Consider the following 72,089-nt stretch of genomic DNA (forward strand, 5'->3'; position numbering starts at 1 on the left):
TACCTTTTCTAGCAATAGTCTCTCAGGAGTACATATCTCCTCACCCTTCAGCATTACAGACTGAGATGATCCTGTGTTCCTTAATATTATAACCTCCTTACCGCTATGTGAATAAACTTTACCCTTGCATGTATATTTTTTAAGCAGATCTGGCGCTTCCTCCTTAATCAACCTCTGATCATCTTGTACACTCTGAGGCAATTGCCTAACTTCCCTTGTGCTTTTTGTTACTAGTCCAACAAAACTTCCAGACTTGTCTGGTTTTCCTGTATCCGGCTTTGTCCTAGCCCACCAACACTGTGATTCTGTGTGGCCCACTTTATTACAATGAAAACACCAGAGCTTTTTAACTTCTTTGTCCCCCTCAAGGGTTTCTTTTTTACCCTGAGGTAAGTTATCCTTATGATCTTCACTGAGATCTACGTTTCCCTTTCCACGTGAGGATTTCTCTTTGCCCCAGTTTCTATCTCTCACGGACTGAAATTGATTCTGGAACCCAAACTGAGCTTTCTGGATCAGCTCATAATCATAAGCCATTTCAGCTGCTAATCTTGCTGTCTTAACTCTGCTTTTTCACATGAGTTCGCATTACTTCAGGCAGTGAATTTTTAAACTCCTCCAAAATAATTACCTCTCTAAGGGCATTATAGGTTTACTCAATTTTTAAAGCTCTTTGTTGCGGTTCTGTTCGCCGAGCTGGGAATTTGTGTTGCAGACATTTCGTCCCCTGTCTAGGTGACATCCTCAGTGCTTGGAGTCCTCCTTTGAAGCGCTTCTGTGATCTTTCCTCCGGCATTTATAGTGGTTTGTCTCTGCCGCTTCCGGTTGTCAGTTCCAGCTGTCCGCTGCAGTGGCCGGTATATTGAGTCCAGGTCAATGTGTTTGTTGATAGAATCTGTGGATGAGTGCCATGCCTCTAGGAATTCCCTGGCTGTTCTCTGTTTGGTCTGCCCTATAATAGTAGTGTTGTCCCAGTTGAACTCATGTTGCTTGTCATCTGCGTGTGTGGCTACTAAGGATAGCTGGTCGTGTCGTTTCGTGGCTAGTTGATATTCATGGATACGGATCGTTATGGGCCCAAAATGCCGATTCTCCTGCTCCTTGGATGCTGCCTGACCTGCTGAGCTTTTCCAGCAACACATTTTCAGCTCTGATCTCCGGCATCTGCAGTCCTCACTTTCTCCTAGAAGAGTTTGTACACTACATTGGTTTTGCTCATGCTGGGTTTTGGGTCCTTTGTCCTGGTGAGTTGCTGTCTGAGAGTGGTTGTTGGTTTGTGTGCTGTTATGAGTCCTAGTGGTCGTAGTAGTCTGGCTGTCAGTTCAGAAATGTTCTTGATGTATGATAGTGTGGCTAGTCCTTTGGGTTGCGGCATGTCCTCATTCCGTTGTCTTTCCCTTAGGCATCTGTTGATGAAATTGTGGGGGTATCTGTTTTTGGTGAATACATTGTAGAGGTGTTCTTCTTCCTCTTTTTGCAGTTCTGGTGTACTGCAGTGTGTTGTGGCCCTTTTAGAACAGTGTTTTGATGCAACTTCTTTTGTGTGTGTTGTGGTGGTTGCTTTTGTAGTTCAGGACTTGATCTGTGTGTGTGGCTTTCCTTTATACCTTTGTGGTGAATTCTCCGTTCGGTGTTCTCTGTACCATCACGTCTAGGAATGGGAGTTGGTTGTCCTTTTTTTCCTCTCTTGTGAATCGGATTCCTGTGAGTGTGGCGTTGATGATCCGGTGTGTGTTTTCTATTTCTGTGTTTTTAATGATAATCGCATCGACCTGGACCCAAAATACCGACCACTGCAACGAACAGCTGGAACTAACAACCGGAAGCGGCAGATACAAATCACTACAAATGCCGGAGGAAAGATCACAGGAGGCTCCTAAGCACTGAGGATGTCACCTAGACAGGGGACGAAACGTCTGCAACACAAATTCCCAGCTCGGCGAACAGAACCACAACTACGAGCACCCGAGCTACAAATCTTCTCACAAACTTTTAAAGCTCTTATCCATCTATTGGAATTACTCTGTTTGATCCTTTCAAACTCAATGTAGATTTGACCAGGTCCCTCCTTAGATTCCTGGAACATTGTCTGGTACAAACTCATATGGACTTAAAATTGCTTTTTTCACTTCCTCATACTCCCCAGATCCCTCCTCTGATAGGGATGTAAATACCTCACTAGCCCGATCTACAAGTTTTGTTTGGATCAACAAAATCCACATTGCCACTGGCCATTGCATTTGTTTAGCCACCTTTTCAAATGAGATGAAAAAGGCTTCCACATCCTTCTCCTCAAATTTAGGCAATGCTTGAGCATACTTAAACAGTTTCTCACTAGCCCTCTGACTACCAGGGGCTTGCTCATTCCTCACTCTGTTCCTCACTAACCCTACCCTCAGCCTTTATCTCTAGCCTTTTATGCTGACTTTCCATTTTAAGTGTTAGTTTTTGAAGTTCAAAGCTGTTTCTTTTTCTCTCTCTTCTGCTGCTCTCTTCTTCTCTCTGTCCTGTTGCTGTCTCTATTTCCGTCTCTTCTGCTTTTAATCATAACTCAGACTGTTTCATTTCTGCTGCCCTTTCCTTATCTCTCACCTCTAACTCAAGCTGCTTCATTTGCAATTGAATCCTTGCCTTCTCTATAGATTCTGATGGTTTCTCCAGCAGTTTAAATGCTGAGCTACTGCTGTAATGATCTCTCCTTTCCTCACAGAAGCAGGCATTTCCAATTCCAGCATCTCTGCTCATTCTTGCAACTGGGTCTGATTCATAGAACATAGAACATTACAGATCAGTACAGGCCCTTCGGCCCTCGCTGTTGCGCCGACCTGTCATACCGATCTGAAGCCCATCCCACCTACACTATTTCATGTACGTCCATATGCCTGTCCAATGATGACTTAAATGTACTTAAATTTGGCGAATCTACTACCGTTGCAGGCAAAGCATTCCATACCCTTACTACTCTCTGAGTAAAGAAACTACCTCTGACATCTGTCTTATACCTATCTCCCCTCACTTTAAAGTTGTGTCCCCTCGTGTTTGCCGTTCCCATATTGGAAAAAGGCTCTCCCTGTCCACCCTATCTAACTCTCTGATTACCTTGTATGTCTCTATTAAGTCACCTCTCAACCTTCTTCTCTCTAATGAGAACAGCCTCAAGGCCCTCAGCCTTTCCTCATAAGACATTCCTTCCATACCAGGCAGCATCCTAGTAAATCTCCTCTGCACCCTTTCCAAAGCTTCCATATCCTTCTTATAATGCGGTGACCAGAACTGTACACAATACTCCAAGTGTGGCCGTACCAGAGCTTTGTACAGCTGCAGCATAACCTCCTGGTTCCGGAACTCAATCCCTCTATTAATAAAGGCCAAAACACTGTAAGCCTTCTTAACAACCCTGTCAATCTGGGTGGCAACTTTCAGGGATCTGTGTACATGGACACCGAGATCTCTCTGCTCATCTGCACTCCCAAGAATCAGCCCAGTACTTTGCATTCCGATTACTCCGTCCAAAGTGTATCACCTCACACGTGGCCACATTAAACTCTATTTGTCACCTCTCATCCCAGCTCTGCATCCTATCTATGTCTCTCTGCAACCTACTACATCCTTCATCACTATCCACAACTCCACCGACCTTAGTGTCGTCTGCAAATTTACTAACCTACCCTTCTAAGCCCTCATCCAGGTCATTTATAAAAATGACGAACAGCAGTGGACCCAACACCAACCCTTGAAGTACGCTGCTAGTAACTGGACACAAGATGAACACGTTCCATCAACTACAACCCTCTATTTTCTTTCAGCAAGCCAATTACTGATCCAAACTGCTATGTCTCCCACAATCCCATTCCTCCACATTTTGTATAATAGCCTACTGTGGGGAACCTTATTGAACACCTTGCTGAAATCCATATACACCACATCAACCAGTTTACTCTCATTTACCTGTTTGGTCACTTTGTCAAAAAACTCAATAAGATTCGTTAGGCATGACCTACCCTTCACAAAACCGTGCTGACTGTCCCTGATCAGATTATTCTTTTCTAGATGGTTATAAATCCTAACTCTTACAACCTTTTCCAACACTTTACCAACAACTGAAGTGAGACTCACTGGTCTGTAACTACCAGGGTTGTCTCTACTACCCTTTTTGAACAAGGGAACCACATTTGCTATACTCCAGTCCTCAGGCACTATTCCTGTAGACAATGATGATTTTAAGATAAATGCCAAATGCTCGGCAATCTCTTCCCTTGCTTCCCAGAGGATCCTAGGATAGATCCCATTTGGCCCAGGGGATTTGTCAAAACTTCCAAAGTCACTTCAATCACATCCAGAAAACTTTTGGCGACTGAAAGAGCCATTACTATCCCAAGCATTGTCTACCCAACCAAACCAAAACCCGAAATAAAGACACTAGCATCTACCACTCACTGTTTAAGATCCTGGACGAGCCCCCAATCTGTTATGGACTAGGCCAGACTACTCAAAACATCCTTCAGCAGGCAGCACCAGACCATAACTTTGCAATTTGTTTTAGTAAGTGTACAGTGAAAATTACCCGGATTAAGTTAGCTAGATTGACTACTAGATTTTAAAATAGGCAAAAATGTATTCACAAAATTACACAATGAAATACAAAGAACAGAATAAAGAACCTCACAGAACTCAACCTATCTAGCTAGACTTAATTATGCTGTTCCAAATATACGCAACTGTCCCAATAAGTAAACTCCCTTCAAACCCCAGTATAAATGGAGCACATGCTTACAGGCTGAAGTTGAAGGGCAGAAAAGAGAGAGTTTCCACACAGCTCCCTGTCGAACTTCCCAGTTCAGGACTGAACTAAAACTGCTCAGCTCAGCTCAGCTAGAGAGCTGACCACTCCCCTTTCATTATACAGGTCACTTCTAAAGCATGACCATTTTGGCCTGAAGTTTCATCTGTTTACATATAAACAAAAGGCCTCTCAAAATCCTTTTCATCACTGTACCAAACCAGACTGATCAGAGCCCGGCCTGGTTTACTTCTCCACTGAAAGAAAACAAGGACAGAGTCTCCTTGAGCCAAGGAACAGCTTTAGGCAAAAAAAAGGGTATAGCTTTGTGACAACAGCATCTAAAAGTTGAAGTTCTAAATTGAAGGAACATCAATTTTGGTAATACTAGGCAAGAACTTTCAAAGGTTTATTGAGCGTGGATGTTTGCAGGTAAAGGGAAGCCTTCAAAAATGAGGTAACAAGAGTCCAGAGACAGTATGTTCCTGTTAGGGTGAAAGGCAAGGCTGGTAGATGTAGGAAATGCTGGATGACTAGAGAAACTGAGGGTTTGGTTAAGAAAAAGAAGGAAGTATATGTCAGGTACAGACAGCAAAGATCAATTGAATCCTTAGAAGAATATAAAGACAGCAAAAGTATACTGAAGAGGGAAATAAGGAGGACAAAAAGGGGACATGAGATAGTTTTGGCAAGTAGGGTTAAGGAGAATCCAAAGGGATTTTATAAATACAATAAGGACAAAAGGGAAACTAGGGAGACATTGTGACCCCTCAAAGATCGGCAAGGCAGCCGTTGTGTGGAACTGCAAGAGATCAGAAAGTGAGTATTTGGCATCAGTGTTTACTGTGGAGAATGACACAGAAGATTAAGAATGTGTGGAAAAGATGGAGATCTTGAAAAATCTTGAAAAGATCTTGAAAAATGTGCATATTACAGGAGAGGAGGTGCTGGTTGTCTTAAGATGCAATTAAGTGGATAAATCCCTAGGACCTAAACAGGTATGCCCGAGAACTCGATGGGGAGCTAGGGAAGCGATTGAGGTGCCTGAAGACTGGACATTGGCTAATGTGGTGCCACTATTTAAGAAAGGTGGTAAGGAAGACCCAGGGAACTATAGACCAATACGTCTGACATAGGTGGTGCTGAAAATGTGTTGCTGGAAAAGCACAGCAGGTCAGGCAGCATCCAAGGAGCAGGAGAATCGACGTTTCGGGCATGAGCCCTTCTTCAGGAAGGTTCAGGACATAGGTGGTGGGCAAGTTGTTGGAGGGACAGGATTTACATCTTTTTGGATAGGCAAGAACTGATTAGGGATAGTTAACATGGCTTTGTGCATGGGAAATCATGTCCCAGTAACTTGATGAGTTTTTTTGAAGAAGTAACAAAGAGGATTGATGAGGGCAGCGCGGTGGATGTGATCTTTATGGACTTCAGTAAGGCATTCAGCAAGGTTTCTCATGGTAGACTGGTTAGCAAGGTTAGATCACATGGAAGACAGGGACAACTAGCCATTTGGATACAGAACTGGCTTGAAGGTTGAAGACAGAGAGCAGTGGTAGAGGGTTGCTTTTTAGACTGGAGGCCTGTGACTAGTGGTATGCCTCAAGGATCAATGCTTGGTCCACTGCTTGACGCCATTTATATAAATGACTTAGATGTGAGCATGAGGAGTATAGCGAGTAAGTTTGCAGATGACACCAAAATTGGAGGTGTGGTGGACAGCGAAGAAGGTTATATTAGAATACGATGGGATCTTGATCAGATGGGTCAATGAGCTGAGGAGTGGCAGATGGAGTTTAATTTAGATAAATGTGAGACATTTCATTTTGGAAAGGCAAATCAGGACAGGGCTTGTATACTTAATGGTAAGGTCCTAGGGAATGTTGCTGAACAAAGAGACCTTAGAGTGCAGGTTCATAGCTCCTTGAAAGTGGAGTCTCCGGTAATCAGTGAAGAAGGCGTTGAGTATACTTTTCTTTATTGGTCAGAGTGGAGAAAGTGAGGACTACAGATGCTGGAGATCAAAATCGAAGAGTGGTGCTGAAAAAGCACAGCCGGTCAGGCAACATCCGAGGAGCAGGAGAATCAACATCAATTCTTCTGCTCCTTGGATGCTGCCTGACCAGTTGTGCTTTTTGAATTTATTAGTCAGAGCATTGAGTATAGGAGTTGGAAGGTCATGTTGCGACTGTACAGGATGTTGGTTAGGCCACTTTTGGAATATTGCGTGCAATTCTGGCCTCCCTCCTGCAAGAAGGATGGTGTGAAACTTGAAAGGGTTCAGAAAAGATTTACAAGGATGTTGCCAGGGTTGGGGGACTTGTGCTACAGGGAGAGGCTGAACAGGCCGGGGCTGTTTTCCCTGGAGCGTCGGAGGCTGAGGGGTGATCTTATCGAGGTTTATAAAATTATGTTGCAAAGTAACTAAGAATAAGATCTTTATGGTCAAGCAACCATAGGCTCAAAATTGGACATTCTAAATTGACCCACAACCGGGGAAATTGGGCCTGACTGAAAATTAGCCAAACTAAGTTAAATAGCAGCTATCAGAGAACTCAGGGAAATCAAGATCAAGGAGGTCACAAAAATTCAGTGGCAACCAGTCAAAACCAGCCTAAGAACCCCAAGAAGGCATTTGACAAGGTGCCGCACAGGAGACTACTGAGTAAGATAAGGGCTCATGGTGCTAGATGCAAGGTGCTGGCGTGGACAGAAGCTTGGCTGTCTGTCAGAAAGCAGAGAGCGGGGATAAAAGGGTCTTTGTCAGAATGGCAGCCGGTGACAAGTGGTGTTCCACAAGGTTGAGTGTTGGGACCACAACTTTTCACTTTATACATTAATGATCTACAGAGCAGCACACTGGCTCAGCAGTTACCATCGCTGCCTCATGGCGCATGGGATCCGGGTTTCGATTCCAGCCTAGGGCGACTGTCTGTGTGGAGTTTGCATGTTCCTCCGGGTGCTCTGGTTCCCTCCCACAGTCCAAAGATGTCCAGGTCAGGTAAATGTGCCATGCTAAATTGCCCATAGTGTTTGGTGATGTGTAGGTTAGGTGCATTAGTCTGGGGTAAATGTTGGGTAATATGATAGGGGAATGGGTCTGGGTGGGTTACTCTTCAAGGGTCGGTGTGGACTTGTTGGGCTGAATGGCCTGTTTCCACACTGTAGGGAATCTATGAGGGGCATGTCTAGGGTAAATAGACAAGGTCTTTTCCCTGTGTTGGGGGAGTCCAGAACTTGAGGGTGAGGATTTAGGGTAGAGGGGAAAGTTTTAGAGCATTGAACATAGAACATCACAGCACAGAACATGCCCTTCGGTCCTCGATGTTGCACCAACCTATAAAACCAATCTGAATCTCATCTAACCTACACTATTCCATTTTCGTCTATACATCTATCCAATGACTATTTAAATGCCCTTAAAGTTGATGATTCTACCACTGTTGCAGGCAGCGCGTTCCGTGCCCCAACTACTCACTGAGTAAAGAAACTACCTCTGACATCTGTCCTATATCTATCACCCCTCAATTTAAAGCTATGTCCCCTCATGCTAGCCATCACCATCCGAGGAAAAAAGGGATCGAAGGGGCAATTTTTCCACACTGCCGATGGTGCGGGTGTGGAATGCCAGAGGAAGTAGTGTAGGCTGGTACAATACAACATTTAAAAGACATATGGATGGGTACATGAATAATAAGGATTTAGAGGGATATGGGTCAAGAGCTGGCAAATGGGACTAGATTACTTTAGGATATCTGGTGGGCGTGGACAAGTTGGACCAAAGAGTATGTTTTTGTCCTGCATATCTCTATGACTCTAACATTGAAAAACAATATAAAATGCAATTCTAAAGAAGTTTCAGGAGGAGACCAACCTGGGTGAATATGTAGACAGATCATTGAAGGTAGCAGAACAGGCAGACTGCTGATAAATCATTTGGTATCCTCGGCTTTATTAATAAGGTGTAGAAGAGCAAGAAGGTGATGTTGGACAGTATAAGAGATTTATCAGGCCTTAGTGGAATATTTTGTACAGCTGTGGGCTCCACAGTACAGAAAAGAAATGATTGCAGCAGAGAAAGTGCAGAACGATTTATGACAATGCTTCCTGAAATGAGGAATTTCAGTTATAAGCGTAGGTTAGAAAAGTAGAGACTGCTCACCGTGGAGAGAAGAAGGCTCAGAGGTTTTCAAAATCATGCGTGGGGTCTGTATAGAGCAGATAGGGAGTAATTGCTTCCACTTGTAAAAGTAAAAGAAATGAGAGCTTGGATTGAAAGTGTTATACAAAAGGAGCAAGGGTGTTGTGAGAAAATGCTTTTTTTTTCACACAGCCAGTAGTTAGGGTACCTGGAAATGTGGTGGACAGTTTCAATTGAGGCATTTACAAGTGCTTATTCAGACTGAAATAATGTACAAGATAACAGGGAGAAATCAGAAGACTAGTACTAGGTGGTGATGGCCCCATTCTGTGCCATAACAGTTCTGTGATTCTACTGTGGAGGAAAGGGAGGAAAGGGAGGGGAAGGGAGAGAGGAGAGGAAGGGAAGAGGTGGAGGAAGTGGGAAAATAGAGGAGGGAAGGATGCGGAATGATTCCACAGCCTCAAAACGGGAGTTGGGATCATTCAACACCTCCAGTAGGGTAAGCTAACCTGTACGGTTCAAAGCATTCTGGCTGCAACGGAGGCTGAAACTGATTGGATGATAGCAGAAAACTTTCAGAAATACTTCAATGGGTAGGATAGCATACCCATTCCCCCATTCCAACCTACCCTCCAGGTGCGCTGGAATTGTTGGTGCAAGAGATAGTCTAAGAGAGAGGCTGTCCTCCCTCAGGTGGGCTGGAATCCACCAGAAAACCTGTCAGGAAGCAATGGATGCAGCGGTGATGAATGTCACTAGTCTTGCAGATGTGGTGCAATAAGTTGTCAGTGTTCAACATCCATAAGCTGTCAACTGCAGCACTAGATACACACACTGTTCCACATACCACTCCCTCATCCATATACCAACAATCGATCACAATCAAAACTTAATCCACATATTTATATCCACTAATCCTCATACATGTAGCAGTGCTAGAGGCTGCACAATCATAGGGGCAACACGGTGGCTTAGTGGTTAGTACTGCTGCCTCATAGCACCAGGGACCTGCGTTCACTTCTAGCCTCTGGCAGCAGTCTATGTGAAGTTTGCACATTCCCCCCTGAGTCTGCATGGGTTTCCTCCCACAATCCAAAGATGTACAGGTTTGGTGAATTGGCAATGCTAAATTGCCCACTGTGTTCAGAGATGTGTAGGTTAGGTGCATCATTTGGTGTAAATGCAGAGTTAATAGGGTAGGGGAATGGGTCTTGTTGGGTTACTCTTGGGAGGGTCAGTGTGGACATGTTAGGACCAAGGACACTGTAGGGATTCTATGATATTTCACAGTTTCTCCAAACAATTAACTATTTCACTGTGGGAGCATTTTAACCAACACATTGCATAGTGCTCACTGACCTACTTCCCTCTCTTTTGCAGGAAGAGCTCGTCCTTAATAGAGAATGGGAGCAGTAAACAGGGAGGGGAGGCCGAAGTGAGGTGCTGCACCCACTGGAAAATGGTGCTGAATTTGAACAGCTATCACTGTGGTCAATGGCATCACCGAAACTGTTTCTGTTCCTGCTTTATGCATTTTCTCAAATCTAACTTTAGTCACTTTCTGCCAGTTAGTATCAAGCACAAGTTGGAGAAGGTGTAACCACACAATTCCTGCTTTTTATTGCTCTACACTTCCTTTGCCACAACCTTCCTTTCTGCTTTTCTGTTCGCACATACCTGAGAAGGGCCACTTGAACAGCTGATGCTGCTTGGGGATGAAGACACAGAAAGAGATTACACCTTGAAGGAACAAGCACCATCATTTAACCTGACAGTCAAAAGCATCAGCTCAAATGACTTAGTGGTTAGCACCGCTGCCTCATGGCGCCAGGAACCCAGGTTCAATTCCCACCTTGGATGACTGTGTGTGAAGTTTGCACATTCTCCCTGTGTCTGTGCGGGTTTCCTCCCACAGCCCAAAGATGTGCAGGTTAGGTGAATTGGCCATGCTAAAATGCCCAAACTGGTTGGTGCATTAGTTAGGGTAGGGGAATGGATCTGGGTGCGTTACTCTTCAGAGGGTTAGCATGGACTTGTTGGGCCAAATGGCCTGTTTCCATATTGTAGGGAATCTAATCTAATAAAAAACGTAGTGACACTGCATGCAGTATAGGCAATAGTATTGAGATGGGAACTGTGTATGATTAGCTAACAGGCATGAAGGTCTGTATCCAGACCAAGGGAAAGCAGAGTGTATTTGCCAGCTCTGTGAACGACAATGTCACATATAGGTTCTGCTACAGAGGATTCTGATGAGGACTCCAATGGCAAGTAGCCAGGAAATGGCTGAAGGACACTTGCATTGAGCTTCTTAATGCATTGACAAATCTGACAAATCCTGTAGCTGTAGTCAACAAGAATGGAGGCATCTGGAAACGTTTTGACAAAGGCTGTGCACATTGAAGCCCATCCTTTTCAGTGCAGGAGTGTTGAAAATCTACATGACAGCACTTGATGTAACATCAATGACCAATATCTCAATTTCCACAGCTAAACAAGTATTGGAGTGTTGTGTGCAGTTTTAGGCCCCATATCTCAGGAAGGATGTACTGGCCCTGGAGCATGTTCAGAGGAGGTTCACGAGAATGGCCCCAGGAATGAAATACTTAACATATGAGGAACATTTGAGGACTCGGGGTCTATCCTCGATGGATTAGAGGATGAGGGGGCTTCAAATTGAAACATACAGAACACTGAATGGTCTGGACAGAGTAGATGTTGGGAAGAGGTTTCCAATGGTAGGAGAGACTAGGACCCGAGGGCATAACCTTAGAGTAAAAGGAAGACCTTTTAGAATGGAGATAAGGAGAAACTTCTTCAGCCAGAGAGTGGGGAATCTATGGAATTCATTGCCACAGAAGGCTGTGGAAGCCAGGTCATTGAGTATATTTAAAACTGAGATAGATAGGTTCTTGAGTTTCAAGGGGATCAAGAGTTATGGGGAGAAAGCGGAAGAATGGGGTTGAGAAACTTATCAGCCATGATTGAATAGCAGAGCAGACTCGATGGGCTGAATGGCCTAATATCTGCTCCTATGTCTTATTCTCCTACGGTCTAAAGCCACCAAATGCCTCAGTGCTGCAGAGAAAGCTCAGGTTGTTCCCTGTCTCCAGATCTATGGCCATTCGTTGCATCCAGACATTCACATGAGCTCACTCTTTGACAGCAGGATTTCAGCAACCACTTCAAGTGGAGATGGAGTAGGAGGAAAAGAAATAGAAAAAATGACAAACTATTCAGGTCGCCATTGTTCGTGAACCATTCATCAGACTCTGGTTCATCACACCACTATTGCTCTACTCTTAGCCCACTTTTCCTCACCTCTATTTGGGAGTAACACAGCATTTTCTTCCATAAATAGAACATATAACGAAGAACCATAATGTGCAAAGATACTCCTCAGGCTGAAGACATAAAAGTAGTCCAAGTGGCTTGTTGGGTCTCACAGCAGTCCAGAAAACTATGCTGAAATAGATTACGAGGTTTGTTGCAGTGCGACACTATAGTTAACGGCTGTGGCTAATGGAGCAAGAACCTACTGTCTTCTTTCAGCAATACAGCTTTCATGATCCGATCACTGTCATTCCACTAGTGTCTCTGCTGCTGCTGTTAGTCAGCTAGCCCAGAATGCTCAGAGATCTGCATTCTCCCAATGGAAGTCAATAGTTGCCAACAAGTTGTGTTGCAGGCACTGGGATAACACTGCAGACGTGCATTAAAGGAGAGGCGATGCCACTATTTAAGAAAGGTGGTAAGGAAAAGCCAGGGAACTGTAGCCCAGTGAGCCTGACATTGGTGGTGGGCAAGTTGTTGGAGGGAATCCTGAGGGACATGTATTTGGAAAGGCAAAGACTGATTAGGGATAGTCAACATGGCTTTGTGGGAAAACATGTCTCACAAACTTGATTGAGTTTTTTGAAGAAATAACAAAGAGGATTGTTGAGGGCAGAGCAGTAGATGTGATCTATATGGACTTCAGTAAGGCGTTCGACAAGGTTCCCCATGGTAGACTGATTAGCAAGGTTAGATCTCATGGAATACATGGAGAACTAGCCATTTGGATACAGAACTGGCTCAAAGGTAGAAGACAGGGGGTGGTGGTGGAGGGTTGTTTCAGACTGGAGGCCTGTGACTAGTGGATTGCCACAAGGATCGTCCTGGGTCCATTACTTTTCATCATTTATATAAATGATTTGGATGTGAACATAGGAGGCATAGTTAGTAAGTTTGCTGATGACACCAAAATTGTATAGCAAAGAAGGTTACCTCAGATTACAATGGGATATTGATCAGATGGGCCAATGGGCTGAGGAGTGGCAGATGGAGTTTAATTTAGAACATAGAACATAAAACATAGAACAGTACAGCACAGAACAGGCCCTTCAACCCACGATGTTGTGCTGAGCATTGATCCTCATGTAAGATAAACCTAATGTATGAACCCTCAAATTTCTGTGACCATATGCATGTCCAGCAGTCTCTTAAATATCCCCAATGACCTCGCTTCCACAACTGCTGCTGGCAACGCATCCCATGCTCTCACAACTCTCTGCATAAAGAACTTGCCTCTGACATCTCCTCTATACTTTCCGCCAAACAGCTTAAAACTATGATCCCTCATGTTAACAGTTTCTGCCCTGGGAAAAAGTCTCTGGCTATCAACTCTATCTATGCCTCTCATTATCTTGTACACCTCAATTAGGTCCCCTCTCTTCCTTCTTTTTTCCAATGAAAAAAGTCCGAGCTCAGTCAACCTGTCTTCATAAGATAAGCCCTCCAGTCCAGGCAGCATCCTGGTAAACCTCCTCTGAACCCTCTCCAAAGCATCCACATCTTTCCTATAATAGGGCGACCAGAACTGGACACAGTATTCCAAGTGCGGTCTAACCAAAGTTTTATAGAGCTGCAACAAGATCTCACGACTCTTAAACTCAATCCCCCTGTTAATGAAAGCCAAAACACCATGGTTGTTTCTTAACAACCCTGTCCACTTGGGTGGCCATTTTAAGGGATCTATGTACCTGCACACCAAGATCCCTCTGTTCCTCCACACTGCCAAGAATCCTATCCTTTATCCTGTACTCAGCTTTCAAGTTTGACCTTCCAAAATGCATCACTTTGCATTTATCCAGGTTGAACTCCATCTTCCATCCTGTCAATGTCATGCTGCAGCCTACAACAAACCTCTATACTGTCAATGACACCTCCAACCTTTGTGTCATCTGCAAACTTGCTGACCCATCCTTCAATCCCCTCATCCAAGTCATTAATAAAAATTACAAACAGTAGAGGCCCAACAACAGAGCCCTGTGGAACACCACTCACCACTGACTTCCAGGCAGAGTACTTTCCTTCCACTACCACTCGCTGTCTTCTGTTGACCAGCCAATTCTGTATCCAGACAGCTAAAGTTCCCTGTATCCCATTCTTCCTGACCTTCTGAATGAGCCTACCATGGGGAACCTTATCAAATGCCTTGCTGAAGTCCATATACACCACATCCACAGCTCAACCCTAATCAACTTGTCTAGTAACATCCTCAAAGAACTCAATAAGATTTGTGATGCATGACCTGCCCTTCACAAAACCATGTTGACTGCATTTAATCAAGCCATGCTCTTCCAGATGATCATAAATCCTATCCCTCAGAAACCTTTCTAACACCTTGCAGACAGACGTGAGACTGACTGGTCTGCAATTGCCAGGGATTTCCCTATTTCCTTTCTTGAAGAGAGGAATTACATTTGCCTCCCTCCAGTCCTCAGGTACGACTCCAGTGGAGAGCGAGGATGCAAAGATCTTCGCAAGTGGCAAAGCAATCACATTTCTCGCTTCCCAAAGCAGCCGAGGACAAATCTGGTCTGGCCCTGGCAACTTGTCAATCTTAATGTTTGTCAAAATTTTCAGCACATCAGTTTCCTCAATCTCTATCCGTTCCAGCATGCTTACCTGCTCCTCAATAGTTTCATTCACTACAAGGTCCTTTTCTTTAGTAAAGACAGAAGCAAAAAACTCATTTAGGGCTTCCCCTACCTCCTCAGACTCTATACACAAGTTCCCTATGCTATCCCTGATCGGCCCTACTCTTTCTTTGATCATTCTCTTATTCCTCACATAAGTGTAAAATGCCTTTGTGTTCTCCCTAATCTGTTCTGCCAAACCTTTTTCGTGCTCCCTCCTGGCTCTCCTCAGACCATTTTTGAGCTCCTTCCTCGCCTGCCTGTAATCCTCTAGAGCTGAGCAAGACCCTAGCTTCCTCCACCTTATGTAAGCTGCCTTCTTTCTTTTGATGAGACGCTTCTCCGCTCTCGTCATCCAAGGTTCCTTTATCTTACCCCTTCTTGCCTGCATCACTCGCTACAACTGTTCTTTAAACAGTCTCCACATATATGTAGTGCCCTTTCCCTGGAGCAATTGCTCCCAGTCCATGCTTCCCAACGCACGTCTGATAGCATCATAGTGTCCTTTTCCCCAATCAATTATCCTCCCATTGTGCCTGCTTCTCTCCTTCTCTATAGCTATGTAGAATGTGAGGCAGTTGTGGTCACTATCGCCAAAATGCTCTCCCACCGCAAGATCTGGCTCATTGCTGAGTACCAAATCCAAAATGGCCTCTCCCCTCGTCAGCCTGTCAACGTACTGAGTTATGAAACCCTCCTGAACACACCTTACAAAAACAGTTCCTTCCAAACCATCTGCTCGAAGGAGGTTCCAATCAACATTGGGAATGTTAAAGTCACCCATTATAACAACCCTATTACATTCACACTTTTCCAAAATCTGTCGAGCTATGCTTTCTTCAATCTCCCTGCTGCTATTGGGGGGCCTGTAGTAAACCCTAATGAAGTGACTGCTCCCTTATTGTACTGTTAGATAAATACGAAGTGCTGCATTTTGGAAAAGCAAATCTCAGCAGGACTTATACACTTAATGGTAAGGTCCTAGGCAGTGTTGCTGAATGAAGAGACCTTGGCAGTGCAGGTTTATAGTTCCTTGAAAGTAGAGGTGCAGATAGATAGGATAGTGAAGAAGGTGTTTGGTATGCTTTCCTTTATTGGTCAGAGTATTGAGTATAGGAGTTGGGAGGTCACGTTGTGGCTGTCAGGACATTGGTTAGGCCACTTTTGGAATATTGCATGCAATTCTGGTCTCCTTCCTATTGGAAGGATGTTGTGAAACTTGAAAGGGTTCAGAAAAGATTTACAAGGATGTTGCCAGGGTTGGGGGATTTGAGCTACAGGGATAGGAACAGGCTGTGGCTGTTTTCCCTGGAGCGTCGGAGGCTGAGGGGTGACCTTATAGAGGGTTATAAAATCATGACAGGTATGGATAGGATAAATAGACAAAGTCTCTTCCCTCGGGTCAGGGGTCCAGAACTAGAGGACATAGGTTTAAGGTGAGAGGGGAAAGATATTAAAAACACCTAAGGGGCAACTTTTTCACGCATAAGCTGCCGGAGAAAGTGGTGGAGGCTGGTACAATTACAGCATTTAAAAGCCATCTGGATGGGTATATGAATAGGAAGGGTTTGGAGGGATATGAGCCAAGTGCTGGCAAATGGGACTAGATTCAGTTAGGATAACTGGTTGGCATGGATGAGTTGGACCAAAGGGTTTGTTTCCTTGCTGTACGTCTCTATGACTAATATGATTCTATGACTAATTTGAATAGTTAGGTGCTCTGTACATCATTGGAAGTATTGTTGGACAGTGTGACTGGCAGTAGACTTTATGCTGATGCCTCTTAAATTTAAACCATTCCTTTCATAGCTTTATTCTGATCTAACTTCAGAACTTCAAAATACACAGTACTGCACTACCTCTGCAGCAACAAAAGATAGTCAAAAGAGTGCGAAGGGGAAGATGGTGATCTTGTAGTATTGTTACTCAACTTGAAATCCAGAAATCCAGGTGATGTTATGGGGTTCCAGTTCAAAACCCACCATGAATAATGGAACTTTAATTAAATAAAAACTTGGAATTAAGAGTATAATGATGACTTATGACACCATTGCCGACTGTCAGGAAAATGCCCATCTTGTTCACTGATGTCTCTGTGGGAAGGAAATTGCCATCCTTATCTGGCTTGGCCTATAGGTGATTCCAGACCCACAACAATGTGATTGACTCTTCTGGGCAATTAGGGAAGGCAATAAATGCCAGTGATCCACATCCCATAAAGCAATAAAATTGTTAAAAACTTTACTTGAAGGTTTAAGGTTAATTTCTTTAAATAGCACTGATGGGGGTTTCCTCATGTTGCTGATTGGATGTGCAGCTTGCTTAAGAGTGGGTGTTAGTATGGTCTGAGATCCCAAGTGAGGTTTTGATGCAGAACGATTGCGTGATCTGACTACCTTTGCAACTTCAAAGCATCGGAGACACATCTTATCAACCTTCCAAATGCAGTAATCAGCTTGAGCTACCTAGGAAATCATTGCCAGCAATTTTCACCAAAACAAAATCAATTTTATTCAATTGTTGGTTCTGGTAGCATTGGAACCAGTGGCAGTGCAGAGGTGTGTTTGTTGTCCAGACTCTCTTCAAGGACCTTCATAAGCAGATTTTTAAAGCCATTTGTGCTTCACTGACATAGATATTGTAATGAAGTATATGACGTAAATATACATTCAGTTATCCATGTCTATGACTGTATGGCTCAAGAACTGCAATCTAAGCTGGAAACCTTTGTTAAACGTCCTGTTAAACTTGAATCCACAATTAAAATAAAGGAATAAATTATCTAAATTATGCTGCAAGATCATTATCAATATATCTCTTTTTCAATCTACAAAAATGACATTATACTTTCTATGATTTAAAAAAGATGTAAACTGGAAATCTATTCATTTGGAAAAAATATCATCATTAATGCTGTAAAGCATTATTTTTACAGATTGGTTCAATATTCTACATGTGTCTAGATTAGAGTGGTGCTGGAAAAGCCCAGCAGGTCAGGCAGCATCCGAGGAGCAGGAAAATCGACGTTCCCTGATAAAGGGCTTTTGCCCGAAACGTCGATTTTCCTTCTCCCCGGATGCTACCTGACCTGCTGGACTTTTCCAGCCCCACTCAAATGTGGACACTGATCTCCAGCATCTGCAGTCCTCACTTGCGCCTCAATATTCTACATGTCTTACAAATTGGAAGTTCAATCTTTCTAGCATAGAAAATGAAATGCAACATCAATTAGAATGAGTAGTAAGTTTTCACGTTGAGCAGAACTCCACAGAGATCTGACCTGAATAAGTGATAATCATGCTGCAATTATTTAGTGCTAATTTGGAATTTGGTTTGTGAAAAATATGTATAAAAAATAATGAACATAGGCTCGACTGCAACATAATCTTTTTTAAACGAGCATCGGGTATTCTTCTTTGTAAGTTTACACTTGAACAATTATGGTAAATTGATCTCAAATGGTAATATTCTCCCATCACTATCCAAGATAGACTACTCAATGTGCTCTTACAGATTAAAATCTAATAGAGAGGGTTTCGTTCACATTCTGAAATATTGTTATATAAATTAAAATCATCTCCTACAGTACTTTATTGGCATATTAGCTGCACTAAACTTGATAAATACACTAATTATGTCATAATAATAAGCTTTTTGCAAGCAGGATAATAACTCGTGAATCTTAAGTTTCATTAAGGAACAGCCAGGTTGAGGTCCATTGATCTTACTCATTTCAAACATGTTCTTATGTGGACAACTTGAATCCACAATTAAAATAAAGGAATAAATTATTTAAATTATGCTGCAAGATCATTATCAATATATCTCTTTTTCAATCTACAAAAATGACATTACACTTTCTATGATTTAAAAAAGATGTAAACTGGAAATCTATTCATTTGGAAAAAATATCATCATTAATGCTGTAAAGCATTATTTTTACAGATTGGTTCAATATTCAATAAGTTCATTGCTCAGTGCATTAATTTTAACTGCTTGCCAGTATGAGGTTCTCTCAGTTGATAGCCATCAGAGCCTTTGAGTTAGAAGGCTGTGGTGTGTACACTCTACTCCAAACAGTGAAGCAAAACAATCTAGGTTGATGTTTCAGTGTAATATTGAGAAAGTGTGTCCCTTTTAGAGGTGTTGCCTTAAACTGAGTCTCTGTTCTGGATGTGGCACTATTCAAGAAAAGAACTGGGTATTCTCCCATGACATCCAAGCCAATATCTATCTCTCATCTGACATCATTTAAAGCTATGCTTGCGCACTTTGTGCAGTTTCAATATGGGCAAATCAGGTGCTATGTTTCGGATACAATATTCAAAATTTGCAATACATTGAAATCAAATTCGCTAAGTGCATTGGGAAATTTTGAAAGGTGTTGAAAATTAAATGGCATACTTGGCTTTATTACTGGAGGCATACTGTACAAAAGCAAAAAGTTGTGCAAAATCTTAATTTAAATCATCTGGAAGATTGGGTTTCATTTTGCACATCAAAGTTTAGGAAGAATGGCAAAATCTATGCAGCGTGCAAAAGAAATTTATTAAAATGGTACCAGGAGGAGGGAGTTAGGTTATGTGCAGAAGCTGGAGTATTGTTCATATGAATATTAACAATATTAAGAGAAGATTTGATGGAGATGTTGAAAATCATTAAAGGCTTTGATTGGATAAATGTGAGGAAATTATTTCTAATCCATTAGAAAAGTAATTGATCATTCCAAGTTTGGTTTAATGCTGGAGGCAACATGCAGGAATAACATACACAATGTTTTATGATCTGAAGTGCATTGCCTGAGAGCGCTGTGTAAGTAAATTCAATGGTAACTTCAAAAGAGAATTGGATATATATTTGAAAGGAAATAAAGTTACAGAGTTACAAGGGATGAGTAGCATAGTGGAGCTAACTTAGCTTAAACTTCTTTCAAGGAACAATAAAATGGAGTCTACTGTGCTATAGTCCACCATGATTCTGTAACTCAATGATATAAATACTTGGAACTTGTTCTTCCTTACTATAAGTGCCAAGAAACCAATGGCTACCGGATGGGTGTCAAAATTCCTGATCAGGCTAAATCACACTCTGCTGGAAGTGGTTAGCAAGTTCGCCTACCTAAGTCCATGGTCATGAATTGGAGATGCCAGTGTTGGACTGGGGTGTACAAAGTTAAAAATCACACAACACCAGGTTATAGTCCAACAGGTTTAATTGGAAGCACACTAGCTTTCGGAGCGACGCTCCTTCATCAGGTGATAGTGGAGGGCTCAATCGTAACACAGAATTTACAGCAAAAATTTACAGTGTGATGTAACTGAAATTATACATTGAAAAATTGATTGTTAAGTCTTTCATCTGTTTGAATACCATGATAGTTTCACTTCTTTCATGTGTAAATCACAAAACCTTTTTTTAAAAGTTGCATTCTCGGGTTAGCTGTTAACAATGGTGATAGCTAGACAATATGTTGAAGGTTCTGGATCAGTGGTGCTGGAAGAGCACAGCAATTCAGGCAGCATCCGAGGACAGGCAAAATCGACGTTTCGGGCAAAAGCCCTTCATCACCCGAAACGTCGATTTTGCCTGTCCTCGGATGCTGCCTGAATTGCTGTGCTCTTCCAGCACCACTGATCCAGAATCTGGTTTCCAGCATCTGCAGTCATTGTTTTTACCTCATATGTTGAAGGTGTTGTCCCCCTGTGTTTGCTGTCTATGCCATGATGCTTAGATTGATTCTAATTTAAAAAGTGAGATAACGGAGCTTTACATGAATTCATGCAGTTCTTGAGCAAAGTACAATGTAACCCTGCAAGTACTAATTTACCCCGCAAAATATATGTGTACATGTGGGTCTTTGTCTGTGTGTGTGTGTGTTTGGGTTGGGGGTTGTGAGTGTGAGTGATAGACAATCTGTTTCTTAATGCAGAATTTGCAATACAGAGTCATACAGCAAGGAAACAGACCCTTTGGACCAATGAGTCCATGCCAACCTTGTTCCCAAATCAAAGTAGTCCCGCCTGCCTGCTTTTGGCCCATTTCCCTCCAAACCTTTCCCATTCATGTACATATCTAAATGTCTTTTAAATGGGACCTCATCAGGTGTATTCTAGAACTCTGTGGGAAGCTAGGGCCCCTTGCTGTATCATTGATAGCCAGAGGAAAGGTGCCGGAAAACTGGAAGGTGGGTCATGTTGTGCCATTAATTAAGTGAGGTGGTAAGGAAAAGCCAGGGAACTATAGACTGATGACCCTGACATCAGTGGTGGGCAGGTTGTTGAAGGGCACCGTGAAGGACAGAATTTACATATATTTCGAAAGGCAAGGATTGATAAGGGATAATCAGCATTCATAAGAAATCTTATCTCACTAACTTAATGGAATTTCTTGAAGAAGTACCAAAGAGGATTGACGAAGGCAGAGTGGTGGACCTGATCGATATGGGCATCAGTAAGATGTTCAACAATATTCCTCATGGTAGACTGGTCACCGAGATTTGATGGCATGGAATACAGGGAGAACTAGCCATTTGGATACAAAACTGGCTCAGAGGTAGAAAAAGTTGAAAATCACACGACACCAGATTATAGTCAACAGGTTTATTTAAAACCGCAAACTTGCAGAATCCCTACTCCTAGTGAGACAGAATACATTGGACACAGAATTTATAAGTAAAAGATCAAAGGGTCATACAATTTATGTGAAAGCATTGAACAAATCTAGATGGCTATTAAGTCTTTAATCAGCTAGAATAGAGGTGCAAGTTTCGAATGATTAATTTCTTTTAATTACATTTCTTTCAAGTCACTGCCCCAGGATAACTTCAGGTTTTATCAGAATAAAGGCCGCAGGTCAGACAATGCATTTTAGGTGTGAGGCCATATTTCAAGTCTGTTTGTATCTCAACCTGGAGTCAGACTGGTTTTATTTCCAAAGTAAGAATTTATAATGTGCTTCATTGACTGACTGTCGGCAGATCATGTGCTTTTGCAAATACAAATCTGCATGTGCAAATTCGTGTGTGTGTGTGTGTGTGTGAGAGAGAGAGAGAGAATGTCTGACCTGAGGTTTCACCTTTATTCTGATAAAACCTGAAGAATTTCTTTCAAGTCACTTCCCCAAGATAAATCCAGGTTTTATCAGAATAACGGTGACTCCTCAGGTCAGACACCATCTCTCTTTCAATCTCTTTCTCTCTCTTTCACACACACCCAAACACACACACACACATAAATTTATGGGGTAAATTTGCTTTTGCAGATTTGTATTTGTAAATACATTCTATTTTGTTCAAAAAGCACACGATCTGTGGACAGTCAGTCAGTGTAGCACATTATAAATTCCTACTTTGGAAATAAAACCAGTCTGACTCCAGGTTGAGATACAAACAGACCTGAAACATGGCCTCACACCTAAAATGCATTGTCTGACCTGCGGCCTTTATTCTGATAAAACCTGAAGTTATCCTGGGGCAGTGACTTGAAAGAAATTCAATCAATTAAAAGAAATTAATCAATCAAAACCTGTACCTCCTTTCTAGCTAATTAAAGATTTAATAGTCATCTAGGTTTGTTCAATACATTTGCATAAGTTGTATGACCCTTTGACCTTTACTTTTAAATTCTGTGTCCAATGTAGTCTCTCTCACAAGCTGCCTGAGGAAGGAGCAGGGACTGCAAAAGCTTGTGATTTCAAATAAACCTATTGAAGTTTAACCTGCTGTTAAGTAATTTATGACTTTGTCTACCTCAGTCCAACACTGACACCTCCACATTGAAGGTAGAAGACAGAATGAGGACTGGAATTAGCTTTATTGTCATGTGTGCTCAAATGAGTACAGTGAAAAGTGTACAAGCTGCCACTTATGGCACCATTTTAGGTACAAAGGTCTCTAGGTATTACTTTTACAGTTACAATTCTTGAAAAACAGAGAAGTAAAAAAGTCCACAATTGTACATTTTAGGAATAAATTATAAAATGGAGGAAAAAATGTTGAGAACAACAAACTTCCGATACAGTCCGTGCTGGCACCTAAGCTGCAGTCCACACTGGGTCTAGACTCCAGTCCACAGCGGGCCTAAACCCCAGTCCACACTGGGCGTAGACTACGGACCACACTGGACCTAAACTCCGGACCACACTGGACCTAAACTCCGGACCACACTGGGCCTAAACTCCAGTCCGTGCTGGGCCTAGACTCTGGTCCGCACTGGGCCTAGACTCCGGTCTGCACCAGGCCTAAACACTAGTCCGCACTGGGCCGAGCTTCCGGTCCACACTGGGCCTAAACTCCAGTCCGCACTGGGCCTAGACTCTGGTCCGCACTGGGCCTAGATTCTAGTCCGCACCAGGCCTAAACGCCAGTCCGCACTGGGCCTAAACTGCATTCTGCATCGGGCCTAGACTCCGGTCCGCACTGGACCTAAACTCCAGTCTGCACTGGGCCTAGACTTCAGTCCGCACTGGGCCTAGACTCTGGTCCGCACTGGGCCTAGACTCCGGTCTGCACTGGGCCTAAACTCCAGTCTGCACTGGGCCTAGACTTCAGTCCTCACTGGGCCTAGACTCCGGTCCGCACCGGGCCTAAACCCCAGTCCGCACTGGGCCTAGACTCCGGTCTGCACCAGGCCTAATCTCCAGTCTGCACTGGGCCTAGACTCCGGTCCACACTGGGCCTAACTCCAGTCCGCATTGGGCCTAGCCTCCGGTCCGCACTCGGCCTAGACTCCAGTCTGCACTGGGCTTAGACTCCGGTCCACACTGGGCCTAGACTTCGGTCCACACCGGGCTTAAACTCCAGTCCGCACTGGTCCTAGACTCCAGACCACACTGGGCCTAGACTCCGGGCCACACTGGGCCTAGCCTCCGGTCCGCACTGGGCCTAGACTCCGATCCGCAGTGGGTCTAGCCTCCGGTCTGCACCGGGCCTAAACTCCAGTCCGCACTGGGCTTAGACTCTGGTCCGCACTGAGTCTAGACTCCGGTCCGTAACAAGCCTAAACCCCAGTCCACACTGGACCTAGACTCTAGTCTGCAGCGGTCCTAGCCTGCAGTCTGCACTGGGCCTAGCCTCCAGTCCGCACCTGGCCTATCCTCCAGTTCGCACCAGGTCAAGACCCCAATCCGCACTGGACCTAGATTCCAGTCCGTACTGGGCCTAGACTCCAGTCTGCACCAGGCCTAGCCTCTAGTCCGCATTAGGTCTAGACTCTAGACTGTGCCAGGCATCACCTCATAGTTCATAAGGCCGGGAAATCAATCTGGTATCACCTCGAGACCGGAGGTCCATGCAGAGGACATGCCAGGCCAAAATACCAACACGCATTGCCCAAAGACCACCAAGCTTGGCCGTTGGGAGATCACCAGGCTAAGAGGACACCACACCAGGCCGGTTGGACTCCACGCTGGCCTGGCAGACTGCCATGCTGGGCCAGAATGCCACCAAGTCGGGCCTGAGCTGAAGCTGGGAGTTCCAAGAGTTTGGACACAGTGAGGTCGGAAGCAAGGAAAACAGAGGCCGAGAGGTCAAAAGCTGGGAGTTCCAACGATGCAAGGTCTGAATCCGCAAGGTCTGTGGCTGGAAGAGAGAAAAAGGGATAAAAAAGACAGAAGAGAGAAAAAAAGAAAAGGAATGAATGATCTCTGGCTGAGGGTGCTGGTGGAAGGTTGTTTTTCCATCTGAAGGCCTGTGACTAGTGGTGTGCCATAAGGAATGGTGCTTGGTCCATTACTTTTAATCATTTATATAAATGATTTCATTGTGAAAATAAGAGGTATAGTCACTAAGCTTGGAGATGACACTAAAAGTGGAGGTGTAGTGGACAGTGAAGAAGGTTACCTCAGATTACAACTGGACCTTGATCAGATGGGCCAATGAGCTGAGGAGTGGCAGATGGAGTTTAATTGAGGTAAATGTGAGATGCTGCATTTTGGAAAGGCAAATCAGGGCAGCACTTATTCTCTTAATGGTAAGATCTTGGGGAGAGTCCATGAACAAAGAGACCTTGGAGTCCAGGTTCATAGTTCCTTCAAAGTGGACTAGATACTTTGGGACTATCTAACCTAGTCTAGTCCCAGGTATACAGGATACTGAAAAAGGTGTTTGGTACGCTTGCCTTTATTGGTCAGTGCAAGGAGTACAGGAGTTGGGAGGTCATATTGCAGCTCTATAGGACTTTGGTTAGGCCATCTTTGGAATACTGTGTGGAATTCTGCTATTGAAAGAATGGCGTGAACCTTGAAAAGATTCAGAAAAGATTTACAAGAATGTTGTCAGGGTTAGAGGGTTTGTGCTATCGGGGGAGGCTGAATAGCTGGGCCTGTTTTCCCTGGAGTGTCCGAGGCTGAGGTGTGATGTTGTAGAGGTTTATAAAATCATGAAGGGCATGGATAAGGTGAATAGACAAAGTAATATCCCCAGGGTGGGGCAGTCCAGAACTAGAGGCTGGCAAATGCTGGCAAATGCTTGCAAATGGGACTAGATAAGGTTAGGATATCTAGTTGGCGAGGGCCAAAGGGTCAGTTTCCATGTTATACAGCTCTATGACCCTATGTGTACCTGCAGCCTCTGGCAGCTCATTCCACATGCAAACCACTGTGTAAAAAAAATGCCCCCATGTCTTTTTTGAAACTTTGTCATCTTGCTGTAAAAATATGCCCCTTAGTTTTGAACTCCCCCACCCTAGGGTAAAAGACCCTTGATATTTACCTCATCTCTGTCCTGCTGCAATCACATATAATTGACTCTCAAACCAGGCACGGAATAGCATCATGTTGGATCTTAGGACTGACATAGTTATTTATGAGGGATATATTCTTTGTAACTCATTGTATGGCCTTACAATATTTATATCTTGCAGCTATCAGAAATGGAGGCTCAACAATTTTCTTATCTATGGTAGGGAAATTATTACAAAAGATTCTCAGGGACAAGATCTATACACATTTCAAAGCAAATGGACCTATTAGTGATAGCCAGTATGGTTTTAAGCAGGAGAGGTCATGTCTTACTAATTTTATTGAGTTTTTTGAGGAGGTGACAAAGATGATTGATGAGGGAAATGCAGTTGATGCTGTCTACATGGGCTTCAGTGAAGCCTTTAACAAGGTCCCTCATGGCAGGCTGGTACAAAAGATGAAGTCACATGGTATCAGCGGTGAGCTGGCAAGATGGATACAGAACTGGCTTTGTCATAGGAGACAGAGGCTAGTGGTGGAAGATGCTTCTCTGAATGGCAGGTTGTGACTAGTGGTGTTCCACAGGGATTGGTGCTGAGATCTCTGTTGTTCGTGATCTACATAAATGATTTGGGGGAAAGCGTGGCTGATCTAATTAGTAAATTTGCAGACAATACAAAGATTAGCGGAGTTGACGATAGTGAGGAGGATTAGCAGAGGAGACAACAGGATATAGATCAGTTGGAGGCATGGGCAGAAAAAAGGCAGCAGGGAGCTTAATCTGGACAAATGTGAAGTGATGCATTTTGGAAGTCAAGCACTGGTGGAAATTGTAGTGAATGACAGAACTCTTCGGAGTATTGATGTGCAGAGGGATCTGGGTGTGGAGGTATGCTGATCACTGAGGGTGGCAACGCAGGGAGATAATTTGGTACAAAAGGCCTATGTCATGCTTACCTTCACTGGAAGGGGCATTGAGTATAAAGGTAGACAAGTTATGCTGCTGCTTTATTAAACTTTAGTTAAGCCACACCTGGAATATTGTGTAACAGTTTTGATCACTACACTACTAGAAGGATGCAAATGGTTTGGAGAGAGTACGGAAAAGGTTTACCAGGATGTTGCCTGGTATGGGAGTTTTAGCTATGAAGGAAAGTTGTGTTGACGGGGTTTGTTTTCACTGGAACGCAGGAGGTTGAGGGGTGACCTAATTGATATTTGTAAGATTGTGAATGGTATAGATAGAGTGGAGAATATAAGGCATTTTCCCAGGGTGGAGGGATCAATTACTAGGGTACACAGGCTCAAGATGCTGCGGGTGGGGGGGGAGAGTGTTAGTGGTGGGAAGGTTTAAAAGAAGTGTTTAAGGCAAGTTTTTCACACCAACGCTGCCAGAGACGGTGGCGAAAGCAGACACAATAGCTGCATTTAAGAAGCACCTGGACAAATACATGAATAGAATGGGAATAGAGGGATACAGATCCTGGAAGTGAAGACAGTTTTAATATGGAAGAGTAAAATGTGTCAGTGAAGTCTTGGAGGATCGAAGGGCCTGTTCCTGTGCTGCATTGTTTTTTGTTAAGAATTTGTTTATGGAGAATATACACATTTACTCAGTTCTTGGGAGCATTTCAGAATGACTATTTCTGACGCTGGGACACTGAACAAAAGCTTTTAAGTTCAGAGAATTTTGAACTTTTTAAATTTCCTATGTGTGATCGATTGCTGTTCAAGTGATTGCAATTTATTTCAGGCCATTTAAAAAATAACCCTGGCCTACTTAATAACTCCACTATCATTTGTTTCTATAAATCACCAAACAGGAAAACTTCTGAGCTGTAGCAAAACAGCAGTGATGGCGAATATTGCTTTTCAGATATAGTTTATTTGTCCATTAAACCTAGCCCGGAGAGAAAGGTTTTTTTTCCTCATTATAGCGTTAAGGAATGTGAATCATAAAATACTTTATGATATATAGAATTCTCTATGTCCCCTGAGTTCATTATCAAGGCATCCATCTTATTGATATATTATTTTAATGTTTTAAACAGAAGGCTTGGCTTGGTCTTAACATGAATTTTGGAAAATAAAACCATAGTACCCATGTATGATTGATGACTGTGAGGATTTTGATTTAGTCTGTTAAGAACAAAGTCGTAACAGCTATGAATGGTAAATCATCCTCCCATACACTGCAAACCGTGTGCAGTTCTCTAACTCATTCCTGATACCTTGAACATATCAACAGATTTTTTTGTTGCATGATTTTTCTGCCTATTAACGGTAGAACACTGGTCTTATTATAACATTGAAATGCATCTGAATTATTTTATCAACCCACTGCACCAAATTCCTGGGTGCATTATTTGAGCAGTTCTATTTATTTTAAATAGTGAAACCTACAAATTCATTGTGCTTTTTTTAAAAGCATGATCATAAATATAATATCCTTTTGACATCAAGATGGGGTACTAGTTGTTTTCTGACAAGAACTCAATCTCCCAGAATTCTCTAGCATACTTTTCAGACTTAACTGCAAAGTCATGAGTCACCTCATTTACATAGTTTATTAAAAAGCATTTGGTGTTCAGCTCACATTACAAAAATCATGTTTCATTTAAGGGGGTTACATCACAGCATTTAATACACACTATCCCAGGTCATGTAGTTTACAAACAACACAGAGGAGGATCTCAGTGAGATGTATATAGTTAAGGAATGCTTCACAAAGAAGGTGGGTCGTTTTACTGCATCCTGCATCCTGCATTCATCTGTTCTCTCCCTATGGCATGAAGGTGATGTCTGTACTCAATGTTTATGATTCGGTTTTGTTTGAAACAACACAATGGATCTCTGCAACATCCATCATGATAAAGTCTGTAAGCTAATTGAAACTCTTTGGAGAACTGTTGGGCATGTTATCAAAGCTCAAGCCGGGCTGTTCACCTCAGAGTTGCTGGATTTCAAAAGTCTCTCCTATGGTCAAGCTTCTGCAGTCATCTTCGAGTGGAGTATCACTGTATCTGAAGCATGCTCTGAACTTCACAACTGTGTCAGCAGCCCTAGCTGGTTCAGAAGGAAAAGTGGCACAATGGCCTGAAATAAGAGGAGACCCCTCAGTGACAACTGCAAGGACTATCAAAGTGATTCTCTCATCATTGAAAAAACATAAAAACATTGCAGCCCACCAAGAGTCCATTCGGCACCCCGTGTCCTGCCGGCTTAAATATTGTGAAACAGTTTAATCCTACTTCTCAGCTCTTAACTCATAGGGCTATGGTTTATATACTTCAAGTGAATATCCAAATCTTGTTTTAATATATTGAGGGTTTCTGTTTCAGCCGCACTTTCAGGTAATGGGTTTCTCTCTTTCTCACCATCAGCGTGAAAACATTTCCTGTTGAATCCTTTCACCAATTATGTTGAAGTCTGTGTCACATGTTTATTGACCACTCTGTGAAGGGAAATAGATTTTATCTATCCACTCTATTGAGGGTAATCATAATGTTATACACTTAAATCTTACACTATTTGAAGAAAACTATCTCAACATCTCCAATCCTTACTTGTATCTAACATTTTATATTCCTGGTGACCTTTTTTGTTAATCTTCTCTGAATTTTCACTTTAACACAATCATACCCTTCCTGCAATATCAGGAGCAAAAGACTAGATGAATCTTCTCTTCCCTTCCATTCAACAGTCTTTTTTTGACTCCACATTTTTATCTTTATCTTCCCACTTTCCAATAATTTTATTCACTAATTCAGTGCTCACACTCCAGCATGAAAATACATTAGCCCTCTGCTCCTTTAAATGACCATGTGGAAGCAAGCCATTCTGTCCATTGAGTTCAAACTGACCCTCCAAGCATCCCACCCTGATCCACCCACCAATCCTCTCCCTGTAGTCCTGCATTTCCCTTGGCCAATTCATCTAACCTGCACATCCTTGGATTGTGGGAGAAAACCAGAGCACCCAGAGGAAACGCACACAGACATGGGGACAATGTGTAAACTCTACACAGACAGTAGCCCGAGGCTGCAATTGAACCAGGGTCCCTGGTGCTGTGAGGCAGCCTATGTCTAGATAATGTCTATGAACATAGACTATTTACATACCTGAGGAGTCACAAATGGTGCTGAATATTTTACAGTCATCAATGAACATCCGCACTTCTAATCTTATAATGTGGAAAGGCCATCGCTGAAGATGGTTTCACCTCAGACACTAAGCTGAGGAGCTCAATTTTTGCACAAGTCCAACATTGGTTGTTATTGGGTATCTATCTGGTTTCATTCCTTTCTTTAGACTTTGTAGTGATTTGTTGCAACTAAGTTGCTTGCAAGGCCATTTTAAAACATTAAGGAGCAGTGAATTTCAATAAACTCGAGAGCTTGACAGCTCTACACACTTTATGCAGCTTTTACGTACATTCACTTCTATTCTTAAAAATCATTAGTCACTCACTGAAAAATATTGCAGAGTAAGTAGGATAATAGCTCTTCCATCTTCTGGATTCCCTCATGTGACCTCCCTTGTCACCACTCCTTTCCACTGCAGTGAAAACAGGATCTGGCAGAAGTGTTACTACGAACTGGAGTCCCAGGTTCGTGTTAGATTTGATGCTGAATCTCCACAATATATGATAATCCAAGCCAAAAGTTCATGTCTTTTGTTAGAGCTCTTGAAAGAAATTTGCATGAGAAACAATTTATTAAATATCCATGGGGCATGGTAAGACTTGGATAGATTTAGGAAAACAAATGACTATTTAAATCAAGAATAACTAACTGAGACAACCTTCTCAATCTTACATACAATTTGTAGACCCCTCATTCAGAGCTACATTCAAATTACTGAATCATGCTAAGGTGCTGTGTATATATGGAGACGAGTTCTAATAAAACTCAGCAGAAACACTGTATCTTTCAGGCTAAAGATTGTCTTGCTTCTAGTTGGAAGTGATTGCGTTCACTGTGTGAGTAAATGCCTAACAGCTCTATCCATCAGACTGGCTGTATGGAGCAGATGAAGTTCATTTATTTTATTAGTTGCATGTGTATAGTACTGACATGCAGTTTAGGGGTAGGGGTTGTATCCCAAATGGAATAGAAGTTCTCTTGAATATTAGTAAATAGGAGACATATTGGGCACTACAGTGGCACAGTGGTTAGCACTGCTGCCTCACAGCACCACAGACCCAGTTCAATTCCGGCCTCGGGCAACAGTCTATATAAAGTTTGCACATTCTTCCCGTGTCTGCGTGGGTTTCCTCCCACAGTCCAAAAATGTGCAGGTTAGGTGAATTAGCCACGCTAAATTGCCCGTAGTGTTAGGTGGAGGGGTAAATGTAGGGGAATGGGTCTGGGCGGGTTGCGCTTTGGAGGGTCGGTGTGGACTTGTTGGGTTGAAGGGCCTGTTTCCACACTGTAACTAATCTAATCTAATCACAATCAAAATAATGATGCAGATTCTTGAATCGTTTAAACTTCAGCCTTTTTACACAATCATTCAGAAGAAGAGAGAGCATCCCTGTTGGATCATATATCTGCTTCTTGAAAATTGCCTACAGAAACAGGTCCTTCATGCAACCTTGGTAGAGCAAATCGGACATTCCAAAATGACAAATAATAGACTGTCAGCTGTACTGAGCGAAGAAACCGCGGAAAGCTCATCCAGTGACACCATAGAGGTAGAGCTCAGGATTAAGAAGGATGCAATTGAAGCTGATGGCCTCCTAAGAGATAAAATATATGTGTAGACAGATTTATGGGAAAGTAAAAACAGCACACATGTTGTGGTGGCTAATGTGGAATGCTCTGCCCCAGAGGGCAGTGGAGGCCCAGTCTCTGGATTCATTTAAGAAAGAGTTGGATAGAGCTCTCAAAGATAGTGGAATCAAGGGTTATGGAGATAAGGCAGGAAGAGGATACTGATTAGGAATGATCAGCCATGATCACATTGAATGGCGGTGCAGGCTCGAAGGGCTGAATGGCCTACTCCTGCACCTATTGTCTATTGTCTAATATTAATCTCCCTTATATTGAGTGGGATTAGCTTAGTGTCAGGGGTTTGGATGAGGGATAATTCATTAGGTGTATCCAGGATATTTTTTTTCTGAAACAGTATACAAATAGTCCAACTCGCGAAAGGGCCATATCATTCCTGGTGTTGGGGAAAGAGCCCAGCTAGATGATCAAAGTTTCAGTGGACAAGCGTTTTGGGAACAGTGACCATAATTCTGTCAGTTTTCAGTTAAGCATGGATAAAGATGAGCAGTCATTGGGTGAAAGTATGAAATTGGTGTAACGCTACCTACCACAATATTAGGCAAGAACCAGGGAATATGGATTGGGAGTGGCTTGAGTATAAATCCACATTCAGCATATGGTAACCTATTAAAGTCCTGTTGATTAGAGTTGAGGACCAGGATATTCCTGTGAAAATGAAGGATAAGGATGGCAAGAGTCGGGAACCTTGGATGCCAAGAAAAATTGAGAACTTATTCTAGAGGTGTGGACATGGATACCACCATTACACTTGGGGACACCTCCCACCTTGTACATGGCAGGTACTCATGTGGCTCAGCCAACGTTGTCTATCTTATACGTTGCAGGCAGGAATGCCCGGAGGCATGGTACACTGGGGAAACCGAGCAAAGGCTAGGACAACGGATGAATGGGCACCGCACAACAATCAACAGACAGGAGGGTTCCCTCCCGGTTGGGGAACACTTCAGTGGTCCAGGACATTCAGCCTCGGACCTTCGGGTGACCATCCTCCAAGGTGCTCTTCGGGACAGGCAGCAGAGAAAAGTGGCCGAACAGAGGCTGATAGCTAAGTTTGGTACCCATAGGAAGGGCCTCAACCGGGACCTTGAGTTCATGTCACATTACAGATGACTACCATTGCACTATACACACACAGAGACACACACACTCTCTCTCTCACACACACACACACACACAGGCACTCCTACACAGACATACACACAGACACACATATACACAGACGCGCAGACACCCACACACACCCTTACAGACATACACACTCCCACACTCACACATGCACCCCCCACAGACTTAAGACACTTTACACTCACTACACACACACACACACTTTCTCAAACTCACAACCCCCAACCCAGACTGACACACACACACAGACAGACAAAGACCCACATGTACACATATATTTTGTCGGGTGAATTTGTACTTGCAGGGTTACATTGTACTTTGCTCAAAAACTGCATGAATTCATGTAAACTCCGTTATCTCACTTTTTAGATTAGAATCAATCTAAACATCATGGCATAGACAGCAAACACAGGGGGACAACACCTTCAACATATTGTCTAGCTATTACCATTGTTAACAGCTAATCCGAGAATGCAACTTTTTAAAAAAAGGCTTTGTGATTTACACATGAAAGAAGTGAAACTATCATGGTAATTAATTTTTCAATGTATAATTTCAGTTACATCACACTGTAAATTTTTGCTATAAATTCTGTGTGTTAGGATTGAGCCCTCCATTAGCACCTGATGAAGGAGCGATGCTCCGAAAGCTAGTGTGCTTCCAATTAAACCTGTTGGACTATAATCTGGTGTTGTGTGATTTTTAACTTTGTACACCCCAATCCAACACCGGCATCTCCAAATCTATTCTAGAAGAAAAAGGAAGAGATTTAGGAAACTGAGACTACAAGGATAGAGAAAAGAACTCAAAGAAGACATTCGGAGGGCTAAAAGGAGTTATGAAATGTCTTTGGCATACAGAGTTACGGAAAATCTCAAAGCATTTTGTACATATATAAGGAGCAAGAAGGTAGCAACGGAAAGGAGGGAATTTATAGATGAAACTGTATTTGTCTCAGTATTCACAAAGAAGAAAGACATGGTGAATCTTGGGAAGGGTATGTTGGTATTCTGGGGCACGTCAATATAAAAAAAGAGGAAGCGTTATATGTTTCAAAAAGCATTAAGACTGACAAGCTCATAGGACCTGATAGGATCTATCTCAGAATGCTGAGCGAGGCAGTGAGGAAATTGCTTGAGTCTTGTATGAAATCTTTGTGCCCTCTTTAGTCATGAAAGGGGTTCCTGAGGACTGGAGAATCACCAATTTTGTTCCTTTGTTGAAAAAGGATGATGGGGATAATCAGGGAAATTACAGGTTGGTGAACTTTACGTCAGTGGTAGGATAATTATTAGTGAAGATTCTTAGAAATAGGATTTACTTATGTTTGGAAAAATAAGGACTTATTGGTGATAGGCAGCATGGTTTTGTGAAAGGAAGGTCATACCTCACAAATGTGATTGAAGTTTTTTGAGGAAGTAACAAAGATTACTGAGGACTGGGCGATGCACGTTGTCCATATAGACTTTAGCGAGGCCTTTGACAAGCTGCCTCATGACAGACTGACACAAAAGATGAAGCCACATGGGATCCAAGGTGAGCTGGTATGATCGATTCAAAACTGGCTTAATTATAGAGGAGAGAGTAGTGGTGGGAGGGTGTTTTTCTGTTGGGAGATCTGTGAGCAGTGGTGTTCTGTAGGGTTGGGGTTCCTATTATTTGCAGCATATATAAATGACTTGGAGAAGAATGTAGGTGGCCTGATTAATAAGATGGCAGACAGCATAAAGATCAGGTGAACTGCGGATGGTGAGATGGATTGCCAGAGGATACAGAAGCATGTGGATAGTCTGGATGTTTGGGTGGAGAAATGGAAGATGAAATTTAATCCAGACAAATGTGAGGTGATGGATTTTGAAAGATCAAATGCAGGAGGGAGGTGTACAGTAAGTGACAGAACCCTTAGTACTATCAATATTCAGAGGAATCTGGGAATACAGGTTCACAGTTCCCTGAAAGTGGTAAAATAAGTGGATAAGGTGGTTAAGAAGGCACATTGCATGCTTGCCTTCATCATAAGGACATAGAGCATTAACATTGGTAAGTCATATTTCAGCCGTACAGTCAGTTATGATATAACGCGATAGTTCCTTTTTCGCGCGATGTTTCATTATAAGAAAATCACACAATGGCCATGTCACTTAAAATAATGTGGCTAAAACAGCCAATACAGGAAAGGAAAGTTTGTGTTCTACAAATAATGGTCTAAATTCTTCAATCGTGTTCAAGCCAACTTGTGTTGAAGAAATATGTGTTATAGCAGAACCATCTGTATAGAAACTTTCATTAGGCTACATTTGGAATATTGTGTTCAGTTCTCTTTGCCACACAACCAGATGAGGAGAGGGCACAGAAATGGTTTACCAAGATGTTGTCTAGTTTGGAGGGTATTACACAGGAGGGGAAACTAGACAAAACTGGTTTGTTTTAATTTGAACGCGGAAATTTGGGTTGGGGCTGGGGGAAGCGATCTGATAAAGTTAACAAAATTATGAAAAGTAAGGACAGAATGGATAGTTAGAGTCTTTTTCCCAGGGTACAAGTCAGGTGGATACAATAGCAACCTTCCACAAGCATCTTGACCAGGCATATGAATAGACATAGGATAAAGGGATACGGACTGCGCAGAAGCAAAAGGTATTCAGCTCAGAAAGGCATCAGGGTGGGCTGAAGGCCCTGTTTCTGAGCATATTGTTCTTTGTTCTCTGAAATGATCCAAATACTAAACATGCATGTCAGTACAGTTTAAAACTTCCAGACAGGCAGAATAACTATGTTAATAGCTTCAGCAGACCAGGTTTATACAGAGAAAGACAGAACTGAAACATCAGTGAATTTGATGCAGCTTCATGTGTTACTGAAAGTATTATTATGCAATGAACTACATAAAGAGAACATAGGGAAAGGTAAGAGGTGCATGACATAGAAAATTCTGAAGCAAAAAGATGAAAATAATGACAAATATGGATTTCAATATTAGTTGTAGCAATCATAAGAAGTTTTATTGTGATAAATGTGATAGCGATGGATTCATTCAGCTTTGCTATGCTGGCTTGTGTTTCTGCAGTATGTCATACAGTCATAGTATCATAGAGATACACCACACGGAAACAGACCTTTTGGTCCAACTCGTCCATGCTGATAGATATAAATGTTGTTCCATTTGCCAGGATTTGGCCCTCTAACACCTTCCTATTCATATACTCATCCAGATGCCTCTTGTACCAGCCTCTACCACCTCTTCCAACAGCTCATTCCATACACATACCATCCTCTGCGTGAAAATGTTGCCCCTTAGGTCTCTTTTATATCTTTCCCCTCTCACCGTAAACCTATGTCCTCTGGTTCTGGACTCCCCCACCTCATGGAAGAGACCTAGTCTATTTATCCTAGCTATGCCTCATGATTTTATAAACCTCTATAAGGTCATCCCTCAGCTTCTGATGCTCCAGGAAAAATAGCTTCAGCATATTCAGCCTCTCCTGATATCTCAAACCCTTCAACCCTGGCAACATCTTTGTAAGTATTTTCTGAATTCTTTCAAGTTTCAAGACATCCTTCCTATAGGAGGGAGACCAGAATTGCATGCAATACTCCAAAAGTTGCCCAACTAATGGTGGCACAGAGGTTAGCACTGCTGCCTCACAGCGCTAGAGACCCGGGTTCAATTCCGGCCTCAGGCGACTGACTGTGTGGAGTTTGCACGTTCTCCCCGTGTCTGCGTGGGTTTCCTCCGGGTACTCCAGTTTCCTCCCACAGTCCAAAGATGTGCAGGTCAGGTGAATTGGCCATGCTAAATTGCCCGTAGTGTTAGGTAAGGGGTAAATGTAGGGGTATGGGTGGGTTGCGCTTCGGCGGGGCGGTGTGGACTTGTTGGGCCGAAGGGCCTGTTTCCACACTGTAAGTAATCTAATCTAATCTAATGCCCTGTCCAGCCTCAATGTGACGTCCCAACTCCCATGCTCAATGCACTGACCAAAGAATACCAGCTATCCTTAGTAGCCACACACATGGATGACAAGCAACATGAGTTCGACTGGGACAACACTACTATTATAGGACAAGCCAAACAGAGATCAGCCAGGGAATTCCTAGAGGCATGGCACTCATCCACAGATTCTATCAACAAACACATCGACCTGAACCCAATATACCGGCCACTGCAGCGGACAGCTGGAACTGACAACCGGAAGCGGTAGAGACAAACCATTATAACTGCCGGAGGAAAGATCACAGAAGCGCTTCACAGGAGGCTCCCAAGCACTGAGGATGTCACCTAGACAGGGGACGAAACGTCTGCAACACAAATTCCCAGCTCGGCAAACACAACCACAACAAAGCATACCAAACGCCTTCTTCACTATCCTATCTACCTGCAACTCCACTTTCAAGGAACTGTTAACCCTGCACTCCAAGGTCTCTTTGTTCAGCAATGAGTTAATTGGTTAAAATGTTATCCACTCAGTATAGAAGATAAATGCATGGTTAAGGATTATAAGCACTGCTTGTTTAAAGTTTGATGGTAACAGCACATTGAGCTGCAACGAGGTACCCTCCAGTGAGCTACTTCTGCTGCTGAACACAATCTTCTTTGAAAATCACACGAATTAAATTTGACATTGTGAGCATGTTAGGCAATCATTGGCAACAGCACATCAATTGACTTTCCAATCAGGCCAATGCTGTATCACCCGAATAAAATGTGAGGTTTTATTGTCAGACACCTAAACAAGCATTAATGACATCAAGTAATTAGAATCAGAGAGGAAAAGGGAAAATTATCGTAAATTTACACTGATAATTTACTTTTATTGCTTATTAAAAATCAAAAACCCTGCAAATAGCTAAATTAGAGATCAAGCTTAATTAGGTGATTTGGTTAAATTAACTGAGATAATATGTTGAGAGTATAAATTAAGAGTGCATAAAATCATTAGCCCTCCAAACCATCACCACCACTCAGTGAGACAATGGTTGAACTTTGACTTCACCATTCTGTTTCACTATTTCTGTATCCCTTAATGTTTTTAATCAGTAGAAATTTATCTATTTCTTTCTTGAACATACTCAACCCCTGAGTCTCTACAGCCAGTTGGAATGGAAATTCCAAAAATTCAACACCCTTTGCAAGGATAAATTTCTCCTCAACTGACTCCTAAATCCTCTGGTTCTCATTCTGATACTGTGTTCCCTAAGTTCAAAACATGGCCTATTCAATAGAAGTGACATACTGTTTGTACGCAGGAACCTATTAAGGATTGTATTCAAGCCTGGACCCATTTTTCAATCACTGGGAGTTTGGGGAGCCAATCGTTCCCTGTCGTTTTCTCCATGTCAATGTCTTTATGGCTCATAGTTAACTTGTGAACCTATCTGTATTCTTTTATCCTGAAACAAAAAAACAGGAATTGTTGGAAAATCTCTGCAGATCTGGCAACATCTGTGGAAAGAAATCAGAGTTAAGGGGAGGGGGGGTGGTGGTCCAAAGATCTTCCTTCAGAATTCAAGATATTTTTATCCTGAGTATAAATTGTTGTGATCATTTGAAATTTTGCCTTCCTTCATTTGTTGTGTTGATTGCAAAACCAAATATTCAATAATATGTCTCCCTTTTCAGCAATATTTAAGGGCTGGACTGTGATGCAACTATTTATATGTTGAATGTTCAGCAGAATGGCCACCAGTGTCATCCATCAAGTGGTAGAATGGAATGAAATAGTAGACAGTAAGAAAGTATGGTGAAAGCTCTGACAATGTTTTCTTACCTCTGACAACAATCATATGCAGGAGAAAGAGCCTCTGAGAGGGAAGTCTACAGTAGCAGTCCCAACAGACGTTAAAGTGTGAATTGAAAGTGTGCAATCATCACGACATGATGAAACGTAGGCTATCAAAATGTCTTGAAGCCGAGCTAGAAGCAGAATCCTCGTGAAGTTTTATTGCCTTTAATAGAATTGATGATAAACTAATAAATGACTAAAAGTAGAGAGTTAGATGGTTGGAGAGAAGTTGGAACTTATTCTGAGGTGCCACCTTTCAGGCAACTTATGAACTGTCAATTATTTCTCATGGGCTAGTATTGTGGAATTTGAGAAATGTGTTTGTAATAAAATTAGAGTCCAATTTAAGAATGGTACACATTTACTCGGTCGTTGAAATACTTAGTTTAAACATAGAGTCATAGAGATGTACAGCATGGGAACAGACACTTCGGTCCAACCCGTCCATGCCGACCAGATATCCCAACCCAATCTAGTCCCACCTGCCAGCACCCGGCCCATATCCCTCTAAACCCTTCCTATTCATATACCCATCCAAATGCCTCTTAAATGTTGCAATTGTACCAGCCTCCACCACTTCCTCTGGCAGCTCATTCCATACACGTACCACCCTCTGCGTGAAAAAGTTGCCCCTTAGGTTTCTTTTATATCTTTCCCCTCTCACCCTACACCTATGCCCTCTAGTTCTGGATTCCCCCACCACAGGGGGAAAAGACTTTGCCTGTTTATCCTATCCATGCCTCTCATAATTTTGTAAACCTCTATAAGCTCGCCCCTCAGCCTCTGACACTCCAGGGAAAATACCCAAGCATGTTCAGCCTCTCCCTGTAGCTCAAATCCTCTAACTCTGGCAACATCCTTGTAAATCTTTTCTGAACCTTTTCAAGTTTCACAACATCTTTCCGATAGGAAGGAGACCAGAATTGCACGCAATATTCCAACAGTGGCCTAACTAATCTTCTGAACAGCCGGAACATGACCTCCCAACTCCTGTACTTAATACTCTGACCAATAAAGGAAAGCATACCAAATGCCTTCCTCACTATCCTATCTACCTGCAATTCCACTTTCAAGGATCTATAAACCTGAACTTCAAGGTCTCTTTGTTCAGCAACACTCCCTCGGACCTTACCATTAAGTGTATAAGTCCTGCAAGATTTGCTTTCCCAAAATGCAGCACATCGCATTTATCTGAATTAATCTCCATCTGCCACTTCTCAGCCCATTGGCCCATCTGGTCCAGATCCTGTTGTAATCTGAGGTAACTCTCTTCGCTGTCCACTACACCTCCAATTTTGGTGTCATCTGCAAACTTACTAACTGTACCTCTTATACTCGCATCCAAATCATTTATGTAAATGACAAAAAGTAGAGGACCCAGCACCGATACTTGTGACACTCCACTGGTCACAGGCCTCCAGTCTGAAAAACAACCCTCCACCACCACCCTCTGTCTTCTACCTTTGAGCCAGTTCTGTATCCAACTGGCTAGTTCTCCCTGTATTCCATGAGATCTAACCCGCTAATCAGTCTCCCATGGGGAACCTTGTTGTACGCCTTACTGAAGTCCATATAGATCACATCTACTGCTCTGCCCTCATCAATCCTCTTTGTTACTTCTTCAACAAACTCAATCAAGTTTGTGAGACATGATTTCTCATGCACAAAGCCATGTTGACTACCCCTAATCAGTCCTTGCCTTTCCAAATACACGTACATCCTATCCCTCAGGATTCCCTCCAACAACTTGCCCACCACCGAGGTCAGACTCACTGGCCTATAGTTCCCTGGCTTGTCTTTACCGCCCTTCTTAAACAGTGGCACCACGTTTGCCAACCTCCAGTCTTCCGGCATCTCATCTGTGACTATCGATGATGCAAATATCTCAGCAAGAGGCCCAGCAATCACTTCCCACAGAGTTCTCGGGTACACCTGATCAGGTCCTGCGAATTTATCCACTTTTAACTGTTTCAAGAAATCCAGCACTTACTCCTCTGTAATCTGGACATTTTGCAAGATGTCACCATCTATTTCCCTACAGTCTATATCTTCAATATCCTTTTCTACAGTAAATACTGATGCAAAATACTCATTTAGTATCTCCCCCATTTTCTGTGGCTCCACAAAAGGTCGCCTTGCTGATCTTTGAGAGGCCCTATTCTCTCCCTAGTTATCCTTTTGTCCTTAATATGTTTGTAAAAACCCTTTTGATTCTTCTTAAATTATTTTCCAAAGCTATCTCATGTCCCCTTTTTGCCCTCCTGATTTCCCTTTTAAGTATACTCCTACTTCCTTTGTACTCTTCTCAGGATTCACTCGATCTATCCTGTCTATGCCAGACATATACTTCCTTCTTTTTCTTAACCAAACCCTCAATTTCTTTAGTCATCCAGCATTCCCTATACCTACCAGCCTTTCCTTTCACCATGACAGGAATATACTTTCTCTGGATTCTTGTTATCTCATTTCTGAAGGCTTCCCATTTTCCAGCCGTCCCTTTACCTGCAAACATCTGCCTCCAATCAGCTTTCTTGCCTAATATCATCAAAATTGGCCTTTCTCTAATTTAGAACTTCAACTTTTAGATCTGGTCTATCCTTTTCCATCACTATTTTAAAACAAATAGAATTATGGTCGCTGGCCCCAAAGTGCTCCCCCACTGACACCTCAGTCACCTGCCCTGCCTTATTTCCCAAGAGTCGATCAAGTTTGCACCTTCTCTCGTAGGTACATCCACATACTGAATCAGAAAATTGTCTTGTACGCACTTAAGAAATTCCTCTCCATCCAAACCTTTAACACTCTGGCAGTCCCAGTCGATGTTTGGAAAGTTAAAATCCCCTACCATAACTACCCCATTATTCTTACAGATAGCTGAGATCTCCTTACAAGTTTGTTTCTCAATTTCCCTCTGACTATTTGGGGGTCTATAATACAATCCCAATAAGGTGATCATCCCTTTCTTATTTCTCAGTTCCACTCAAATAACTTTCCTGGATGTATTTCCGGGAATATCCTCCCTCAGCACAGCTGTAATGCTATCCCTTATTAAAATTGCAACTCCCCCTTCTCTCTTGCCTCCCTTTCTATCCTTCCTGTAGCATTTGTACCCTGGAACATTAAGCTGCCAGTCCTGTCCATCCCTGAGCCATGTTTCTGTAATTACTATGATATCCCAGTCCCATGTTCCTAACCATGCCCTGAGTTCATCTGCCTTCCCTGTTAGGACCATTGCATTGAAATAAATGCAGTTTAATTTATTAGTCCGACCTTGCCCCTGCCTGTCCTGACTGTTTGACTCGCTTCTGTTCTCAACTGTACCAGTCTCAGATTGATCTCTTTCCTCACTATCTCCCTGAGTCCCACCCCCCCCCCACCTTACTAGTTTAAATCCTCCCGAGTAGCTCCAGCAAATTTCCCTGCCAGTATATTAGTCCCCTTCCAATTCAGGTGCAATCAGTCCTTCTTGTACAGGTCACTTTTACCCCAAAAGAGATTCCAATGATCCAAAATGTGAATCCTTCTCCCATACACCAGCTCCTCAGCCATGCATTCATCTGCTCTATCCTCCTATTCCTGCCCTCACTAGCTTGTAGCACTGGGAGTAATCCAGATATTACTACCCTTGAGGACCTCCTTTTTAAATTTCTGCCTAACTCTGTAATCTCCCTTCAGAATCTCAACCTTTTCCCTTCCTATATCGTTGGTTCCAATGTGGACAATGACCTCCTGCTGGCCCCTCTCCCCCGTGAGAACATTCTGCACCCTCTCTGAGACATCCTTGATCCTGGCACCAGGGAAACAACACACCATTCTGCTTTTTCTCTGCTGGCCACAGAAACATCTGTCTGTACCTCTGACTACAGAATCCCCTAACACAATTCATCTCCTGGAAGCTGACGTACCCCTCATTGCATTAGAGCCAGTCTCAATACCAGAAACTTAACTGTTTGCACTACGTTCACCTGAGAATCCATCACCCCCTACATTTTCCAAAACAGCATACCTGTTTGAAATGTGTACATCCACAAAAGACTCCTGCCCTAGGTGCCGACTTCTCTCACCCTTCCTGGAGTTAAACCATCTATGTGACTGTATCTGAGACATTCCCCTCTTCCTATAACTGCCATCCATCACATACTATTGCTGTTGCAAATTCCTCAAGGCTTCTGTCTGTCTCTCCAACTGATCCATTCTACCTGATAAGATTCGCATCCAATAGCATTTATGGCAGATATAATCCGCAGTAACCCTTAAACTCTCTTTAAACTCCTACATCTGACAAGAAGTACATATCACTGCAAAGGCCATTTTTGCTCCATCACAATCTACAGACCCAGAAAATAACACCATCTTGTTCCTCTTCAAAACACTGCACCAGGTTAAATTAATAGTTATGGCTTATATTTTAAGTTTAATCAATAGACTTATCTCCAAAAACATATAATCAAGAAAGAACCCACTGTACTCACCACTGCAGCCTTTCTATTGGACAGACTTAAAACAACAATTAACTTATCTGATTCTGTTGTGAACTTCGCCCAACAGGTTCCTCCAAGATTAGTTGTGAAATTCGCTGTTTCTTAATTTTCCCAGACGCACTCTGATGTCCAGCGACACATGAATTGAGTTTAGAAGATTAAGGGGAGACTTAATAGAGACGTACAAAATAATACATGGCTTGGAAAAGGTGGATGCTAGGAAATTGTTTCAGTTAGACGAGGAGACTAGGACCCGTGGACACAGCCTTAGAATTAGAGGGGGTCATTTCAGAACAGAAATGCGGAGACATTTCTTCAGCCAGAGAGTGGTGGGCCTGTGGAATTCATTGCCACAGAGTGCAGTGGAAGCCGGGACGCTAAATGTCTTCAAGGCCGAGATTGATAGATTCTTGTTATCTAGAGGAATTAAGGGCTACGGGGAGAACGCTGGTAAGTGGAGCTGAAATGCGCATCAGCCATGATTGAATGGCGGAGTGGACTCGATGGGCCGAATGGCCTTACTTCCGCTCCTATGTCTTATGGTCTTATGGTCTTATGAATTCAAAAATAGTAAAGGCAGTAACTATGCAGGTTCTCTCTCTCTCTCTCTCTCTCTCTTTCTCCTGCACTGTCCTCATGCAGAGGAGGTATAGAATAACTTTAAATCAACAAATCGTATTTAGACCACACTTAGAACAGGAGAAAATGAGGACTGCAAATGCTGGAGATCAGAGTCGAGAGTGTGGTGCTGGAAAAGCACAGCCAGTCAGGCAGCATCCGAGGAGCAGGAGAGTCGACGTTTCGGGCAAAAGCCCTTTATCATGCTCAGAACAATCTGGTTCATCATATTAAGTTATCACAAAAAGGTGGGAAGTTATATTTAAAGAAAAGACAGTCCAATGTGAAGCTGATTGGCCAAATTAGGTTTTTGTGAACTGAGAGTTGTGCATGTTTTATGGGTAAATAAAACATTGAAAAAAAATAAAGCTGGAGATGTGAGTTTATAACTTAGGTGACCAATTGAACAAATAATTTCTAGTGTTCCTTAACATGTTGACACTTTGGCTGGTTGAATTTGAATGCTGCTGGTTTCATCACTGAGTGAAAAATGGTACAAGTTTGTGTTTTCCTTGGAAAGCCAAGAAAATGAATAAAGTTGTCAGAAGTAATTTTAGCCATGGAATCTGAGAGATTCAAAGATAGTTTATCCATTGAATTTTATTTGGTAATTATTCCATGTGGGAGAATGCACACTCTAAGATGCGAGAGAGAGAAAATTTGACATATTGATGATGCCAGATTGAGACAAACACTGGAGGGAATGAAAATCTCTTAAAACAATTATGGATGACTCTCTTTTTTTTGTCAATATATTTATTAGCAAATTTTTTTTAACTTTACAAACATATAAAATTATTGAAAAAAAATCTATAGCAAATATCAGTATAATAAAAAGAAAAAAACCCACAAATGACAATACAACTACTATCTACTAACTACTAATCTACCCTATAATACAAAGCAGACCCTAACACTGTGCAAAGCAACACCAACAAAAAAGTGATAAAAAAACAAAACACAAAGTACAGAACAGCTATGCTCAGTGTAAAGCTCCCAAATAAAGGAACGGGGCATTGTATATATACCCGTACTAACTCGGGAGACCCCCTCCAGGGTCCAGGGCTTGACAAATCTAATCAAGCTGGTTAACTATTTAAAAAAAAAATATTTGTATGGTGATGTAATTGGGGTTGTGGGGAAGCAGAGTCCCACAGTATAATGGTCTGACCAGAATATGAAAGATCTTTCTAATTTTGTTTTGCAATGCTTGAAATTACTCATTCTTTATTGGATCCTCTTCCTTCTATTTAATTTCATATCAGTTGCATTGCTATATGTACATGATGGGCATTAACTAAGGTTTCAAAAATGAGACATTAGTTTGTGCAGCATAGCACTTCTGAATATAAAAGTAGAAAAAGACATTGGTTCTTGTCGTGCACTGGAAGGGTTTCTATCTCTGAGCCTGAGGCTGGATTCAAACCATAATCACACCTGAGATTTGTCATATTATCTCTGAACAAAGGGATTAAAAATACATATACTGTGATCCTGAGAAGATAACAAACATATAATAAAAGAGTATGCAAGAATGTCTCCAATGTGTCTGAGTTGTGGGCTGGGGTTCCTTCAAATTCTACCCTACTTAAAATAAGTCTGCCACAGCAAACAAAACAAAAGGTGCCAGTGTTTTGTAGCACAGTGGTAGTGACCCTGCCTCTGGGCCAGAAAACCTGGGTTCAAGTCCCTCCTGCTCCAGAGCTGTGTCATTGCATGTTTGAATGGTTTGATTTTAAAATAAAAAGAGACTTTGGGTTTTTGTGGCCCAGTGGTATGGTTCCTATCTCTAGGTCAGAAGATCTGGATTGAGACCAAACCTGGCATGAAGATTTATCATAAAATGTCCAACAAGATTGATTAAAACAACAGACATTAAGGTCTTGTGGTGCAGTGGTAGAATTCCTATGTTTGGGCAAAAAAGTCTGACTTCAAATGCTGCTTGAGGATACAATGGCCATGGAGGTGTGTGACCTAGCACCTTGGTGACTTTCTTGAATAGAATCCTGTGGCTCTGTGGTGCTGTCCCTACCTCTGGGCTGAATGTCTGGATTCAAGTCCCAGCGGGTCTGCTGCATATGACAGGGCAATTTACCAAAACCAATCCACCTTACCGGCACATCTTACCAGTGACAATTGATCAGCACTATGCTGTATAAATATTCAAATTAAGACAAAATACACAGAGACCTTGTGTAAAAGAAATATTGTGTTCAACTAACATTGATTATAGACATTTTTAAGTAATGGAATTTCAGTTTTACCAAATGCCGTACTGGGATTTGAACTCATGTCCCCAAATAGTTCCTGGATTACTGGTCCTTTGACATTGCCATCTATACCCCAACATTAATTAGGATTTTTAAAAAAAGGCCAATGTACAATTAAGTACAAAGTTAAAAATCACACAACACCAGGTTATAGTCCAACAGGTTTTATTGGAAGCACTAGCTTTCGGAGCGTCACTCCTTCATCAGGTGATAGTGGAGGACATAATTGCAAGACACAGAATTTATAGCAAAAGTTTACAGTGTGATGTAACTGAAATTATACATTGAATAATTCCTTGATTATTTGTTGAGTCTTTCATCTGTTCGAATACCATGATAGTTTCACTTCTTTCATGTGTAAATCACAGAACTTTTTGTTTTAAAAGTTGCATTCTCAGGTTAATTGTAACAATTGGTGTTAGCTAGACAATATGTTGAAGGTGTTAGCCCTCTGTGTTTTCTGTCTGTGCCACAACGTTTAGTCCTGATGAAGGGCTTATACCTGAAATGTCGATTCTCCTATTCCTCGGATGCTGTCTGACCTGCTGTGCTTTTTCAGCACCACACTCTTCGACTCTGACCTTATGTGCCAGCTCTGCTACTTGCTGGTCAAAATTGAACATTAGGAGATTGTGAGCATGAGGTGGATGTCAGTGCAAATCATGGATGTGATGGTGAGGTAGATGTGCTGATATGACATGTCTGTGTAATGACAAAGGTATGCTGACCCCTGATAGCTCTAAGTGTGAGGTTACAGTGAAGTAAAAGATGGCATGCAGATTGCCAACCTCTTCTGAGCTGCATTCTGATTCTTTCAAGCTAACCATGGGTGCTGACCCCATATGCAATATTTTTCTGAACTGAAAGGGACCTGCTAGGAAGATATTTTTCAGTCAACATTTGGGAAGAGGGGTTTTATTTTGACCCAAGGTCTTAAAGCACAATGTCTCGTAAGCATTGTTTAATTTTGGGATCAGTTGGGATCTCTGTGGAAGGGTGGATGTTACCAACTCAGCTTCCTCTGTTGCTCCTCCCATGCAGTGAGTGAAATGGTACCTTAATCCTTTAAGTACAGGGCCAGAACAGATAACCCTGTTGCCAAGAGAGCTAGAACTAGATATGATCACAATGCTTAAGACACAAACAGGGAATAGAGGGGTACTGACCATGTGCAGGCAGGTGGGAGTAGTTTACAGTAGCAGGATAGTCAGTGCAGACATGATGAGCTGAAGGGCCTGTTACTGTGTTCTAATGCTGTATCCTTTATATATTCCCACATATCCCTGAGATTATTTGATCCCTTATCCATCTTTGCCCTTAAAAATATTTAAATATTCTGCATCTACTGCCTTTTGAGAAAGGGAATTCCAAACACTTACAACTTTCAGTGAGAAATGTTTCCTCATCTCCTCCATTTTAGATGGATGACCCCTTATTTTTTTAACTATTACTGCGAGTTCTAGACTCTTTTAAAAGGAAACATGCTTTCAAAATCCACCTGGTTAAGTTCTCTCAGGATTTTAAATGTTTCAATTAAGTCACCTCTGGCTCTTCTGAACATCCAGATATACAGGCTGGTCTGTCTATCCTTTCCTCATAGGCAATTTGTTCATTCCAAGTATCTTTACACATAACAGTATGATTCTGAATCTTGTTGCAATGACACAACAACATAACATTGTTTTGATTAAAACTGAAATTAGGGTCATAAAATATAATTTAAATCAGCAGCAGAAAATAATGTAAATTTTGTCAGTTTTCAAGAAGAGGTTGGGATACCTGCAATAGGGCTTTAAAATATGCCTAACCTTTTAAAACCTGGAAATGTATACAAATAGTAACTGGGTTTCACTTAGTCATATAGATATACAGCATCAAAACAGACCCTTCAGTCCAACTCTTCCATGCCGATCAGATATCCTAACCTAATCCAGTCCCATTTGCCAGCACTTGGCCCATATCCCTCCAAACCCTTCCTATTCATATACCCATCCAGATGCCTTTTTTAAATGTTGCAATTGTACCAGCCTCCACCACTTCCTCTGGCAGCTCATTCCATACATGTACCACCCTCTGTGTGAAAAAGTTGCCACTTAAGCCCCTTTTAAATTTTTCCCCTCTCACCTTAAACATATGCCCTCTAGTTCTGGACTCTCCCACACCAGGGAAAAGACTTTGTCTATTTATCCTATCCATGACCCTCATGATTATATAAACCTCCATAAGGTCATGCCTCAGCCTCAAACGCTCCAGGGAAAACAGCCCCAGCCTGTTCAGCCTCTCTCTTTGGCTCAAATCCTCCAACCCTGGCAACATCCTTGTAAATCTTTTCTGAACCCTTTCAAGTTTCACAACATCTTTCCGATAGGAAGGAGACCAGAACTGCACGCAATATTCCAACAGTGGTCTAACCAATGTCCTGTACAGCCGCAACATGACCTCCCAACTCCTGTACTCAATACTCTGACCAATAAAGAAAAACATACCAAACACCTTCTTCATTATTCTATCTACCTGCGACTCCACTTTCAAGGAGCTATGAACCTGCACTCCAAGGTCTCTTTGTTCAGTAATACTCCCCAGGACCTTACCATTAAGTGTATAAGTCCTGCTCTGATTTGCCTTTCCAAAATGCAGCACCTCGCATTTATCTAAATTAAACTCCATCTGCCACTTCACAGCCCATTGGCCCAAACGATCAAGATCCCATTGTACTCTGAGGTAACCTTCTTCGCTGTCCACTACACCTCCCGTTTTGTTGTCATCAGCAAACTTACTAACTATACCTCCTATATTCACATCTTAATCATTTATATAAATGATGAAAAGTAGTGGACCCAGCACTAATTAATTCTTGAATTAATATTTACACTAATGCATTGGGAAACAATTCAGCTGACCTGCCCATCTTTGGATTACAGGAGGAAACCAGAGCACCCCGAGGAAATCCACACAGACAAGGGTAAAATCCACACACACAGTCGCCTGAGGCTGGAATCGAACCCGGGTCCCTGGCACTATGAGGCAGGAGTGCTTACCACTTGGGAACAGCATTACGAAGCAAAGAGTGGTTAAAGGTGCAGATTAACATGATTTAACTGAATACCAGAACTGAATGCAAGGGACTCATCCTATGATGACAAAAGTGAGGATTGCAAATGCTGGAGATTAGAGTCGAGAGTGTGATGCTGGAAAAGTACAGCAGGTCAGGCAGCATCCGAGGAGCAGGAAAATCGATATAATGTCGATTCTCTTGCTCCTTGGATGCTGCCTGACCTGCTGTGCTTTTCCAGCAACACACTCTCGACTCATCGTATGATGGTGGACTGCACTAAATAATGTGTGCAGAAGTGAGAAATGTTTCAACTCGTGCCAAAAGCTGAAATGTCCCTCATTAACAAACAGGTACAAATATCTGGAAAACTGAAGAAACTGATGCCAACTGGTATTGATTGATAACATCTGTATCTGTCTTTCCAAAGGCAAAAAAACTAACTCCACAAGGACCAATGAGGTTCTAGCAAATAAACTGTTAAATTCATCAATTGTTTCCTCATTAAAAAGGAACAACTTGAGACTCCGTTTCATTATCTAGTGATTCTGAAACATGTATAACCAGGATAGGAAACTTCTATTGTATTTCTTGATAGCAACCTTGAATGAATGATTTTATTGTCATGTGTATTTTACAATGAGAAAAACAGCTAAATACATCGAAAATCATTTCCAATATTGCCACGATCAAATGTCATTTTAATTAACTTTAAGAATAAGTTTTTTTTAAAAAAAGGAAGGATAATGATTAAAGAGAGTCCATTAGTACAGAGCCAGCTCATCATTAACAACACCTACACCAGTTTCCTCCCACAGTCCAAAGATGTGTGGATTAAATGGATCGGCCATGTTACATTGCCCCTGGTGCCCAGAGCTGTGCAGGCTAGGTGGGTTAGCCATGGGAAACGCAGGGTTACAGGGATAGGATAGGGCAGTGAGTCTGCATGGGATAGTCTTTTGAGGGTCGGTGTGGACTCGATGGGCTGAATGGCCTGCTTCCACATGATAGGGGTTCTAGCTTCTAACCACCATCTCTCCTCTATCTCCTTGCCACAGTCTACACTGGATCAATTTTAAGGACATCTGTAGTAACCATAACTGAGGGAATCACTGCAGCAAGTTTGAAATGTACGAACAATGTTAAGGCAGTCTGCCCTCACATTGTTTGAACAAGGCATTTTGACACCTGGTTGCAAATTATAAATTAATGCAGATTTTGGATAGTCTGAAGCTGTCAAAGAATCATCATATCCACCTTAGAAAGGAAAATACAACATAAGTTGGGAAAGAATGATAAGTGACTTGCCACTGCTGAACAGAATAACAGATGTTGAGCAGATATTTGTAAATTTTTCAATGTATGTATGATTGAAATATGGAGATTTCTTGAATCAACCTGCTCAGAGATGTTATGACACATATCTGGGAGATATGGAATCCAGAACATTTAACCCAGAAGCCAGGAAACTAAAAGCTCTATGACTAGAAGGGGTAGGTTTTCTCTACAAGCAAGTGGGACTTGAACTAGGCCTGGCTCAACGGGAGGGACACGATCACTCAGCCAAAGGAGTCACTAAACATTATTTTGATATTTTCTAACAAACTGTTCAGAAATATTACATATAGAGTCAAAGAGTCATAGAGATTAACAGCAAGGAAACAGACCCTTCGGTCCAATCTGTCTATGCCGACCGGATATCCCAACCCAACCTAGTTCAATTTGCCAGCATTTGGCCCATATCCCTCTAAACCTTTCCTATTCATATACCCATTCAGATGGCTTTCAAATGTTGCAATTGTACCAGCCTCCACCACTTCCTCTGGCAGCTCATTCCATACACGTACCACCCTCTGTGTGAAAAGGTTGGCCCTTAGGTCTCTTTTATATCTTTCCCCTCTCACCCTAAACCTATGCCCTCTAGTTCTGGACTCCCCACCCCAGGGAAAAATTTTGTCTATTGATCCTATCCATGCCCCTTATGATTTTGTAAACCTCTATAAGGTCACTCCTCAGCCTCCGACGCTCCAGGGAAAACTGCCCCAGCCTATTCATCCTCTCCCTATAGCTCAAATCCTCCAACCCTGGCAATATCCTTGTAAGTCTTTTCTGAAGCCTTTCAAGTTTCACAACATCCATAGATGCAAATGGAACCCAAAAGCTAGGAAATTACCACTGCACATGAAAAACCTCGCGGTGGCACAGTGGCTCAGTGGTTAGCACTGTTGCCTCACAGCGCCAGAGACCCGGGTTCAATTCCTTCCTTGGGTGACTGTCTGTGTGGAGTTTGCACATTCTCCCTGTGCCTGTGTGGGTTTCCCCCGGGTGCTCCGGTTTCCTCCCACAGTCAAAGATGTGCAGGTCAGGTGAATTGGCCCTGCTAAATTGCCCGTAGTGTGAGGTGCATTAGTCAGGGGTAAATGTAGGGGAATGGGTCTGGGTGGGTTACTCTTCGGAGGGTTGGTATGGACATGTTGGGCTGAAGGGCCTGTTTTCACACTGTAGGTAATCTAAAAATTGGGTACATACATTCAAAGCAACCTGTTCAGAGATGTTGTTACACACTTCTGGCGTATGTGAGACTGGAAACCAGGTCTTCTTGTTCAGGAATAGATACCACCACTGCACCATGAGCCCTCTAGACTAGAAGGAGTATTGTTAGCAGCTGTATTTCTAAGAGGTGTATTGTTAAATAATACTTCTCCCCAAAGCTGGTAAAGATAATGTTTAATTTGGACTTTAAGTAATGTCTAATTATTTCTTGTGATTCACAATTCTGAACAGTAAGGCTTTTGCCCGAAACATCGATTTTCCTGCTCCTCGGATGCTGCCTGACCTGCTGTGCTTTTCCAGCACCACTCTAATCTTGACTCTAATCTCCAGCATCTGCAGAACCCACTTTCACCTACGTGAACAGTACAATAGCCTGTTAAGGGACAAATAAAAGCTTATACATTGTCAAAAGAACAAGAACCATTGGAAACATGCTGATATGTGCATTAAAAAATAGCGATGCACCATTTGATCTTGAAATATAGTTTTATTTCCTTTTGTTTGGATTTGTCTGAACTTAATCTTTCATCAAGCATGCAGTATTAGAAATCTTCAAGTGGCAGGAAGTTAAAGTGGCTGTGCTATCTTACAAAGTTATTATGCAGTTTGAAATTGCTTGAAGTGATGATAATAAATTTACTGGGGCTCTATGACCACCTGAAGGTAACACACCATTACTAGTAACTGCACACTTCAAAGAAAAAATGACAGCAAAGCCTGTGTAATTAGATCCTCTATATTTCAGAAGCCAAATTCTGTGAATTGCAGAGATGAAATAAAGCAGTTTAACAAATTTAAAGCCTCCCCTGTTCCAAAGTGATTTCATCCATGTGGTTAGGAATCAAAATTAAATATTTTTTATATTTAGCTTAACAGGTTTCTATTAAACCAAACAATGCTATCAGCATGAAATGATGCTACTATAAGATTTCACTCACTGAGGTAGCTTTAGCCTGTTATTCACTGCTTGTTTGTACCAGTGGTGTGAATAGTGGAATTTATTTATTATTAAATGATGCGGGAGTTAATCAAACCAAATCTGCATGGAATTAGTCCACAATAACACCAGGGATATTGTAAAGAGGTGCGCAATTTTTGTTGAACTTTAAGCCGAATCTTAGAGAGCTTCAGCATCCCTCAATCCGACAAACAAAATAAATAATATTTTATCTGGCCTCCAGCCACAACTCTTTCTCCACTATATCAATAATGTCATTGTTCTTCCTTCTCTCATCTGGAATTCGAAAGGTTATTCGATTTTTGGTCCAATTTCCACTATGCCCTCACTTGCACCTGGTCCACCTCTGACCCCTCCCTTCCCTTCCTTGACATCTCTGTTTCCATTTCCGGGGAAAGACTGGCTACTAACATTCACTATGAACCCACTGATTCCCACAGCTACCTGGCTTATAAATCCTCACATCCTGTTTCCTGTTAAGACTCCACTCTATTCCCTCAGTTCCCTTGTCTTCATTGCATATGTTCCAATGAGGCCAATTTTGAAAAGGGAACGTCCAAAATGTCTACCTTCTTCCTCAACCGAAGCACTGTTGTTGATAGGGCCCTCAAGAGGGTCCAACCGATCTCCAACACTTCTGCCCTCACCCCCTTTATTCCTGCCCACAACAGTGATAGGATTCCTCTTATCCTTACCTACCTCCCAACCAGCATTCACATCCAGAAGATCATCAGTCGCCATTTCCACCACCTCCAGTGAGATGCCACCACCTGACACGTATTCCCCTCCCCTCCCTTGTCCACCTTCCACAGGGACCGTTCTCTCCGTGACACCCTGGTCCACTCTTCCATCAATCCCAACACACCCTCACATCCCCACGGCACCGTCGCCTGCAACCACCAAAAGTGTAACACCTGCCCATTTATCTCTTCCCTCCTCAGTGTCCAAGGGCCCAAACATACCATCCATACCTGTCATTCACTGATCACAATGTGGTCTCCTCTACCCTGGGGATACAAAGTGGAGACTGTGTGAGTGACCACTTCGCAGAGTATCTAGACTCTGCCTGCAAAAAAAAAGACCCTGAGCTCCCAGTTGCCTGACACTTTAACACACTGTCCTGTTCCTTGGCCAACATCTCTCTCTCTCTCAGGCTTGCTGCAGTGCTCTAACAAAGCTCAGTGCGAGCTGGAAGAACAGCAACTCATTTTCCACTTGGGAACCCTGCAGCCCTCTGGACTTGATATCGAGTTCAATAATTTTAGGGTCTGAACTCCCCCATACTACACTCACCAGGCCTTGATATCTTGATATCACATTGTCTGCCATCATACAATTCCTAGCTACTCACCCTCTCAGCCAAATCATTATCAACTCTTTTCACTGTCCAACTCTCTCTTTGATCTCTATCCCCACCTATCATTTACCCCTTACCCCCTCCTCCCACCCTATCTTCTGCACATAAACTGGCATTTTCCCAGTTACATCAGTTCTGAGGCAGGGCCACTGGACTCAAAATGTTAACTTTGATTTCTCTCCACTGATGCTGCTAGACCTGCTGAGCTTTCCCAGCAACATCTGCTTTGGTCCTGATTTACAGCATCCACAGTTCTGTTGGTTTTGAAATAATGTTTTAACTTGGTACTTGACATTGTAGAAAATATAATTTGACATTCTACGCATCATGTGTGTTAGATACAATCGCAATTAGCAGAAAGCAGGTTAAATTTAAAGGCAATGGACTAATTTCACTGAAATTAGAAGTTAGCATACACAATAGGCCCAGACAGCATTGCAATTTTGAACGTGTGCTTGGAATAGTCATGTGTTAAGATGCTTTTGATCAAGACACCCCAGGGGCTGAATTTCCATTAAGGAGTGAATAGATATGGTGCATGTATTACTTTTTCAATTCACTTTAGTCATTATGAAGTTATTGTTTGTATTTCCCACCAAGCAGAACAAATAAATCCCCCAAAGCACAGCAGTAGACAAGGAAAGTTACTTTCCAACAGGCTGAGCTGAACTGAAAATATAAAGTCAGAGGCATTATAAATAGGAGCTTGACTAGACAGATATAATTGCGTGATTGTATCGATATCACCTTTGTACTCTATAATTAAGTGAATATGCCATGGATGAACTGAGACAGCCTGACTGGCTTTTCTTGGCTTGTAATTGCTGCTCAAAGTTTATTTTCTTCCTTTGATAAGAGATACATTTGAATCATAAACACCGAATGTAATTATAATTTTGTATGTTACTTTTTTAATTAAATGTATTAAACAAATTCAACAGTTATTAATACACTATTAATTCATAACTTTTATAAATGACTATATAAGTCTACAGGAACTTTGCAAATTTACTTTGATTAAAATGCATTTTTAAAATTTGTTCATGATGTGTGGGCATTGTTTCTAAATGTAGTGTCCCTAATTACTCTTATGAAGATAAACATGAGCTGTCTTCATGGAGCTCCTTTCATTCCATCATCATAATCTCAAGCAATTTGAAAAACTGTGCAGCTTCTACTTTGCAAAATACCACAGTCACTTTCCACCACCTAAAAGTTTCCAATGATCCATTCTTGAAGTGTTGGGACATCCACAGTGATAATAGCAAGGCATCTTCTGACTGATTTTGATCCAGTGACAGTGAAGCTTAGATTCCTTACCGTGTGGAAACAGGCCCTTCGGCCCAACAAGCCAACACCAACCCTCTGAAGAGTAACCCACCCAGACCCATTTCCCTCTGACTAATGTACCTAACGCTGTGGGCAATTTAGCATGGCCAATTCACCTGACCAGTGCATCTTTGGACTGTGGGAGGAAAGCAGAGCACCCGAAGGAAACCCACGCAGACACAGGGAGAATGTGTTGGATATAAACTAATACCTTTTAACTGTGACCTCACCAGTCCGCTGGAAGTACTCCACTGATGATGCCGTTTTTGTACAGAAACGTAAGTCAGTTATTACTTCTTAAAACAAACTTTTGATGTGAAAGTTTTTAGTTGTTATGTGCCAATTTTAAGTTATGTTATTGTAAAGGCAATTAATAGATTTCTGGTGTGTTGTGTTTAACCTTTAATAGAGTGATGATTATTGAGGATATTGAAGAATTTTTCTAATTCTACTTTGTGTGAGTCCAAATATCCCATATACCAACACAAAAATAGAGAAGGTAATATATCTGCGTCACTTAACAAATGAGTTAGTGAGAATGAGAATATTGCTTCTGAAAAGAATAAAGGTACTTTAAGGAAATTCACAAATAGTCCTCAAGAAGATCTTAGGTACAGCCCTTGAAAATCAAAATATTCTTTTTCCTAACCCAACATATGACCTGACCGTCCACCCTACTCTGACTTGACATCTGATCTGAACCCTCAATCTGACCCCAACCCACTTTATTCATCTGCCATCCTTCTCACTTATCCAGCTACCACAATGTTCTTCCTCAACACAGTCACCTGGTACTCAACCAGCTCATATACCTGGCATCCTAACCCATAACTGACCTGCCACTTAACCACTAATGTCATCCTGCTCACTTGGCATCCTACAGTTTAAAACCTATGAGTTTAATCCAGACAAATGTGTGGTGATGCATTTTGGAAGGTCAAGAATGGGTGGAAATTATGCAGTGAATGACAGAAACTTTTGGAGTATTGATATACAGAGGAATCTGGGTGCATAGGTCCCCACAGATCACTGAAGATGCAGCATAGGTAAATAACGTGGTTAAAAAAAGATCTTCATTGGAAGGGGCATTTAGATAAGGACAGACAAGTTATGCTGCAGCTTTATAGAACTTTAGTCAGGCTACTTGGAATATTGTGTTAAAAATCACACACCACCAGGTTATAGTCCAACAGGTTTAATTGGAAGCACACTAGCTTTAGGAGCGACGCTCCTTCATCAGGTGATAGACTAAGGAGCGACGCTCCGAAAGCTAGTGTGCTTCAATTAAACCTGTTGGACTATAACCTGGTGTTGTGTGATTTTTAACTTTGTACACCCCAGTCCAACACCGGCATCTCCGTATCATGGAATATTGTGCACAGCTCTGGTCACCACACTACCAGAAGGATGTGAATGCATTGGAAGGAGTACAGAAATGGTTTACCAGGATGTTGCCTGGTATAGGGGATTTTAGCTATGAAGAAAGGTTAGATAGACTGGATTTGTTTTCACTGGGATGCAGGAGGTTGAGGGGCGACCTGATAGAAGTTTGGAAGATTGTGAATGACATGGATAGAGTGGAGAGTATGAGGCATTTTCCCAGGGTGGAGGGGTCAATTACTAGGGGACACAGGGTCAAGATGCACAAGGAGGGGGAAGTTTAGAAGAGATGTACAAGGCATGTTTTCCATACAAAGGATGGTGAGTGCCTGGAACGTGTTGCCAGAGTTGGTGGTGAAAGCAGGCACAATAACCACATTCAAGAAGCGCCTGGGCGACTACATGAATAGGAAGGGAATAGAGGGATACGGATCCTGTAAGGGAAGACATATTAGCCCTTCCATATTCAAACTGTCAGTGCAGGCTTGAAGGGTTGAAGGACCTGTTTCTGTGCTGTATTGTTCTTTGTTCTTAGTACCTTCCATGCTCACCATCTCTTTGTAACCTGTTTAAGTACCTTGGGAATCTCTAAATCTTGGATGATGACAGTTACAACTGTGAAAAGGGACTGTCGCTTCGTCTTCAATAACAATTTTGTATTGCGATGGAAGAACAGGTATGTTCCAGATTTCTCTTCAGTTAGGAAGTGAAGGAAATGCAGAGCAGGTCAGCAAGTTATGAAAAATGGTAGACAATGGCAACCCAGCAATGACTGCCATTCTTATCCATATTCAAGCTGGCGTTCTCCAGGCATTTCAGACAAAATGCAAATACCTTAACAATTCAAAGCCAACTGTCTCTCAACTGATAATGTGTAAAGTTTCATGTGAGCATTCAGTTATGAAATCAAATGGTATGTCCTGTACACAAAAAGCAGGACAAATCCAACCCAGACATTTACCGCCCAATCAATTGACTCTCGACCATCGGTAAAGTGATGGAAGGGGTCATCAACAGTGCTATTAAGCAGCACCTGCTCAGCAATAATCTGCTCACTGACGCCCAGTTTGGGTTCCGCCAGGGCCACTCAGCTCCTGACCTCATTACAGCCTTGGTTCAAACATAGACAATAGAGATGAATTCCAGAGGGGAGGTCAGAGTGGCAGCCCTTGACATCAAGGCTGCATTAGACCAAGTATGACATCAAGGAGCCCTGGCAAGTCTGGAATCAATGGGCATCAGGGGCAAACACTCTGCTGGTTAGAGTCATACCTGGCACAAAGGAAGATGGTTGTGGTTGTGGAGGGTCAGTCATCTTAGCTCCAGGACATCGCTGCAGGAGTCCCTCAGGGTAGTGTCCTAGACTCAACAATCTTCAGCTGCTTCATCAATGACCTTCCCTCTGTCATAAGGTCAGAAGTAGGGATGTTTGCCGATGATTACACAGTGTTCAGCACCATTCACGACTCCTCAGATACCGAAGCAGTCCAAGCTCAAATGCAGTAAGATCTGGACAATACCCAGGCTTGGGCCAACAAGTGGCAAGTAACATTCACACCACACAAATTTCAGACAATAACCATCACCAATAAGAGACACCTCTAACAACCACCACTTGACATTCAACAGTAGTATCATCACTGAATCCCCCACTGTCAACATCCTTGGGGTCACCATTAACCAGAAACTCAACTGAACTCACCACATAAAGACAGTGATGACAAGAACAGGTCAGAGTCTGAAGATACTGCAGTGTTTAATGCACTTCCTGACACATCTACAAGGAGTGTGATGGAATACTCTCCAATTACCTGGATGGGTGCAGCTGCAACAGTACTCAAGAAGCTTGACATCATCCAGGACAAAGCAACCCACTTAATAATTAATGCGCTGTTGGGTACAGGCGTTGATCCAACTTATGGTTTTTGGTTTAGGAGACCAACACCCTCCCACTTGGCCACCACGTCCAGCAAGCCACTTGATTGGCACCACATCTACAAATGCTCAATCCCTCCCCCACCAGCGCTCAGTAGCAACACCGTGTACTACCTACAAGACGCACTGCAGAAATTCACCAAAGATCCTTAGACAGCATCTTCCAAACCCACGATCACTTCCATCCAGAAGGACAAGGGCAGCAGAGTGGCAAGTTCCCCTCCAAGCCACTTGCCACTCTGATTTGGAAATACACCGCCGTTCCTTCACTGTTGCTGGGTTAAACTCCTGGAATTCCTCACCCAAACTGCATTGTGGGTCAATCCACAGCAGGTGGACTGCAGCGGTTCAAGAAGGCAGCTCAACACCATCTTCTCAAAGTCAAATAGGGATGGGCTATCATTGCTGGCCAGCCTGCGATGCCCAAATCCCACAAACAAATAAAAAAAAGCAATTTAGTGCATTATTTAAAATAGATATTTAATGTATTTGCCTTTGATATGATAATATTCAAATGCTCAGTTTTGAGACAGAAGTATCACTTACCAGGATTTAAGTCTTTCTATTGCCATAATACATGCATGCTGTTATAGTGTAGATGTCACACGCTTTGCCCCTTGTTATGTTCATGTAGGAGAACTGCTCCTTGGATATCCTTAGTTAGAGACAAAAAAACCCTGCAGATGTTAGAATCCAAAGTAGACAAGCACAAGGCTGCATATGGGCTTCCGCTGAAGTTCCTTTTACATAACCCCTACCTTGTTTTTCCAACAATGTGTCCTCCTCTGTATGCTGTGTAACATGCAGAATATTTAGTAATTCCCCCATATATAGCAGCAACTAGACAGTGTAGAAACTTTGAAGTCAGTAATAGGTCCTTCAACTATATCCTGCCAACTCTCTATAAACTCTGCAACATGGAGCAACTCCAGAAAGCATCAAACATCAGGAACAGACAGAAGAAATCAGGCAGCAAACAACTTATAGTTCATGATGATCTCTTAAAATCATGCTGGTGGATGATGCTTGTACAGATGTGCAGAGGAAAGGAAAAGTGTCAGCTGGAACACTGAGCTCCAATTCTGATTACTATCATGATTTGTTTGCCATATGTACTTGCAGTGAATGTTCACCTTGTGTACTTCATAAAGTCTTAACCTCAAGACTTTATGAATTCTTCCTCATGCCTTCCTTTGCCGATGTGGCTATCCCAATATAGATGAAGTTGTGTCTGTCCTGCTGAGTGTGCGTTGCGAAGGTTCAACAGCACACCTTGTTCAGCAAAACTCAAGCTCCATATATCAAATAACTATTTATAGAATAGAATACTGTGACAACATAAAAAAGAAGGTGCATAGATCTCAACAGGTTTGAGAGACCCATCATCTGATTTCCTGAATACTGTTCCTGTTGCTTCTTGGCTTTTTTTTGGAGGAAATCAGTCAATCTACTCTTCTGACCCAATGTGGAAAAACCCCTGTTTTAGTTGTTTGAAATCACTGATATGCAAGCTAGGGCATGTAAGTAAGACAAGATCTCACAGTGTCAACTGTGGTGGCATGATGGCTCAGTGGTTAGCACTGCTGCCTCACAGTACCAGGGCCTCAAGTTCAATTCTGGCCTTGGGTGACTATCTGTGTGGAGTTTGCACATTCTCCCTGTGTCTGCGTGGATTTCAGTCCAAAGATGTGCAGGTTAGGTGAATTGGCTGTGCTAAATTGCCCATTATATTCGGAGGGTTGTTGTGGACTGGTTGGGGCCGAAGGGCCTGTTTCCACACTGTAGGGAATCTAGTCTTTTAAAACAAAATCAACGATGGACTGTCGTATTACAGGAAGAACAAGGATGAACACAAGAGGCAAGCCTACAAACAAGTCTTGTGATGAACAGAAGCTGAGAATGTCAGAAAAATGCATGGGGTGGAGCAGTTTAAAGAAAAGGAGCTATATTGCAACTAAATTTTTCCCCGACCTGATAGTTTTGAGCAAATAACATGGTTGAAGATATCACATGGCTAACACAAACCATTGAACAGTACTAGAGACACCACAGTAGAAATGATACACAGAAGCAGTTACTTTAATGATACACATGGATACTTACTACCAATATTGTTCAGAGATAACTGCTTTTCCTCCCGGTTTTGATAAAGACAGCACAATTCAGTAAAGTTGCGTGAGTCTAGGTTTTAGCACTTATTTTGATTACATTTCCTCAGAACCAGAAAGGCTTTGTTTTCTCTGAAATTAAAATGTTTTTAATATTTCATGAAAGGATTAGTTGACTGTTAACCATCTTTGTGATAAAGCCTTGAAATTAAATCACAGTCGAAACCGCCTTTAAGGGAATGTTGGGATTAATTAAGAGGTAGAAATTATGTGATGTCTGATAAAAATCCAGGATGTTTATGTTCTTTCTGTTAATTTCGAGAAGTCTTCATCCAGTCACAAAGATATATAATTACATGCTAATTAAAGTCTGACACTCAGAATAATTGTATAATTATTGTAGATTTCATGAGCAGAATAAATGGAAATTGTCTACAGGAATATCTTTCTATAATAAAATAATTACGGAATTAAACAAATTAGGCCATGAAAGGAATAATGTGGAGATGTATTTAATTTTAGAAAGCTAGATATTGGGTGCTTAACTATTCATCTTAAAAAGCATGTCGCTTTTATCTTACAACTGTATATGACCAAGCATAATAAATTCAATCTTGAAGTGATCAATTTAATAATGTCTTAATTCAAACATGAGATTGTGACTGTTTTATACTGTTTTAAAAAAAGAGATATGTGAAAAGTTTTCGATTTTTACTCATCAGGACAGAAACACAAAAATATAAAATCACAAAGGGAACAGCAATTTATACTGAAAAGAGGGTGCTGACTGAATACCAAGTGAACTCAGAATGTAGAGTAATTATAGAGTCATAGAGATGTACAGCATGGAAACAGACCCTTCAGTCCAACCCGTCCATGCCGACCAGATATCCCAACCCAATCTAGTCCCACCTGCCAGCACCCGGCCCATATCCCTCCAAACCCTTCCTATTCATATACCCATCCAAATGCCTCTTAAATGTTGCAATTGTACCAGCCTCCACCACTTCCTCTGGCAGCTCATTCCATACATGTACCACCCTCTGCATGAAAACATTGCCCCTTAGGTCTCTTTTATATCTTTCCCCTCTCACCCTAAACCTATGCCCTCTAGTTCTGGACTCCACAATCCCAGGGAAAAGACTTTGCCTATTTATCCTATCCATGCCCCGCATAATTTTGTAAACCTCTATAAGGTCACCCCTCAGCCTCCGACGCTCCAGGGAAAATAGCCCCAGCCTGTTCAGCCTCTCCTTGTAGCTCAGATTCTCCAACCCTGGCAACATCCTTGTAAATCTTTTCTGAACCCTTTCAAGTTTCACAACATCTTTCCAATAGGAAAGATAGGAATTGAACTGTTGCCATGGAGAACGGGGAATAGTTAACTGCAAAATATTTAAAAGAATACAGAGTCAACTTTGTTTGGTCAAGGCAATGCCATGGGGAAAGCCTGAATAAACGTTTTCGCAATTGAGGAACGTGTAATGCGTGGACATGTGCTCTCTGCTTTCTCTCTCATGGTAAAACCACCAGCATTGGTTTCACTACTCCACTGAGACCAACCAACATCTGGTGTCTGCATATCTGGAGAAAATCATGAAATCCAAAATTTTCTACCTTTGATTCTATGCTTCTCCAGACAAAGTGCTCTGACTGCAGACTGCAATCAATGGAAAGCAACTGAACTAATGGAAAATTCCATTTTATCTGAATTGCTTTGACACAAAAACACTTTCAGAAGTTCACACCTTTTCACTGATATGTACCCTGGTTTTTAAAGGAGTAATAATTTAGCATTTACTGTCAAACACATTTTGGTTTTGAAAAGCTTATTTTTATATTGGTGGAGTGTCAAATTGCACCAGCATAAACAAGTCTGCATATTTTAACATAATCTGTTTTAAAATGTTCACTTTTATTTCAGCTTCTATCTCGACGTTCTTTTGCTGTCTGCAAATTGGAAGTCGAAGTGAAGCGTTTGTAATTCCTTGTCTCGGCGCTGTGTATGCATTCTGCTTGTGGTAAGGGTAATTGGAGGAATGGAAATTGCTGGAGCATGTTTGGAACAAAATCAGCCAGGATCGTCTTAAATGGTGGAGCTGGCTCTAGGGGGTGAATTGACTGATTCTGCTATGAGTTTTTACGTTTGAAAGGAAGAGTCACGAAATGCAATCGTAGCATTAAATGTTGAGAAGCATGAGATTCAGTGGAAGAAACAAGATGGAACTTCCCCTGCAACTTCATTCCAAATGCAGCCTTCACACATTAGTGTTTCCTTGACAACCTGCTCCAAATTATGGTCAGATCTTCAGTAAACTCATTGAAACATACCATTTATATTGGGCCTGGTAGCATTGGAACCTAAACCTTGCTGTGGTTTGTGTTCTCAACATGACAGATAAGCATAGAACCCCTCCAGTGTGGAAACAGACTATTCGGCCCAGCAAGTCCACACTGATCCTCCGAAGAGTAACCCACCCAGACCCATTCCCCTACCCCATCACCTACATTTATCCCTGGTTAATGCACCTAATCTACACATCCCTGAACACCAGGGGCAATTTAGCTCGGCCAATCCACCTGACCCGCACATCTTTGGACTGTGGGAGGAAACCCACGCAGACACGGGGAGAATGTGCAAACTCCACACAGACAGTCGCCCGAAGCTGGGTCCCTGGCGCTGTGAAGCAGCAGTGCTAACAATTGTGCCACCGTGCCACCCTATGAGGGGCATGAGAAACATCCAGGGCTATACCTTTCTTCTCCAAAGAGAAACTCAAAACACCGACAGGAGAACAGTTACCAATTGTTAGGCTGCCTAATAGGAAGAGTGTGGTGGGCTGGAAAAACACAGCAGGCCAGGCAGGAGCAGGAGAATTGACGTTTTGGGCATAAGCCCTTCTTCAGGAATGAGGCTGGTGTGCCAAGCAGGCTGAGATAAAAAGTAGGGGGGAGGGAATTTGGGAGAGGGGCACTGGGAATACGATAGGTGGAAGGAGGTGAGGGTAAGGTTGATAGGTCGGAGAGGGGGTGGGGGCGGAGAGGTCAGGAAGAAGATTGCAGGTCAAGAGGGCGATGCTGAATCCGAGGGTTGGGACTGAGATAAGGTGGGAGGATGGGAAATGAGGAAGCTGGAGAAGTCTATATTCATCCCTTGTGGTTGGAGGATTCCTAAGCTGAAGATGAGGCATTCTTCCTCCAGGCGTCGTGTGGCCAGGGTATGGTGATGGAGGAGGCCAAGGACCTGCATGTCCTTGGCGAAGTGGGAGGGGGAGTTAAAGTGTTGAGCCACGGGACGGTTGGGTTGGTTGGTGCGGGTGAGCCAGAGGTGTTCTCTGAAACGTTCCGCAAGTAGGCGGCCTGTCTCCCCAGTGTAGAGGAGACCACATTGGGTGCAGCGGATACGGTAAATGATGTGTGTGGAGGTGCAGGTGAATTTGCGACGGATATGGAAGGATCCATTGGGGCCTTGGAGGGAGGTGAGAGGGGAGGTATAGGCATAAGTTTTGCACTTCTTGCGGTTGCAGGGGAAGGTGCCGGGAGTGAAGGTTGGGTTGGTGGGGGGTGTGGACCTGACGAGGGAGTCATGGAGGGAGTGGTCTTTCCGGAATGCTGATAGGGGAGGGGAGGGAAATATATCCCTGGTGGTGGGGTCTGTCTGGAGGTGGCGGAAATGACGGAGGATGATACAATGTATCCGGAGGTTGGTGGGGTGGAAGGTGAGGACCAGTGGGGTTCTGTCCTGGTGGCGATTGGAGGGGCGGGGTTCAAGGGTGGAGATGCGGGAAGTGGAGGAGATGCGGTGGAGAGCATCGTCGACCACGTCGGAGGGGAAATTGCTGTCTTTGAAGAAGGAGGCCATTTGAGTTGTTCGGTAGTTGAATTGGTCCTCCAGGGAGCAGATGCGGCGGAGGCGGAGGAATTGGGAATAGGGGATGGCGTTTTCACAGGGGACAGGGTGGGAGGAGGTGTAATCTAGGTAGCTGTGGGAGTCGGTTAGTTTGTAGTAAAGACTCCCACAGCTACCTGGTCTCCAGCATCTGCAGTCCTCACTTTCTCCTGCTTAATAGGAAGAGCCATGATGTGACTGAGGTGTTGGACAGAGGCGGACAAAATTAAAAACCACACAACACCAGGTTATAGTTCGACAGGTTTATTTGGAAGCACTTGCCTTCAGAGTGCTGCTCCTTCATTCAGTAACCACCGGAGCATGATCATAAGACACAGAATTTACAGCAAAGGATCACAGCATCATGCAACTGAAATGATATATTGAACAAACGTAGATTGCTATTAAGTTTTTCATGTTTGAGAATGGATTGCAGGTTTCGGTTCATTAATATGTAAATTCCAGAGTCTCTCTTAAGTCACATTCTCAAGATAACAAGGTTTTATTAAAAAAAGGTGATGTATCAGCTTCGACAATGCATTAAAGGTGTGAGGTTAGAGTCTGTCTATATCCCAATCTTGAGTCAGACTGGTTCTATTTCCAAAGTAGGAATTTATAAAATGTTACATGGACTGACTGCCTGCAGTTTTTTGCAAATTAGAATGTATATACACATACAATTCTGCAAATGCAAATTCACCCCATAGGCTTATACAGAGGAACCTTGATTATCAGGCGTGGTATCCATTCATCTGTTGTCGTAGTGTCTGCTCGGTCTCACCAATGTACCATGCCTCAGGGCATCCTTGCTGTAACGTATGAGATAGACAATGTTAGCCAAGTCATATGAGTACATGCCGCATACACGGTGGGTGGTGTCCCCACATGTAATGGTGGTATGTCGACACCCTGACGTGTCTTACAGCACCTACAGTGACAGGGTAGTACAGTATTGTGGTCAATGTTGTCCTGAAGGCGAGGCAGTTTGCTGCGAACAATGATCTATTTAAGGTTTAATGGTTGTTTAAAGGCAAGCAGTGGAGGCACAGGGAAAGTCTTAGTGAGGTGCTTATCCTCATTGATAATGTGTTGTAGGCTGTGAAGAACATGGCGTCGTTTTGCCGCTCCCAGGAGGTACTGGCCAACGAAGGATACCCTGTCGGTTGCATCCCATGTCTGTCTTCTGAGGAGGTCATTACTGTTTTTTGCTGTGGCACATTGGCACTGGCAGTAAGTGAGAGCATTGTACTCTTTTCTTATGAGGGCATCCTTGAGTACTGCCAATTGCCTGTCACGTTCCACCTCATCTGAACAGATCCTATGTACGTGTGGGGCTTGTCCGTAGGGGATGGCTGTTTTAATATGTTGAGGGTGGAAGCTGGAGAAGTGTAGCATCATGAGGTTATTCCTGGGTTTGCGGTAGAGTGAGGTACTGAGGTGCCTGCCCTTGATAGAGATGCATGTGTCCAAGAATGAGACTGATACTAGAGAACGGTCCATGGGTAAGTCTGATGGTAGGATGAAACTCGTTGAAATCACTGTGCAGTTGTTTCAGTGACACCTCACCATAGGTCCAGAGGAAGAAAATGTTGTCAATATACTGAGTGTTTAGTGTTGGTTGGAGGTCCTGTGCAGTAAAGAAGTCTTGTTCAAACCTGTGCATGAAAATGTTGGCATATCACGGTGCAAATGTGGTCCCCTTAGCAGTTCCGTGTGATGAAGAATTGGTTGTCAAAGGTGAAAATGTTGTGGTCAAGGATGAAGTGGGTGAGTTGTAGCACGGTGCTCAGAAATTGGCAGTTGTTGGTGTTAGGTACTGAGACTGTCACAGCAATGCAGACAATGGATGAATGGAAATGACACAACAATTGCCAGACAGAGATGTTCTCTCCCAATTGGGGAACACTATGGCGGTCAGAGTTATTCGGCCTCGGATCTTCAGGCGACCATCCTTCAAGGCTGACTTCAGGACATGCGACAATGCAGACTGGCTGAGTAGAGGCTGATAGCCAAGTTCGGTACTCATGGGGAGGGTCTCTTTCGGGACCTTGAATTCATGTCACACTACAGGTGACCCCACTACACTATACACACACACACACACACACACACACACACACACACACACACACACACACACACACACACACACACACACACACACACACACACACACACACACACACACACACACACACACCCCAATAAGTCTATGGGGTGAATTTGCAGATACATTCTATTTTTGCTCAAGAAGCACACAACCTGCAGGCAGTCAGTCCATGTAACATTTTATAAATTCCTATATAGGAAATAAAACCAGTCTGACTCAAAGTTGGGATACAAACAGACCTAACCTCACACCTTTAATACATTGTCTGAGTTGAGATGTCATTTTTTTAAATATAAAATCTTATGTTATCTTGAGAATGTGACTTAAAAGAAGTTCTGGGATTTGCATACTCATGAACCGAAACCTGCAACTCATTCTAAAAGATGAAAGACTTATCAGCAATCTAGGTTTGTTCAATATATCATTTCAGTCGCACGACACTGTAATCTTTTGCTATAAGTTCTGTGTCTTATCATCCTGCCCCACTAGTTACTTGATGAAGGAGCAGCGTTCTGAAAGCTTGTACTTCCAAATAAACCTGTAGGACTATAACCCTGGTTTGAGTTGAGTTTTAACTTAATATAAGGAGCCGAAGAACAGCATCACATCTAGTTCAATTGGAATTAGAAAGCACTTAAGTTCGCTGTTGAAGGGATCTTTATGCACTTTCTCATACAATTATGAACAGCTGGTTAACTATAGGTTACAGCTTGACCTTATCTGGTGCAGGAATGTACTCTTTGTGGACTGCAGGTACTGATTCAAAAGATTTGCCCAGCTAAAGGAGACGGATGGCATTGAAGAGGATGTGAGGGATTGCGAGCGTAGCCTCTGGGATACCAACTATCAGTAAATTTCAAGTGAAATATTCCTGCCCCCTAATCTCCAAACACCCAGTATCAGCACAGAGGGATACATCATCAGTGAAGCTTTCTTCTAAGACCTTCAATCCAAGCACTTTGATGTCCTCATTCACCTCCTCTTCACAACAACAAAGGAAACATTTGATTACTGTCTGTAACCTTGTTGTTTCTAGCATGAGACTACTTTGAGCAGAGCTGAATGAAAATAGAAGCATTAGTCTTGAATAGAACACCAAAGCACAAAAAAAAACAATTGACAGGCAAAATAAACCTCTCATCAGAACTAACACATTAATTATTCTTAATTTATATTGCTATGAAAACCTTACAGAGTAGTTTTACATCTTGTGACTGAGAAGAACTTTCCATTAAGGTGAGTTTGGTCAAGGCTGAACTTATTGACATCTCAGGGCTCCATTCCTAGCCCTAACAACAGGCATTATCAAGAATTGGATTGTTGTTCCCATGAATATTATAGTGAGGCTGGACTTTATCAATTGTAGATTTTGAGCATTTCTGGGAAATGTTACACAATTGGAGCTAATTTCATAATAATGCACAAGCAAATATATGTTTCCAAACAGTGTTCTCTTTATGATACTCGATATTAATGAATCTGTTGACTGAACCAATTGCTGCAGACAAATTTATCATGTGCATGTCTTAATTATTGTTGCATTGTGGTAGGCAGAAACGATAAAAGGTTCAATCAATTTAAGGTGATATGAATAAAGCACAATAAGTTTTAACATTCAAGCTGTATATCATTTATGAATCACTCTATTAAGTGATTTTTAATTAATCATATATTATCTTGCAGCAAATCCAGCTGCCTCTTGTATAATTCTTTCCTTATAATTAGATGATGTTTGTAGATGTTTCTTGTGGACACCTTTGATCTACAATTCACATATACACAATGTGGTTAAGCATATTTGCGGATCTTAGTATAAGCAAATTCAATTTATCTTAAAAATCTGCTTCTATTAAAGATAGGCTGTGGCAAATGAATTGAATCCTGGAAAATATAATTAGTAAAAGTTGTGTGTTTAGTTATTCACTGAAGGGTGCGTTGTTTAGGAACATGTTTCAATATTAGAATGTATTTCAGAAATATTAATAGACAGTTATTTCATGTGATCGAGGAATATAACAAAAGCAATAATATCTGGATACTGAATCTGGGAGAAAAATGGTTTTGCCACTGTAGTTCATAAATGTAGTTAGTATTGCTGATAAATATACTGCTTTTGAGATAAATATTGTTATTGAAAGTGTAAATAATTTTGCTACACTTGATAACCACAAAAATTCTTCTCCCAGGTTCAGAGACCATTTTCCTGAGGCTGACATTGATACATACTTCAGTTACCTATAACGACCTGAAGCATATCCATGCATAGCAAACTTAGCTCAAAATAACACGACCGAGACTAAAATTTGAATGTCTGGGGATAAAGTTAACATCCTACCACTTGAATCATGAAGCAATATTGACCATGCACGATGGGAAAATGTATGAAGGAAACGTAATGAAATATACGCATGATGCTAACTGAGAGGTCTTCTGGCCCAAGAAGACAACTCCATAGCTTGAAGTGTTAAATTTACCCTTCCAGGCACCTCTTTTTGCATCCATGTTTTGCATGTTTGGAAGTTATATATTATCTTCAATTTGAATATATGACCAAACAAGTGTTCTAAAGCTAGGTTTTCTTGCAGCTGTAAAGTCTTCATGCAATATAAAGATATAAGAACTAAACACTACAGCAAGCCACTTAGCCTTTGACCTTCAGCAAGATCACATTATATCTTCAAACTTTCCAAAATACTCATATCACTTAATTCCCTTAATACTCAAAAATCTAATGCTCATTGTTTTGAATATTCTCAACGATTGGGTATCCACAAATTTCTATCATACAGACTTCCAAAGATTCATAACACTTTAAGTGGAGAAGTTGTTCTTTATCTCAGTCCTAGATCGTGAGTCCCTTAGATGAACATTCAAACATCAATGCTTGCTTAGCTATTCAATAAGATTATGGCTGATTTGATTTTAATCTCTATTTTACATTCCTACATATCCTAAATAATCTTTCAATCACTTGGTAATCATGAATCTACCTACCCCTACCTGACAAACATTTGGAGATTCTATTTTGAGATTGGAACCAGCGTGTTAGATTCTTTCCCCATTTATCTCTCCACCCCCGAGGCTCCCAGCCTCATTCCTGATGAAGGGCTTTTGTCCGAAACATCGATTTTCCTGCTTCTCGGATGCTGCCTGACTTGCTGTGCTTTTCCAGCACCACACTCTAATCTCCAGCATCTGCAGTTCTCACTTTCACCCTGTTAGATTATTTAGCCAGGGAAAACACATCTTAGCATCCAACCTCCAAAGCTGCTGAAACAATTCGTGTTTCAGTTAGGTCACCTTCATTCTTCTAACCTCTAGAAATACAAGTCTTAATCTCTCCTCATAGGGCAATCCCTCATCCCAAGGACCAATTCAGAAAATGATTGTCTTACACTTAGCAGGCCCATAATGCCTGTCCTTAGATAAAAATAACAAAAGTGTTCCATTTGCTTTGTAACAAAAGCTAAAATACAATTTGTCTTTCCAATGACTTGTGTGTTGACTTCCTCTAAAGCATACACAATTACACCCAGGTTCATTTGAATGCCAATATTTCCCAATCTCTCTATTTTAAAAATAATCTCCAATTATATTTTTCCAACTGAAGTGGATAACTTCACACATTACCATGACTGGATTCTAATCATCATATCCTGGTTACTCACCCAGAATGCATATATCCCTTCACACTAGGCCTATATCTTCCTTACAGCTCATTATCCCATCTAATTTTGCATTATCCCTAAACTAAACATTATTCTCAATCCCTCATCAGACTCCTTATTATAGATTATATATAGCTGAGGCCTAAATGCTGATTCTTGCGATCCCCCATTATTTACAGTCTGTTAATCTGAAAATGTTCTGTTTATTCCTTAAGAAACACAAAGAATTGTTGATGCTCGAAATCTGAAACAGAAACAGGAATTGCTGGAGAAACACAGCCTTGTTTACTCCCATTCTCTATTTTCCATCTATTACAATTCATGCCTGTTATTCCTTAATCAAATGAACCGTAATTATCATGCAATAGTCACTTCTGCGAGATCTCATCAAATGCATTTGAAAATCCAAATTAGACTAATGTGCCAATATCCTTCCATCCATCCAATGAATTACATCCTCAAAGAAATGTCATCAGATTTGCCAAATATGCCTTCCCATTTATTAATCAATGCAATTACACAATTTTATTATTTTAAGTGATCAGTTACCACACACTTAATAATAGATTCTGGCATTTTACTTCCTCATGACAGTAGGTTAGCTGGCCTACAGGTATTTATTTTCTCTATTACTTCTTTTTCCTGTCCAGGAGCAGTGGGACACAGAGCGGAGGTGAGGCTTACAATGACAGAGGACCTCAGACCCGTGACACGTGTCCCTTGTTTGATGTGGAAGCTCAGGGATGTGGCTGACATTCCTAACTCTTACACTTGCAAGAAGTGTGTCCAGCTGCAGCTCTTGTTTGACCGCATGACGGCTCTGGAGCTGCGGATGGACTCACTGTGGAGCATCCGCGTTGCTGAGGAGATCGTGGACAGCACGTTTAGTGAACTGGTCACACCGCAGGTTAGGATTGCTGAGGGAGTCAGTGAATGGGTGACCAAAAGGCAGAAAAAGAGTAGGAAGGCAGTGCAGGTGTACCCTGTGGTCATCTCCTGCCAAAACAGCTATACCGTTTTGGATACTGTTGGGGGATGATTGCTGACCAGGGGATGGCAGCAGCTGCCAGGATCATGGCACTGTGGCAGGCACTGCTGTTCAGAAGGGCGGGAAAAAGACTCGCAGGGCCATAATCATAGGGGATTCAATTGTGAGGGGAGTAGATAGGCGGTTCTGTGGCCACAAACAGGACCCCGGATGGTTTGTAGCCTCCCAGGTGCTCGGGTCAGGGGTGTCACCGATCGGCTGCAGAGCATTCTAAAAGGAGAGTGTGAACAGTCAGTTGTCTTGGTGCATATAGGCACCAACGATATAAGTAGGAAGCGAGATGAGGACCTGAAAGAAGAATTCAGGGAGCTAGGAGAGAAGTTAAAGGGGAGGACCTCAAAGGTAGTGGTCTCAGGATTACTACCAGTGTCACGTGCTAGCCAGCGTAGAAATGAAAAAAATAGGCAGGATGAACACGTGGTTTGAGAGATAGTGTAGGAGGGAGGGGTTCAGATTTGTTGGACATTGGGACCAATTCTGGGGAAGGTGGGACTATTACAAAAGGGGCGGTCTACATCTGACCAGACCAGAACCAATGTCCACGGGGGAGTTTTTGCTACTGCTGTTGGGGAGGTTTTAAACTAATGTGGCAGGGGGCTGGGAACCAGAAGATAAGACATGTAGACAGCGAGGTGGAGACTGTAAGAATTATGAAGATAACATTAATAAAGGGTAGAATAGGCAGAGAGCAGGTGAGCGCAAAATAACTGGTGGCCTGAAGTGCATCTACTTTAATGCAAGGAGTATAGTGTGTAAGGTAGATGAACTTAGGGCTTGGATTGGTGCCTGGGAGTATGACATCATTGCCATCACAGAGACTTGGTTGAAGGAAAGGCATGATTGGCAACTAAATGTTCCAGGATATAGACACTTCAGACAGGACAGAAAGGGAAGTAAAAGAGGGGGTGGAGCTGCATTGCTGGTCAGGGATGATATCACGGCTGTGCTAAAGGAGGACACTATGGAGGGCTTGAGTAGTGAGGCATTATGGGTGGAGCTAAGGAATAAGAAGGATACAGTCACACTGTTGGGGCTGTATTACAGACCTCCCAACAGTGAGCGTGAGGTAGAA

This window comes from Chiloscyllium plagiosum, unplaced genomic scaffold, assembly GCF_037043375.1.
Source record: "Chiloscyllium plagiosum isolate Xiang-an unplaced genomic scaffold, Cpla_swu_hap1 HiC_scaffold_1, whole genome shotgun sequence".
Taxonomy (NCBI): domain Eukaryota; kingdom Metazoa; phylum Chordata; class Chondrichthyes; order Orectolobiformes; family Hemiscylliidae; genus Chiloscyllium; species Chiloscyllium plagiosum.